At 39.6% G+C, this 72089-nt stretch overlaps 2 protein-coding genes and 1 non-coding gene across 3 annotated transcripts; 1 reads left to right on the forward strand and 2 right to left on the reverse strand.

Annotated features, from left to right (window-relative positions):
• The first annotated feature begins 3040 nt into the window (after nt 1–3040).
• On the forward strand, nt 3041–4788 carry LOC127814114 (transcription factor MYC2-like). Its single transcript, XM_052355379.1, has one exon. It carries the CDS (start codon nt 3206–3208, stop codon nt 4544–4546), a length of 1341 nt encoding a protein of 446 aa, XP_052211339.1. The 5' UTR covers nt 3041–3205; the 3' UTR covers nt 4547–4788.
• Nucleotides 4789–9342: 4554 nt separating this feature from the next.
• LOC127787581 (secreted RxLR effector protein 161-like) lies at nt 9343–10035 on the reverse strand. Its single transcript, XM_052315645.1, has one exon. The coding sequence runs from the start codon at nt 10033–10035 to the stop codon at nt 9343–9345; it is 693 nt and encodes a 230-aa protein (XP_052171605.1).
• A 25120-nt stretch (nt 10036–35155) lies between these two features.
• On the reverse strand, nt 35156–35260 carry LOC127787779 (small nucleolar RNA R71). Its single transcript, XR_008020240.1, has one exon. It is a non-coding gene; the product is annotated as a small nucleolar RNA R71 (small nucleolar RNA).
• Between the last annotated feature and the right edge of the window lie 36829 nt (nt 35261–72089).

A 72089-nucleotide genomic window follows, 5' to 3' on the forward strand; every position in this document is an offset into this window, starting at 1 on the left:
TTTTTTATAAAAAAATAAATAATATATTTTTTTATATAAATATTTCATCATTTTATTAAATAAATAAAATTAAAATTCAATCAATTACAAAATATAATAATCTCTTAACGATAATAAATTTTCAACTAAATAAGAAAAAAAAGCCAAACAACTTACAATAATAAAGAAAGAAAAATAAAACTTTTTTTTTTTTGAAAATCTAAGAAAATCAGTGCGAGCAAAAAACTATACATTCGTGATTTTCTTATAGAGAGAAACAAAACATAACATTAAACTAATAGTATTAAAGGATAAAATTCACCAATAACAACTTTTTATTCTACAAATATGTGTTAGACTATGTTCACATTTATATAAAATTAATTTTTCTTATCTTTTGAGATGCAAAATTATTGATTAAATCTCCATAATCAAGTTTATCTAATAAATTATGTGTTTTATGGGCAACAACACCATAGCAACAATTAAAAAATGAAAAATGGTGAAGGAAGTTAAAAAAATTTAAAATGTTTTATATTTAATTTTTAATAAAATATTAATTATTAATATATATATATAAATATTATAAATTTCTAAAATCTAGGGTCTTCTAATTTGAGTGATCTAATGTCATGACATAAATGACTTAAAGGTAGGGCCGGCCTTGCCTTTCATCACTGTTTCGAGAATTAGGGAGCGGTGCCAATGGAGCCCAGTTCTGAGTCAGAGAAGTTATTGGGATTCTTTGAATGGGGAAGGCAGAGTCACGTGGACCTTTGGCTTCATTTGCACCGGAGAGAAGGGGACCAGCGGTCTGGTCTGTGATCATTTTGGTGACAGGGATACATGGTAAAGATTTTTTTATTTTTATTTCTATTACTATTTTTAATTTAGTGTTTAAAGATAGTCACGTAACACACAAATATAACACTAACAAATACTATTTTTAAACAAATTTATATTAAGAAAAATGGCATGTATAAAAAAAAATGAAATTAATCAAATTATACACAATGGATCCACTTAAAGTAAACAAATCTATTATTATTTGAACACAATAATGAATTTATTTACTGGGTATAGAGCAGTTACGATATAAGCACTTCAATTCTTAAGTTATACACTAAACTTTGTCTGAAAACTTAATGTATGAGGGACCATCTATCTATAAAAAAGTATAGAATTTTGTGATCAATATCTCTGATATTGCGAAATCTATTAAAATTAAAATTTTTATAGATAATATTTATTTTTGTCACAAAACTCTTAGATAAATTTTCAGATGTTAAAATTATCTTATTTGAGTTTTATTCAAGACCTCACCCAAAAGAGGAGAAATTTACATGATAATCTCTAGAATGTTATGGTCTCCTATAACTTGGTTACAGTCTCTGAAAAAATGTCATATCTCTTGGCTTCTTTTGATTTCTAAAAAGACTTCGGGAAGACTTATCACATATCCAAGAGACATTCACTCTCCAAGATACCATTTTTAACCCAAAATGATATTTTAGATTTTTGGAGTTTTGTCTTTTAACGGGGTTTTGTTTATGGCACATCAAAACCTTTTTTTTGTTCCTCTTGTCATTTCGCTCATGATCTGAATGATTAGTGCAACTCAACAAAAAGAATATTTGTGTGTTTTAGTTCGTATTTGGACAAAGTCATTCGACTTTGTTATTTTTCATTTAGAATTTTAGTTTTAAATTTAGTATTTAATTACATATATAATTGTTATTTGAAATTGAATTCTAAAAGGAAGATAAAATTGGACCAAGAAATAGAAAGCCTTAAAATGAGGCCTACGTATAAATGTCATTTCAAATCACAAAATTTAAAAATTCAAGTATTTGAAATTAAAATAAAATTATTTTCAAATTTCTCTATTCAAACTGGACCTAAATTTATTTACCTAGCTAATGTCAAACTAGGTTAGGACATGGGAGTGCATATGGTGGCACGTAGTCGTAAAGGGTGTAATTTCACCGTCCAACTCAAAATGCTACCGAATGCAATGCACCTAAAGATTCAAAATATATATATATATATATATATCCACACACATATCACTATTACGCGACTTACCAATTATGGTTCCTAAAATAGTGGACTGCCATGATGAAAATCAAATTGAACGGGCATAAGATTGTCTGAGGCTGAGCCATTACTATGAATTATATATGAAAACAACTGGTTAAATTGGATTTTCTTGAGTGAGAGCAGCAGGAATTATAATTAAATCCAGAATCCAGGGAGGGGCTGGCACGAGCTTCAGCCTGAAGCCCGTGCCAGCCTCAACCAAAATATTTATATATATAGGTTTACAAATGGTATAGTGATAGCGGTGGTTTAATTTGCTGTCGATCGAGATATTCTTCTTCACTCACAAGTCTAATTAAGTAAGTGGGTACATGTCTTACGGGGATAATCAATGAGAGGTTCTGTGTTCGATCCGTGGTTGCTGATGAATTTCATGATTAACTTCTTCTTTACATATGTGGGATCGACGGGAAGAGACCCTTGAGGTGAGGGATTCAATGCCCAAAAGAGTTGTTTAATTAATTCACAAAATATATATGTAAAATACCCTGGAGTTAATTATAGGAATAATGCAGTGCAAAAATTAAAAAAAGAAACAATATAAATTAAAATAACAAGCCGTTGGATGCGAATGTTAACACTATATACTAGCTAGCTACAAATTAAATTAATTAAAGGTTGTATGTATGTATGTATGTATGCATGCCAGCAAATACAAACAAACGCTCTAGATTCACCCACCCGCCCACCCACCCTTCCTTTTCATCTCGATGCCTCTGTTTTTCTCTTTACATACATATGCCAGTCATTTTCATTTGTCATTTTATGGTGTGATGTACCGGCAGTGTACATCAACAACGGACGGACGTCACAGGAATATTGTTTGTGAATTGGTTTTCCACATTGGCCAAAGATATATTGTCAAGTAGAGACACACGTGAAAATGCTGCCGGACAGCGACCCTACCGTGGATCGCCCCCTTTTAAGCCTAGGACATCCTGCTAGCTCTCTTGTCACTTCCAACTCCGCCCTTCCATTCCATATCACTGTTTATGCCCTCTTAATTAATTTGCAGTATCGATCCCCGATTGCCTATACATATACCAAGTTAGTTAGTTACCAACCATATATCTTCCAAGTATTCATCCTTCAATTTTAATTAAATTCTAAACGATCGAGGACGTCCATGGATGAGATCATGCCTTCCTCCACCATTCAGCAGCGCCTCAAATTACTTGTTGATAGTGGAAGCCAGTGGTGGGACTATGCCATCTTCTGGCAAGCGAGGAAAGATAGAAACGGGCCTTTTGTTCTCTCGTGGGGTGATGGCTACTTCCGGGGACACGACCAATATTCCAAATCCGGCTTTGAGTTGGAGAGGAGGAAGGCATCCGGTGGAATTCAGGCACTTTTTGGTGACAATTCGGACACCGACGGCCTTATCGACGGCAGTGGCGGCGGCGGCGATGTCACTGATCCGGAGTGGTTCTACATGGCGTCCTTGAACAAGTCGGTGGCCTCCGGAGAGGACCTTCTTCACAGGACTTATATTTCCACCGGTTACGTGTGGCTGGCCGGCGAGCATCAGCTGAAATTCTATAACTACGAGAGGGCACAAGAAGCCTATGCGCATGGCATTCAAACTCTGGTTTGTATTTCGACTCCACTCGGCGTAGTTGAAATGGGTTCCTCGCATATAATCAAAGAGGACTGGGGATCGATGCAACTGGCCAAGTCCCTCTTCGCCTCCCAACATGCCGGCGGCGACCATCCCGGCCAGATTCCATTCTTCAGCGATTCGGGGATCAACCCGGAAGAGGCCTTCGAAGAGAAGCAGCTCGACGGGAGCATGATGAAGAGGTCATCGTCGTCCAATTCGGGGCCTTCTACTTTTGAAGAAACTTCATTCCCAAAATCAAGCATGAGCATCCGATCCAAGAAGAGGGGGAGGAAGCCGGCGACCGGCCGGGAAACGCCGATAAACCACGTGGAGGCGGAGAGGCAGCGGAGGGAGAAGCTGAACCACCGATTCTACACGCTTCGGAGCGTCGTCCCGAACGTGTCGAGGATGGACAAGGCATCTTTACTCGCGGACGCAGTGGCATACATCAAAGAGCTGAAAGGGAAGATAGAAGAGCTGGAGGCCAAACTGCGAGCCAAACCCCAGCAAGAGCATCCGGCGAGAATCTATAATATTATTCCGGACGCGTATGACAACCAGAGCACGTCGGTGACGATGGAGCAGTGCTCGGGGCTATCTTCGTCGAGCTACGGGATGGTTCCGCTGGAAGTGGACGTGAAGATAATGGGATCGGAAGGGATAGTCCGGGTGCAGTGCCGGGACGTGAACTGCCCGCCGGCGAGACTGATGAATGTGCTGAGAGAGCTGGAGTTTCAAGTTCACAACGCCAGCGTGTCCAAGGTGAAGGAGCTAATGCTTCAAGACGTTGTGGTTCGGATACCTGAAGGGTCGCTCCGGAGCGAGAAGGCCTTGAGAGCCGCCATTATTACAAGGTTGCAGAAATAAACAGGACAGGCCTGTAAAATATATTTCTTATAAATTCTAAATTCCAAAACTTCAACTTTCAATGGATCCCAGTTGCCATTTCAGTTTTAATTAGCCTTTCTTCAATCCAGTTGCAGCAGCAGGTTGCTAGAATCCGGATCGAATTTTTGGCTAGCTGTATCTTAACAGTTAATTTTGGTTACATTTTAAGGATCTGCATTTACATATACATTTATATATATGCTAATAATTATCTGTGCCAATTAAGTTATTATTACATGATGATGTTGTAGCGTAGCTAGCTAGTTTAGGACTGGAAGAAACTCCATACACGACGACCAGAGTTCGGATTTCTAGTCATACAAATTAAGTTTTCAATCGTGTGTTGCAGTTGGACGGAGAATTTTTGACAAAAATGAACAACGCGTACGTTCGACAAGTTAGTGCTTAATTACAAGAACACATCCTTGCTTAGCTAGAGCCACTTTGAGGATGTGCACGTGGTTTTGAGTCATAATTAGATACTACACTAGCAAGTGCATTTCTCACATGAAATAATACTAAATAGTTTAGCAGTTCCCACAATCTAAACACACCACCTAAGCTAGGTAGCTAGTTACTAACTAGTAAGTTTTGAGGACGTGGGTTCTGAGCCATAGTTGGTTCTGAATGTTGTATTGGATGAATGTGTCAAATTTGTCATTAGTAGTAGTGGTATTAATGGTAATGGAACAACGTTGGCAGCAATGAATGCTATCCTCGTCTCTCAATATAACCTTAATCGTCAAAATCCCCATTAACTCTTATGATTTTATGTGTTAGAACCTTTAAATGATTCAACACCTATATAAAATTTAAATTATATAGTAGAATTGAAGTGAATCCCAATTCATCTCGATAAAATTGATAGAATCCTGAGTTGGACAACGATTTTACCGATTTCAACTTTCATGTACAAAAATGTTAGAGATGCCCTAACCAACATAATATTAATTATAATTCGAGGGATGCCCTCTATCTCTACTGATGTACTAGGAAAAATTAAGCCAATACCTGATCAAAGGTGGGCCCCAATATGACTGAAGAAAGAGAGAGCAAAGCACCATGTGGAAGAATAAGAAGACCCACTCGGCATAACCGAGTGGGGGGGACCACTCAGTTATGCCGAGTGGGTGCCCCAGCTCGGCTATGTTGAGGGGTGCCCCGGTTGGGGCATAACCGAGTGAGGGGTCACTTAGTTATGCCGAGTGACTCCTTAGCCCGGCTATTTTCATGGCCCACTCAGAGAAGACCGAGTGGGCTTCCTCTCGTCACCGTACTCCTAGCCGAATGGGTTTTGAAACCCTTGAAATGGGTTGCGAAATCTTCGGAACGGGCTGAGAATCTCTCGCCGTGATTGTCGCGTGGCCCCTATGTAACACCCGGTGTTATGAGAATGAGAATGGAAGTGAGAAAATTCCAAAAATACCCTTGAGAATGTGAAAGATTTTGAGATTAAGGGTACCTTATGAGATGGGTATTTTGGTAATTTGGATAGTGAAGTCCAATAAAAAGGGTATTTTGGTAAATTAGAAATAATTCCTATGTGAATTAGGTGAGTAAGTGAATTAAATCCCAATTTTGTATTTATGTGGAGATATGGGATTAATAATTCACAAAGTATATTTTGGTAATTTTGGAATTAATTCCATAGAGGAATTTAATTATGGAATATTGGGAAAATGGTGGATATTCTATTATTTATGAAAATAATTATATTTTTTCCTAAATTGGTGGATAATTGTGGTGATGCCACATGGATGGTGGAGATGGAAGCTTGGAAGCTAAGGTTAATGTCTAAAGGTGACACTTGGCAAAGTCTTGTTCAAGTATAAATGTGGTGATTTAATTAAATGCAAAAGAAAATTATTTTAGTCTTTCAAACATTTAATGAGAGGCATGATTATATGGATTAAAGAAAATCCAAAAGAAAATGGTAAATGATCACCATTAAGGTTTGGAAAATATGGAGATTTTATTAAATGAGAAAGAAAGCAATTATGTCTTTCAAGGCTTGTCTTGAAATTAGTCCAAATTAAATAAATAGAAAAGAAATCCATTTATGGGACTTGATCCAATGGTGGTGGATGGCTCTTGAAAATCCAAAGGCTTAGATTTAAAAAGAAAGGAGCATATGGATTGTGCTTTCTTGTGTTTTCTCCAAGAGAGAAGACTTGTTTATTGAAATGGATGGTTGAGATTTAGTTTTCTCTTGAGCACATGGATTGTGCCTTTAATGAATGACTTAGATTCATTCTTGAAATATGGAAAACTAGTATAAAATGGCAAGTGTGGAAGACTTGTCTCCCTTTGGCCATTTGGAGAAAGAAATGAAGAAGGGAAGAAAGAAAGAAGGATAAGGAAGTCTCCCATGGAAGAAAAGTGAAGAAGAAGAAGTAAGGGATTCAAGGTAAGCTTTATTCCTTCTTCTCTTTATTTAAATATGCTTGAATGTAAAGTGAGTTTTAGTTTGAATGCCATCTTAGATGGGAGAAGAGGAAGATGGAAGCTCTCTTGAAATGAAGATTTGAAGATTCAAGAAGAGGTAAGGGATGGCCCCATGGGAGGGTGGCCTTGCAATATGTTGTAAGTATGTTTCATAAATGTATATGTTGAATTTGACATGTTCTTTTATGTTCATGAGACTTATAACCATAGGTTAATTTGGGAACATGGTTGAAATGGTGGGTTGATGCCTCTAACTTTGGAGGGTTGTGAGGACAAAGAAACCTAGCCACACTTGCATGCATTTGGCATCATATAATCTTGTTATGTTCATATTTATTTGGCATTGCACCCTTATTGAGCTTAATAGCTCATGAGATTTTTACCCTCACATATAGGTTGTGGAATCTTGGAAAAAAAATCAAGACAAGGTGGAATGGCTTATGGAAGCATGGAATTGAAGATTCAAGTGTATTGTATGGTTTAGGCTAGCCTATTTTGTTGCTCTTAATTTATGTAATGTAATGTATTGGGTTGGCAATGGCTGGTTAAAGCCTAAGATCATGTGTGTATTTTATATTTGGGAGTGTTTGATTTTATTTTAAAATGAGATATTGGCTTATTGTTTGAAGGGCCTAAGTAAGGATGTAAATTTCTCATTTGGCATGAGTTGTAGGAAGCATCAAAGGGGTTAAATGAGATGGTTTTTATTAAAAATGTGATGCTTGGGGGTGCTAAATTTTGGAAGGAAAAATCTGGAAATTTTTGGGTTAGAAGGGCCCAAGGAAAAAAAAAGAAAAAAAAAAGGGAAAAGCGAAGTGGCAGCAGCCGGGTGTAGCCGGGGCCCGTAGGGGGCCACAGTGGGGGCAGCAGGCGCTGGGCGCACTGTTAGGAACCGGGAAACCGTGAAGATATGATTCTGCCTTGATTGATCCGTAGAGCCGCAAACACGAACTCCTCCAAGTCGGTCCACACGATCGGCCGTTTCCACGAACGCCTTGAGTAATGCTAGTAACCCTAGGCGCCTCCAATGAGAGATCCGAATTTCTCCTTATTTTTCCAGCTTCTTAAGTGGCCTATTTATAGAGTTAAAACCCTAATTATGCCTTTGGAAAAACCCTAAACGATTTAGGTCTGGCCCATAATCATATTGGGCCGTATCTCTCTTTTAATTTGTGGAACGGACTCGACCCAAGTGTGTGACCCCTTAGGTCCACCATTGGGCTAGATGTAGGGCCAATTCTATTGGGCTATATGAAGGCCCAACTCCTTAGAATAATTAAACTCTTTTAATTAAACTTATGGGCTTCATAATTAACTCATCTCATGGGCTTCTTAATTAAACTCTTTAATTAATAGTTTTAGAATTAATCATATTAATTCTAAAACCCTACATATCATGGTTAACGTCTAGCAACATGCCATGAACGCCTAGCCAACGATGAAAAACACGGACCTTTTCGATTGCAATTACCGTACAGTAAAATCCTTTCATCAACTATGTCCCGATTGAATTTAGGGTATGGTTTTATAACGAAACCCTAGTCATTCAATAACTATGTATCCATTCCAGATTTATAACTTGTTCGATGAAATCAAAACACCTTTTGATTTCCATCTCACCTTGGCCAAGGATTTCCTTAGTTATGAAATCATCGGAATACATAGGACATCTTCTCATCTTGTCGATAAGTGATGAATCCTATTTCGACATTCACAAGCCTTCATATGTGATAAGGTTATGCCTAGTGATAATTTGTTAATGACTCCATTGGAATCCAAAAAAGAACCAAAGCGTAACCAGTCAAATATAAGACTACCATGATGTCTCAAGTCTAAGGACCAATCTGCACTACTGCAACATAGAAATTCCAATTCGACAATCAACAATTACCATTAGGAATTCTGTAGCGGGTCAGTTCAGTGTACTTATTCTTATAATAAGCACCCACATATATGCACTAGTGTCCACACACCAATGTCTATGAAACAAGACATTCTCCTAATTGAGCATGCATCATATATGCTAGTCTATCCGAGTTATTAGTGTCCAATCCTAATAACTCTATGACTAGGAACATTTAAGATCAAGGCTTATAAGGAATATGTTTCATGATCGTCATCTCTATGCACGACCATATTCCATGAGCCTATTTGATCTATGGACTTTGTCAAGAGTGGAAATAATAAAGTCAACCATCAATGACAAATAAAACATAATGCCTTACAATAATAATTGATTGAAGATAAAGAGTCACAATGGAAAAATATGATCAATTATATGTAAATATAATTGGCTTGTGGGGCATAACTCTAACAATCTCCCACTTGCCCTAAAGCCAATTTCCCATGTATCTTAAGCCCATCTTCTCAAGATGACGTTCAAAAACTTGTTGTGATAATGGTTTCGTAAGGGGATCTGCTACATTCTCCGCTGATGCAACCTTCTCCATTTTGATGTCACCACGGCCAATTATCTCACGGATTAAATGAAATCTCCGCAATATGTGTTTGGATCTTTGATGGGACCTTGGTTCCTTTGCTTGAGCAATTGCACCATTGTTATCACAGTAAACTAGAACTGGATCAACAATAGTAGGAACCACTCCCAATGCTGAGATAAAATTTCTCATCCAAACTGCTTCCTTTGCAGCATCAGATGCTGCAATATATTCAGCCTCAGTGGTAGAATCTGCAGTAGTTTCTTGTTTGGAACTCTTCCAACAAACTGCTCCACCATTAAGGGTGAATACATAACCAGACACTGATTTTGAGTCATCTACATCAGACTGAAAACTTGAATCCGTAAAGCATTCCAATTTCAGTTCACCTCCTCCATATACCATGAAAGTGTCTTTTGTCCTTCTCAAGTACTTAAGAACTCCTTTCACAGCTATCCAATGCTCCTCACCTGGATTAGACTGATATCTGCTTGTGACACTCAAAGCATGTGCAACATTAGGTCTAGTGCATAGCATAGCATACATTATGCTACCTATGGCAGAAGCATAGGGTATAGATGCCATTCTTTTCCTCTCCTCTGGAGTCTTTGGAGACATAGACTTGGAGAGAGAAATCTCATGGCGCATTGGAAGAAATCCTCTTTTAGATCCTTCCATGTTAAACCTTTTTAACATTTTATCTATATACATTGATTGGGACAATCCAAGCATCCTTTTTGATCTATCTCTATAGATCTTAATCCCCAAAATGTAAGATGCTTCGCCCAAATCTTTCATGGAGAAATTAGTAGATAACCAGGCTTTTTGTTGCTTGTAACATACCTACATCATTCCCAATGAGTAGTATGTCATCAACATAAAGCACCAGAAAAGTGACTGCACTCCCACTAACCTTCTTATACACACATGGTTCATCCAAGTTTCTGATGAAATCAAACAATTTGATTGTCTCATCAAAACGAATGTTCCAACTCCGGGAAGCTTGTTTTAGTCCATAAATGGACCTTTGAAGCTTGCAGACTTTCTGCTCATTTCCATTGGATATGAATCCCTCTGGCTGTACCATATAAATATCCTCCTTAATGTCACCATTAAGGAAGGCTGTTTTCACATCCATTTGCCATATCTCATAGTCATAATATGTGGCTATGGCAAGTAAAATCCGAATGGATTTAAGCATCGCAACTGGTGAAAAGGTTTCTTCAAAATCAATACCTTGAGTTTGAGTGTAACCCTTTGCCACCAAACGAGCTTTATAAGTCTCTACTTTTCCATCAACTCCAAGCTTTCGCTTGTAGATCCATTTACAGCCAATAGGTACAATACCTTCAGGAGGATCCACCAAAGTCCATACTTTGTTAGAGTACATGGAATCCATTTCGGATTTCATAGCTTCTTTCCAATTTCCCGAGTCGATATCAGATATCGCCTCCTTGTAGGTTCTTGGATCCTCATCCAATAGAAGGTTATCTTCATTACCTTCAACTAAGAAACCATACCTATCAGGAGGTCTCGTGATCCTTTGGGATCTACGAGGAGATTGTGTACTTTGAGGTTCAAAGTTGTTTTCTGCTTCCACCTGTGGGATAATAGTTTGTGATTCTTGAATTTCTTCAAGATCTATCATATTGCCATTATTCCCATCTAATAGGAATTCTTTTTCTAGAAAAGTGGCATTCCTTGAAACAAACACCTTTTGTTCAAGGGGATGATAGAAATAATATCCAATTGATTCTTTTGGATATCCCACAAACTTACACTTAGTGGATCTAGTATCCAACTTATCTCCCACTGTTTTCTTAACATAGGTAGGACATCCCCATATTCTTAAATATTTGTAACTGGGTGTCTTACCAAACCACATCTCATATGGTGTCTTAGGCACTGATTTAGAGGGAACTCTATTCAGTAAATGGGCAGCTGTCTCAAGAGCATAGCCCCAAAAGGATAAAGGAAGATCAGCGAAACTCATCATGGATCTCACCATATCTAATAGGGTTCGATTCCTACGTTCAGAAACTCCATTGAGTTGTGGTGTTCCTGGTGGAGTCCACTGGGAGAGAATCCCATTCTCTTTAAGATGATCAATGAATGCAGTACTCAAGTATTCCCCCCCTCGATCAGATCGAAGGACCTTAATACTTTTTCCTGTTTGTTTTTCTACTTCATTCTTGAATTCTTTGAACTTTTCAAAGGCTTCTGACTTGTGCTTCATAAGGTATACATAGCCATACCGTGAGAAATCATCGGTGAAAGTAATGAAGTATGAAAAACCACCTCTTGCACTAACATTTAGTGGCTCACAGACATCTGAATGGATCAAATCCAATAGGTTAGATGCACGCTCCACTTATCCAACAAATGGAGATTTCGTCATCTTTCCTTTAAGACATGATTCACAAGTTGGAAGTGACTGTAAGTCAAACAAGTTCAATAACCCATTTTTAACCAACTCATTTATCCTGTCTTTGGAAATATGACCTAATCTCAAATGCCACATGTAAGCATAATTTTGATCATCAGCCTTTCTTTTGTTACTTTGTTGTAGACAAATCATGGAATCTTTAGTTTGAACAGAATACAAATTATTTGATAATGCACCAGTACCATATAAAAAACCATTTTTGAAAATAGAACAAACTCCATTTGCTATTGAAAAATTAAAACCTTCCTTGTCCAAAACAGGAACAGAAATAATGTTCTTAATAATGTCTGGCACATAAAAACAGTCATTCAAAACTAACTTTATTCCAGATTCTAAAACTAAATAAACTGTCCCTATGGCTATAGCAGCAACTCTTGCTCCATTCCCAAGCCATAGAGAAGCCTCATCTTTATCTAGCCTCTTGCTTGTTGTCATCAACTGCAAATCATTGCAAATATGACTACCACATCCGGTATCTAATACCCAAGAAGCATCATTAACTGAAAGGTTAATTTCAACAAAGTACATACCTGAATCAGAACGTTTCTGTTTCAGTTCTGCAAGATAAGTCTTGCAATTCCTTTTCCAGTGCCCAAGCTTTCCACAATGGAAGCAATTTCCTTTCTCTGACTGACTTGGCTTTGCTTTCTTAACTCCACCCTTTGGCTTTGTCTTCCCCTTTTGAGAACTCTTCTCCTTTCCTTGCTTTGACCAATTCTTCTTTGGTTTAGAGGAATGTGAGGAACCAATGAGCATGACAGGTTTATCCTTCTTCATTGTCATTTCAGCAATCTTCAACATGTTAAGCAACTCAGGAAGAGTAGTTTCAAGCTTATGCATATTGAAGTTCATGACAAAATGATCAAATGAATCAGGAAGAGATTGTAAAATAAGATCTACATATAGATCATTATCCATGACAACACTGAAAGACTCAAGCTTTTCAATAAGGCTTATCATCTTCAATACATGAGTATTGACAGATTCAGTATCCGTCATACGGGCCCTGAAAAGCTCCTTTGAGATCTGATATCTCACATGTCTAGTTTGCTCACCATACAACTCTTGTAGGTGCAAATGAATCTCTGCTGCATGCTCCATTTTCTCATGCTGCTTTTGCAGCTCATTTGACATCGATGCCATCATATAGCAACGAGCCTGAAGATCATCATCTTTCCACTTCTGCCAAGTGGTAAGTTCCTCTGGCGTGGATGCCTCTGAAACTTTTTCAGGTGGGGCCTTATCCATAACATATGTTATTTTTTCGGAATCCAAAACAATTTTGAGATTCCTAAGCCAATCCAGATAATTGGGACCTGTCAACTTGTTAGTGTCTAGCAAACCTGCAAGTGGATTCTTGGCCATTTTTGATTTCACAAATCTGCAAATATAAACATGATCATACATTTAAACATTCAATCAATTACATTCACATATGATTAAGGACTTTTGTGTCATAAGTGATACTCCCACTATTTTAATCAAATCTTAGCACCCTCAAAATAAGATTTGGAAAGCTTAAATACATAGGCTTTCTAGTGGGCTTGAGACCCAATTAGAATTACCATAAACTCAAATAATATCGAAGCTCTTATAGTAATTTTAAAAGGTAGGCAACTCTTACCAATTACATCTCATGTAACCCTCAAAACTATTTTGCCTCATATTTGCATAAACTCAAATACTATTGAAGCTCTTATGCAAAACATGTTAAGTCAAACCATCATCAATCACAAGTGTGATAAATAGAGATACCCCCAAATAATATTGACGATAGTATTTCTACTTTATCACCTAATGTACATCAACATGTGTAACATATAATATAGATTGCCATACTTAGTATGCCCCAAATGATATTGGCGATGCATATTAAACATTTAAAACCTAATATTATATGCCAATGATGAAAGGCTATGGAGAAATTAAACTCTTTTGATTTCCCCATTCATGACTTAAAATTCATTCTTAAAACAATTTTAAGCGAGGGGTTTTAATCTATCATATATATCTTATTACATGCATTTAACACATTGCATAATCAATACATCATAAGCATGCATCTAATACACAATGATATCAAAATGTTATAAGCATGTATCTTAAAATTAATAAAACTATCTCAAGCAATGAAGATAGCAATTGAATACAAGTTAAAGGACATCTAAACAAAACAGTTTTTCAGCTTTTGCATATCTTATGCACATAACAGATTATGTTCCACCCTATACAGATTATGTTCCACCCTAAACCGAACAGCATTGTGATGATATACATATTGATGGTAAGGGTTTATGATATGATATAATCAATGCAACAATTATAAGTTTCCTAACACATTAAAAACTGATTACTAAGCCTTTTAATCTACCATCTTAGGATGCTTTTCGATACATAAATACATCATTTAGACATGGCAGAATCGATAATCAAAACTGATTCGTTACTGCTATTCCGATTTATCAAAAGTAATGACAGATTTCACCACGATTACATTGCCAGAAAATGATGATAAAATCAGAATATATCTAACGAAATCATCAAAGGTTCGAGATAACCTGTCGCTCTGATACCACTGTTAGGAACCGGGCAACCGTGAAGATATGATTCTGCCTTGATTGATCCGTAGAGCCGCAAACACGAACTCCTCCAAGTCGGTCCACACGATCGGCCGTTTCCACGAACGCCTTGCGTAATGCTAGTAACCCTAGGTGCCTCCAATGAGAGATCCGAATTTCTCCTTATTTTTCCAGCTTCTTAAGTGGCCTATTTATAGAGTTAAAACCCTAATTATGCCTTTGGAAAAACCCTAAACGATTTAGGTCTGGCCTATAATCATATTGGGCCGTATCTCTCTTTTAATTTGTGGAACGGACTCGACCCAAGTGTGTGACCCCTTAGGTCCACCATTGGGCTAGATGTAGGGCCAATTCTATTGGGCTATATGAAGGCCCAACTCCTTAGAATAATTAAACTCTTTTAATTAAACTTATGGGCTTCATAATTAACTCATCTCATGGGCTTCTTAATTAAACTCTTTAATTAATAGTTTTAGAATTAATCATATTAATTCTAAAACCCTACATATCATGGTTAACGTCTAGCAACATGCCATGAACGCCTAGCCAAAGATGAAAAACACGGACCTTTTCGATTGCAATTACCGTACAGTAAAATCCTTTCATCAACTATGTCCCGATTGAATTTAGGGTATGGTTTTATGACGAAACCCTAGTCATTCAATAATTATGTATCCATTCCAGATTTATGACTTGTTCGATGAAATCAAAACACCTTTTGATTTCTATCTCACCTTGGCCAAGGATTTCCTTAGTCATGAAATCATCGGAATACATAGGACATCTTCTCATCTTGTCGATAAGTGATGAATCCTATTTCGACATTCACAGGCCTTCATATGTGATAAGGTTACGCCCAGTGATAATTTGTTAATGACTCCATTAGAATCCAAAAAGAACCAAAGCGTAACCAGTCAAATATAAGACTACCATGATGTCTCAAGTCTAAGGACCAATCTGCACTACTGCAACACAGAAATTCCAATTCGACAATCAACAATTACCATTAGGAATTCTGTAGCGGGTTAGTTCAGTGTACTTCTTCTTATAATAAGCACCCACATATATGCACTAGTGTCCACACACCAATGTCTATGAAACAAGACATTCTCCTAATTGAGCATGCATCATATATGCTAGTCTATCCGAGTTATTAGTGTCCAATCCTAATAACTCTATGACTAGGAACATTTAAGATCAAGGCTTATAAGGAATATGTTTCATGATCGTCATCTCTATGCACGACCATATTCCATGAGCCTATTTGATCTATGGACTTTGTCAAGAGTGGAAATAATAAAGTCAACCATCAATGACAAATAAAACATAATGCCTTACAATAATAATTGATTGAAGATAAAGAGTCACAATAGAAAAATACGATCAATTATATGTAAATATAATTGGCTTGTGGGGCATAACTCTAACACGCACAGGGCTGCGCGGGGGTGCGCAAGCGCACACGTGCGAGCGGTCGCGCAAGTGAGGGAGCACGATCGGCCGCGCGCGGGTGGCCTCGCGGGCGCGCGGCAGGGACGCGCAGCCCGCGCAGCAGGCGCATCGCGGGGCCCGCCAACAAGTCCTTCCGGGCAATTTTTTAAAAAAATTCTACAATTTTTGGGATTTATGGGGCATTTCGTAATTGATTTTGGGCGCCAATGGAATTTTCAAAATAAAGGGATTTTTCGGGCATTTTTGGAGAAAATACTGAAATTTTGGAAAATTAAAAATTTGAGTTTTTCCTCCAAAATTGGTAATCAATCAATGGATTGATTTTAATGGTGATTTATGGAGCCTGGTAAATTCTTGGATGGAAAAAGAATTAAATGAAAATAGGAAAATGGTGGTTGGGCATCTTCATGAGTTTTCTTTTCAACCAAATGCGGTGGGGTTGAAGCCTAATTTTGTTAGTGAATCCTGAGATTGAGGGAATGGAAGGACGAGCCTAGTTCCCACCTAGGGCGTTTCGTCTTGAAACATGGTCCACCCTTCACCAAAGGCCGGGCAGGTGGACAATTCGGGTAATTGTTCACAAGTAACACCTGTTAGTGGGAGCGGGGCATTACAATTTGGTATCAGAGCATGGTTGGAGCATCTAGTGGAGGATGCTTGGAGAAATGTGGTTAAAGGTTGATTGGAAGGCCTTTGAAGTCGAACCACAAATGACTGAGGACCCTTGGAGTTGGGTCGGGCCATTGAGGCTTGTGGCAATGTGAATGGAATGCTCGGATATTCCTGCTATAGGAATAGGAAAATATCATGGTTCGAGATGTGATAGCATGCATATTTATGCTATATTTTGGCATGTCACCTTAGTCTTATTACGCCATTTGAAGTAATTTTTGCTGATCTTTCATGGTTTCTATTTTATTATACTTCAAATCGTCCTTACACTATTTTCTATCTTACTTCTATGGATCCAAGCTTGCTTAGCTTTAGGGAATATTGGATGGGCTAGAGAAGCAGCTGGAAAAGACTTGAAGTGGCTCATTTCGGACTTCATGAGGGTAGGCCAGCCTTGGGCAATTGTGGGACTCTTCTAAAGGAGCTTGGGCTCACTTTCAAGGAGCAGATTTGGGCTGCTCGATTTTGTTGTTTTGGACTCACTTATTTCTCTTCTGTTTCTTCTCTTTTCTATTGGACTAGGCCCAACCCTAGCCTTCCTAGCTCTTCCTTTCTTAGCCATGTTTTTAAGGCCTCTTAGCACTTATTTCCAAGGGGGAGGAGAAAAGAGAGGAGATTTTGGCCGTTTTTCTTGTTGTTAACATTTTTCTGTTTTCTTCATTTTGTCTCCATTTTGTCTTCCTTGCTGTAATGAAAGGCTAGAGCTATTGTGACTGGTTGTGTATCTTGAACCCGTGTGGAATCTGAGTCCCGGATGAGCTGTAAAAACCTGGTTTGTTTGTTTTAATCTTATTCATTTCCATTTGGTTTAGTTTGAGTAGATTTTTGAATGCATGGAGTTCATGGCAGGTTTGTGTGAATTTACATGGATTCATTTTCTGTTAAATGCTTAAGAGAACAGAGTGTTGTAGCCGGTTGGTATAACATCTCGGAAATGAATATAATGTGCTTGAATGGTTGTTCTTGCATAGCTCCGGATGGGTTGAATAGAGAGTGAATGGTTGCATTTTGTTTATAAGAGATTTCTGTATTCATTTTGTTGTTCCAATCATTCTAATCCTTGGACGGTTGTTGGGGATGCTTTAAGTTTGATATCCGGAGATTAAAACATCTAACAAGCCAAGATTTATAGGTTGGACGAGGAAGATTTCACAGAGGGGACAAATACACAGCTGGTTGCATTTCATTTACTGATTTTCATCTATCCTTGTCTTTCTGTTTTGTTACTTAGTTTTCTGTCAAAACCCCCCTTAAACAAACTGTTGTTTATATTGGTTCTCCTTGTTGGTAGAAGAAAGTGAGGCTCCTTGTGAGAGACGACCTAGGGTGCACTTTGCTGCAAACTAGAGAAGAGATACATAGATATCTAATCTGGGGTGGTTCGACAGCTACCAGCCAGAATTTTGGTGCCGTTGCCAGGGAGCCAAGTTTTTCTTCTAAAAACATAGAGGACCGACCCTATTTTCTGTTTGTTTTGTTTTCTTGTTTGAGTGTTTTGTCTGTTTTGTGTTCTTGGTGATAAGGTTATCAGCTGTTGCTCACAAACTTGAAGAGCTATTCTGTTATGTTCTTGAGATAAACTGATAGCAAGCAGCAACAGAAAAGCCTTATTTGCCTTTTCGATCTTCTTTTTGTGTGTGTGTATTTTCCTTTTCTATTTTCTTGTTTCTAAAATTATTTTTGAATAAAGAAGTGGCTGTTGGAGAGGGCTACACGACCTGCAACTGGAAAAGCAACCCTGCAGCAACTGAAAAAGCAAAAAAACACCTGCAGTCCTTCTCTAGTTTTCAGTATCACTACCTTGTGTTCTTGTGTGGTCTTCATGTGCTCTGATAGGTGCTGAAAAGCAAGCTCACAGCAAGTAGACAACCCAACAAAAAAAAAGGGGGGGGGGGGCTGCAGCAGATCAGGAGCATAACTGTTTTTTTTTCCTTTATTTAGAGAAAGCTGAAGTCCACTTTTCTGCCTCTGACAGCAGATCACTTGACCAAGAGGACATTCCGTTTTTCTTCTTCACCTTTTCCTTTTATTTTCTCTCTTTTAACATTCCTTTTAACATTGTCTTTCCCTTCCCCACTAATCTTCCTTTTCGTTTGGCAGATAGGCACCAGCAGCTGCAACCAAGAGAAGATCAGCCACAACAGCCTTCCATTTAATAGCGTTTTTGACCACCTCCATGACAGATAGCAAGATTTAAGGATTGAGCTCAAGATACCAGTTCTATCCTCTTGCTTTCTCATCCCTACTTGATATTCTTTCAAGTCCATATGCCCCCTTGATGTTTTCTTGCATATAGAGTGGTTTCTGAGGCAAAATAGGAGCCGGTTTGAGGGAAAAATCAGTTTTCACTATTACTGTTCACAGCCTTCCACTTGCTCCGATTGAGCTGATTTTTGGTGTCCAAAGAAATGGGGGTGTGAGGATCAAGAGTCACAAGTTTTTTGTGAGGAGAGCGTTTTTTGGCCAAATTCTAACGTTTAGACCACTTTTTGGGCCATTTTGTGTTTCTTAGTGGCTAATTTTGTGTGGTTTTTAGTGTTTTTAAGTCCCTCAATGTTTTTGTGTTGAAATTTTGTGAAAAATTGCATAAAAAAAATCATCTAAGGGCTTCTTGTTTGACACGTTTTGTGTTTTTGTGTTTCTGTGTTTTTATGTTTTTGAGTTCTTGGTATGCATAGGCCATTTTGTGTGCTGTTTTTGTGCTGATCTCTAGTGCATGACCAGGTCCTCTAAGGAAAAATTACTTGATTTGGATCTTAAATTAGAGAACACTCTTAGAAGGCAAGCTAGAGAGCTTAAGTATCGGGATAGGATTGACCCTAATAGTGTTTCTAATACTTCATCCGAACCTATTCCAGAATTCATCAATATGGCAGATAATGGTAATGAAAATAATGGTAATGGCAGTAATGGAAATCATGGAAATAATGTAAATCATGGTCATTTGGATGGTAGAACCATTAGAGAGCTGGCTGCACCTGATGTGCATTATCAGCCCCTATGTATTCAATACCCACAGTTGGATGCTAACTTTGAACTAAAATCTGGATTGATCCATTTGTTGCCCAAGTTTCATGGTCTTGCAGGAGAGGATCTGCACAAGCATCTGAAAGAGTTTCATGTTGTTTGCTCAACCATGCGGCCACAAGGAGTAGATGAAGAGCAAATCAAGCTGAGAGCCTTCCCATTCTCACTTGATGGATCAGCCAAGGACTGGTTGTATTACCTGCCACCAGCTGCTATTACCAGCTGGGATGGATTGAAACGGATCTTCCTGGAAAAATTCTTCCCAGCCTCTAGAACAACATCAATAAGGAAGGAAATTTGTGGAATAAGGAAAATGAGTGGTGAGACTCTACATGAGTACTGGGAGAGATTCAAGAAGTTGTGCTCCAGCTGTCCTCACCATCAGATAAGTGACCAACTCCTAGTTCAATATTTCTATGAAGGTCTAATCCCCATGGACAGGTACTTGGTAGATGCTGCAAGTGGAGGAGCCTTGGCAGAGAAGACCCCAGCAGCTGCACAAGAGCTGATATCAAAGATGGCACAAAATGCCCAGCAGTTTGGCACCAGAATTAACACTCCTACAAAAGCCATCAATGAAGTCAGTGTGGCTGCCACTATGGACCAGCAGAGGATAGAAAACAAGCTTGAGAAATTAGCTTCCATGGTCAGGCAGTTGGAATTAGAGAGAAAGCAACCCCAGCAGCAGCTTTGTGGCATTTGCTCCTTGCCATCCCATATAACAGACCAATGCCCACAGTTGCAAGAAAATAATGAGATCTGTGCAGGCATTTTTCCTGGTAGACCATTCCAGCACCAGCAGCACAGCCAACCACAACCTCCAAACAGATATGATCCATTTTCCCCCACCTACAATCCAGGTTGGAGAGACCATCCGAACTTCAGATATGGCGGCCCTTCCAATCAACATGTGCAGCAGCAGCCATACCAGAATCAACCATTTCAGCAGAGGTTCCATCCTTCAATTTCCAGCAACCATGCTCCACCACCAAGGTCGAATCAAGCCATGCAACAAGCACCTCCATTACCCAAGTTAGAACCTAGCTTAGATGATCTTGTTAAACAACTAGCAGCCAATACACTCCAATTCCAGCAAAAAACAGAAACCATAATTCAAAATTTGGAGACCCAAATAGGCCAGCTAGCCACAAACATCAATGAGTTAAGGAGTCAAGGTTCGGGGCAGCTTCCTTCACAACCAGTTGCCAATCCGAGGGGTAATGTTAGTGCCATCATGCTTCGAAGTGAGAAAGAAGTAATCATCCTAACCCCTCCACCATCATCAAACATGAAGCAGCATGTAGAGGGTAGCAAAGAGCAGCAACCCTCCTCAATCCAAGAAGCCAAGCAGCCAAACTCCAGCTATCAAGAATAAGGAGAGTCTTCCAACAACCAGTCCCTGCCATTCCCACATCGAGCAACACAAAACAAGAAAAGAGCAGAAGTCGAATTAGATAAAGAGATTTTGGAGACATTCCAGAAAGTGGAAGTCAATATACCCCTCCTTGAAGCCATCAGATAGATCCCCAAGTATGTAAAATTTCTCAAAGATTGGTGTACGCACAAGAGGAGATTAAGAGGGAACGAACAAGTCAACCTTGGAAGAAATGTCTCTGCCCTTATCCACCCTGCCATGCCAGCAAAGTGTAAAGATCCAGGGACGTTTTCCATTCCTTGTACTATAGGAGACATGCAGTTTAGCAATGCTTTACTAGATTTAGGTGCATCCATTAATGTTATGCCTAACTCTATCTATGCTTCATTGCAGTGTGGTCCTTTGAAGCCAACAGGAGTGGTTGTCCAGCTGGCCAATAGAAGTACTGCACACCCCACTGGAGTCCTAGAAGATGTGCTGGTTAAGGTTAAGGATTTAATCTTTCCAGCTGATTTTTATGTTTTGAATATGGAAGATGACAGCACACTTGAGCATGCACCCTTGATACTAGGGAGACCATTCTTAAAAACTGCTAGAACTATTATCAATGTGCATGAGGGTACACTTTCCATGGAATTTGCTGGTAACACAATTAACTTCAAGATACTTGATGCCATGAAATTCCTTGCTGAGGATCATTCCACTTTTCAAGTAAATAGAGTTGACCTGTTAGTGAATGAAGCATGTTCTGAGTCTTTTGATTTAATTGATAAACTCCCCACTGTGCATGAGTTCCCAGATACGATTATTTGCACTAATTGTAGTGATGGAGAGAGTCAATGTGCTGCATGCTTAGAGATTGCTGAATTTTTGCATAGGCATGAGTTTGATTTTGATGCTAACATTTCCCAAGTGGAAGATAGTGCTGCTGACCTTGTTGAGCAGGTTGATAGTGCTTTGGAGTTAGAGTTGCAGTCAAATAGGTCAGCCCCCTCTTTGCAGCAGCCACCCACCATTCAGTGCAAGCCTTTGCCTCAGCACCTCAAGTATGCATTCTTGGAGAAAGATGAGAAGCTGCCAGTCATCATTGCAAATAACTTGCAGCCTGACTAAGAGAGAAAGTTGCTGGACGTGCTGAAAAAGAATAAGAAAGCAATTGGGTGGACTTTAGCGGACATAACTGGTATCAGCCCATCTGTTTGCATGCACCGTATCTTATTGGAGGAAGGAGCAAAACCAGTAAGGCAGCCTCAAAGAAGACTTAACCCAACCATTCTTGATGTGGTAAAATAAGAGGTAAGTAAATTACTTGCAGCCGATATTATTTACCCTATTTCTGACAGCAAGTGGGTGAGTCCCGTGCAAGTTGTTCCAAAAAAGACGGGCATCACGGTGGTCCCAAATGAGCAGAATGAGCTTATCCCCATGAGAGTGTAGAACAGCTGGAGAGTCTACATTGATTATAGAAAGCTGAACCAAGCAACCAGAAAGGATCATTTTCCCCTCCCATTCATTGATCAGATGTTGGAGAGGTTGGCTGGTAAGTCACACTATTGTTTCCTTGACGATTTTTCTAGATACTTTCAGATTTGCATAGCCCCAGAGGATCAAGAGAAGACCACCTTCACTTGCCCCTTCGGTCTATGTAATGCTCCAGGTACCTTTTAGCAATGCGTGGTAAGTATATTTTCAGATTTTCTAGAGCATTGTATGGAAGTGTTCATGGATGATTTTTCAGTTTATGGCACTTCTTTTGATGATTGCTTGGTTAGCTTGGGTAGAGTCCTAGAGAGATGCATTGAAAAGAACCTTGTTTTAAATTTTGAAAAATGTCATTTCATGGTAGAACAAGGAATTGTTTTAGGGCATGTTCTGTCTAAGAAGGGTATAGAAGTGGATCGGTTTAAGGTTGATGTTATTGCTTCATTGCCTTACCCTACCTCTGTGAGGGAGGTGCGTTCTTTCCTTGGCCATGCAGGATTTTACAGGAGGTTCATCAAGGATTTCAGTAAGATTGCACTTCTACTTTCCCACCTTCTCCAGAAAGAAGCGACCTTCCACTTTGATGAGCAGTGTAAGCGGGCATTTGAGGAACTAAAGAGTTGATTGATTTCTCCACCCATCATACAGCCACCCGACTGGGAGTTGCCTTTCGAGTTGATGTGCGACGCCTCCAACTTTGCAGTGGGTGCCGTCCTTTCCCAGCGTGTGGAGAAGAAATCCCATGTCATAGCCTACGCTTCGCGTACATTGGACGCAGCACAGACTAATTATACCACTACAAAAAAAGAGCTCTTGTCTATTGTTTCTGCATTGGATAAATTTAGATCCTATTTACTTGGTTCTAAAGTTATTGTCTTTTTTGACCATGCAGCTCTTAGGTACCTCTTGAAGAAGCTTGATGCCAAACCTCGTTTGATAAGGTGGATGCTCTTGCTCCAAGAATTTGACATTGAGATCAAGGATAAAAGTGGAGTAGAGAACTTGGTAGCCGACCACCTCAGTCGCATTCCTTCCACCTCAGATCAATCTGTCATGGACTCCCAGCCTATCAGGGATGATTTTTCAGATGAGTTATTATACCACATTCATGGTGCTGAGCCTTGGTATGCTGATTTGGTAAATTATTTAGTTGCTTCTGAATTACCTGCATATTTTAAGAAGGAACAGCTAAATAAATTTAAGAGTCAGGCTCGGTATTATGTGTGGGATGATCCTTATTTGTTGCGCATGTGTAGTGACCAGGTCATCAGGAGATGCGTGCCTAACCATGAGTTTGCATCTGTCTTAAATTTTTGTCACACACTTGCATGTGGTGGTCACTTTGGTCCCCAACGTACAGCTAGGAAAGTCCTAGATTCTGGATTATATTGGCCTTCACTCTTTAAGGATTCATATGAGTTCTGTAAGAATTGCACACGTTGCCAACACACAAGCACTATATCACGTAGGAATGAAATGCCTCAACAACCCTTATTGTTTTGTGAAATCTTTGATGTTTGGGGCATTGACTTCATGGGTCCATTTCCTGTGTCATTTGGTTATGTGTACATTCTGTTAGCTATGGATTATGTTTCTAAGTGGGTGGAAGCTAAAGCCACCAGGACTGATGATGCTTCTGTGGTTGCAGATTTTGTTCGTTCTCACATCTTTTGCAGGTTTGGTATTCCCAGGGCCATCATCAGGGACCAAGGATCCCACTTTTGCAATAGAAAGATGGACACCCTACTTCGTAAGTATGGGGTAATACACAAAGTGGCGACTCCTTATCATCCACAGACTAATGGGTAAGCTGAAGTCTCAAATAGGGAGATCAAGCAGATTTTGGAGAAGATTGTCCAGCCCAATAGGAAAGACTGGAGCAAGAGATTAGAAGATGTGCTATGGGCCTACCGCACTGCCTACAAAACCCCCATCGGCATGTCCCTCTACAGGTTGGTTTTTGGAAAAGCGTGTCACTTGCCCGTGGAAGTGGAGCATAAGGCATATTGGGCGGTGAAGCAATGCAATATGGACATCAGTTAAGCGGGGTCCTAAAGAAAGCTCCAACTTCAAGAGCTTGAGGAGATTAGGATGGACGCATATGAGAACTCACGCATCTACAAGGAGAAGACCAAGGCTGTGCATGACAAGCTTATTGTGAGGAAGACATTCGAAGTTGGCCAGAAAGTTCTGCTGTACAATTCCCATCTCAAGTTGATGCCCGGTAAGTTACGTTCTCGTTGGACTGGTCCTTTCATAGTTATTCATGTTTTTCCCTTTGGTGCAGTTGCAATCAAGGACGAGTCCAATGCAAAGCAATTCACAGTGAACGGGCAGCGGCTTAAGCCATTCTACGAGAGCTTTTAGGAGCATATTGTGGAGGAGCTGCATCTCCTCAATGCCACCTCCATTTGATGCATCAGGCTGTTTCTCTCTCCCTAATATTTTACATTTACTTGCCCTATTCTTGATTGGAATTGCATGTTTACATTGAGGGCAATGTAAAGTCTAAGTGTGGGGGGGGCAGCATTCTTATTTTAGCAGCATTTTCTTTATCTTTTCATATTTCTTTTTCCTTGGGTCTAGTTGAGTCTGTTTTGCGTGGAAATGCAAGTTAAGCAATTAAGTCTAAAAGAACCCAGCATGATTAGAACTTCAATCTTATCTTCCTTGATTTCAAGTGACTTGGCAATGAGTTTGATTTGATAGATTGATTGGGTAGTCTATAGCCGTGAGGATTTTGAGCCTATTGTCTTTCTTGTGTGTGCATTCGCCTATCATGATCTCCACTCTAGAACTTGTTTTGATTCTTGGTTGAGGCTATATTTGTTCATGCATGACTCAAACATGATTAAGGCATTCTTTCTTGTCCCCATTTGGCCATTTTGTTATTAAAAAAAAAAAAAAAAAAAAAATCAATCAATCCCTTTCGCTTGCCACTTAAAGCCATCATTCTTACCCTTCATTTTCATACACCTTTTTGGACCTTCCAACCTTAGGAAAAGGAATAGTAAGTGCATTCTACAGAGAGAGATTGAATTCATTAAGCAAGTCATAAGGCCAAAGGCCATTTGCATCCATGAAAAAGAAAAAGAAAAGCAAGCAAAGGATAAAATGGTGAGAAGGAGCGTAAAACGCACTCACCTCTTTCAAAAAAAAAAAAAAAATGATGAGAAAAAGAAGAAATCAAAGTTGAGACAGAGCGTAAAACGCACTCAACCGAATAAAGATGCAATGTTTTTCATAATGCTTGGAAATTCTATCTCTTGATCATGGAGTTGCATGAAGTGTTTTCTCGACCTAAGGCATGTTTTCCTTCATTGTTGTCTTTCCATTTCTTTCTTCCCCACATTACAACCCTGAATAAGTCCTTTTGATTTGTGGCATGTGATCGGGGCTGTCGAACACCGATAGAATAGATGAATGATGATTCGGATTTGCAATAGGGGTGCAACCCAAAGTCGTCTCCAAACGAACCTCAAACGGATCTATCAAAACAAGGCTAAACGGGGGGGGGGGGGGGGGAAGTTTTGATGAAAAACAGAAAACAAACTAAGCAAGAACACAATAAATCAAGATGCAATCAGTTGCAAACCAGCCTTCTATCCCAGTTTTCATCGCCTTCTCAATAAACAAATTGTTTAGTTCTAATCCTCAAATCGAAAATCAGAAAAATCCTTTAACAACTGCCAAAGATTGGAAAGAAAACCAATAAAAAGATTTCAGAAACCTCTTAGTTCAATCTATCAGTTTTGATTCCCCTTATTGCACAGATTCGAGACTGATTGAAATACCATCCAAACAGGTTGTTCTTGCTTCTAGTTAAAGCCTCAACCGAGCACAAAAACCTTGGATTCTCAAACAAAGACAATGCATGCATTCATCCAACCGGTATCAACACATACACAGATTTAAGAGAGAACATAAACAAGAGAACAATAAAGTTAAAACTAAAAAATAGATTTCCATTAAAACCAAAGACTCAAACCGGGAACAAGGATGGTATTGCAACTGATTATAGAATCCTTAGCCCTCCATCTTGAAAAGAACAATGGAGAGAGGGAAAGCTGGCTACTGTTCACGCCCTTCAAAAGAATACTCCTCTTCTTAATGGCCTCTTAAGGTGCTTAAGTAGAGCTTAAGGAGGAAACCCTAGGTTACTGCCACTTCACAGCCGATTTCGGATAGGTTAAAGTGCGTTATGGGATTCGGCCTCTTCATAATAATTGTATATCAGGAAGATTAGATGAATTTGGGCTTTTGAATCACTTGATTTGGATATCGGACGCCCAAGATATGGCCTTTTAAAGAATCAGCATCTGTGCAGCTTTCCTAATTTGACCCAACTTCCTAGCCCCGACTTTGAAGTGCTGTTTGAAGGCCCAAACGAACTCTGATTTGAAAAAACCATACCATTCCAGAAATCCCAAGAAGTCCTCTACAGTATCTCTGAAGACATCATCTTCATTCTGGAATTTTATCTTGGCCAAAATACTGAAGGAAGTGCAGGAGGTTAAATCTGCTAAAATTGCCCTTACTTCTCTATCTCCAATTTCCAAGATATCTCATTGCCATCAAGACGTCTCATGCCCCATCTCATGCTCCCATAGCCCTAAACCTGGAAAAATAAAGTAAAATAGTGTGAAGCCCAATTCCTATAAAATAAAATGAAATAAAGTCAAGATGAATAAAATGACACAACTAATGTGCAAAAAGACTAAATATGAGGGCTAAATAATATGAAAATATATGCTCTATCAGCATGCATGTGACATGGATAGTGGAGATTGAGAAGATAAACAAGCTTATGGTAGTGAAATTGTGATTGGGTGAATTTGAGCGAAACAGTCACCACCACCTCTTGAGAGATTTTTGAGCATACACTTGTCCTGTGAGAGGCTTCTACTTTTGATTTGTCTTATTGAATGAATTTCCATGTCACTTGTTTTCTTGGAAGTAGAGGAAAGATGATCTTTGAATGATGAATTCTCGAAGACTTACCTTGCATCTGATTTGTGTTTTTACACATTTTTATTCTTGAGTCATAGAGTCTAGTGTTTTGCCCAGGAGTGCAAAAGTATAAGTATGGGGGAGTTGATAGCATGCATATTTATGCTATATTTTGGCATTTCACCTCAGTCTTATTACGCCATTTGAAGTAATTTTCGCTGATCTTTCATGGTTTCTATTTTATTATACTTCAAATTGTCCTTACACTATTTTCTATCTTACTTCTATGGATCCAAGCTTGCTTAGCTTTAGGGAATATTGGATGGGCTAGAGAAGCAGCTGGAAAAGACTTGAAGTGGCTCATTTCAGACTTCATGAGGGTAGGCCGGCCTTGGGCAATTGTGGAACTCATCTAAAGGAGCTTGGGCTCACTTTCAAGGAGCAGATTTGGGCTGCTCGATTTTGTTGTTTTGGGCTCACTTATCTCTCTTCTGTTTCTTCTCTTTTCTGTTGGACTAGGCCCAACCCTAGCCTTCCTAGCTCTTCCTTTCTTAGCCATGTATTTAAGGCCTCTTAGCACTTATTTCCAAGGGGGAGGAGAAAAGAGAGAAGATTCTAGCCGTTTTTCTTGTTGTTAGCATTTTTCTATTTTCTTCATTTTGTCTCCATTTTGTCTTCCTTGCTGTAATGAAAGGCTAGAGCTATTGTGATTGGTTGTGTATCTTGAACCCGTGTGGAATCTGAGTCCCGGATGAGCTGTAAAAACCTGGTTTGTTTGTTTTAATCTTATTCATTTCCATTTGGTTTAGTTTGAGTAGATTTTTGAATGCATGGAGTTCATGGCAGGTTTGTGTGAATTTGCATGGATTCATTTTCTGTTAAATGCTTAAGAGAACAGAGTGTTGTAGCCGGTTGGTATAACATCTCGGAAATGAATATAATGTGCTTGAATGGTTGTTCTTGCATAGCTCCGGATGGGTTGAATAGAGAGTGAATGGTTGCATTTTGTTTATAAGAGATTTTTGTATTCATTTTGTTGTTCCAATCATTCTAATCCTTGGGCGGTTGTTGGGGATGCTTTAAGTTTGATATCCGGAGATTAAAACATCTAACAAGCCAAGATTTATAGGTTGGACGAGGAAGATTTCACAGAGGGGACAAATACACAGCTGGTTGCATTTTATTTACTGATTTTCATCTATCCTTGTCTTTCTGTTTTGTTACTTAGTTTTCTGTCAAACCCCCCCTAAACAAACTGTTGTTTATATTGGTTCTCCTTGTTGGTAGAAGAAAGTGAGGCTCCTTGTGAGAGACGACCTAGGGTGCACTTTGCTGCAAACTAGAGAAGAGATACATAGATATCTAATCTGGGGTGGTTCAACAGCCGCCAGCCAAGATGATATACCGTAAGAGATATACGGGTCGAGCAAAGAAGAGTCAAAGGCCCAAGTGTGGGTGTCGATATCAGGAACTCGAATGTGGAAATTTGAGGGTTTAAGAGGCATTCTAAAGATAAGAGTTCCTAGTGATTGAAGTGTTGAGGCTCGTGTGGGGACACGAAGCCGAATCATGACAAGAGTCATGAAAGGGCCTGGAGTGCTTGAGGTATAGCTAATCCGGGAAGGGGTTAGTGGCTTATCCCTGTGTTGGGGAGATGTTCAAGCATGTGTGAGGAAATGAAGTTGTTCCCTTAGAGATGGTGTGCTAAGGGTTGTGTACTTGTGATAGAGTGAGCTAAAGTGGAAATTAGCTCGAAGCTCAAGGAAATGAGTCGTCAACGGGTTGTATGACGAGCTCTGGGAAGGGAGTAAGCTAAAGTGGCTTGTAGAGAGGCTCCAAGTGGAGCGAGCATGTGAAGCATATTCTTGTCATGGCTAGGGTAGGCGTGACGTAGGTAACTTACAGAAAGACTCCGAGGAGAGTCGGGTGTGAATAATGCGTAAGGGATGCATATGGTGCTATGTGATTGTATTACTATGGCAACCCTGGAGGGGATGTGTCTAAGGTGGGTGATTGATGTTAAAAAAATGCAATATTTGTTATGTTTTTATTACCTCCTAACCCATTTGATCGACTTAAAATCTCCAGAATTGCTTGTTGCAGCTCAAAAGAAGGAAAAGAGATGAAAGAATGACTCATACTCTCCAAAAGCATGATTGAAAGAGGAATAAAAAGTCAAGAAATAAAGGTGTCCTAATGAAAGTCAAAGCAATTCGAATAAGTCTCCAAAGGTATTCAAATATGGAGCAAAACAGAAGAAAGCTGCTCAAACATTCGAATAAATCATTCAGACATTCGAATATGCAAGATATTGGGTATGTATTCAGATGAGCTTGTCCTAATTCGAATAAGAAGTAACAAAAATCAAGATCTCCAGATTGTGCATATTCGAATGAGATCCAAGTCATTCGAATGAGCCGAGCATAAGAAGAAATTCGGATGAGCATAATCGTTTGGAAGCAGTGAAGACATATTCGAATGAGATCCAAGTCATTCGAATGAGCCGAGCATAAGAAGAAATTCGGATGAGCATAATCGTTTGGAAGCAGTGAAGACATATTCGAATGAGATCCAATTCATTCGAATGAAGTTGAAGAAGAAAGGAAATCTATTCGAATGAAGGCTGAGTAATTCGAATGAGAAGCAACCCAAGGAACTCCATATTCGAATGCTCTCCAGGTCATCCGAATGCAATGAAGAAGTCAAGAGAAAAATTAGAAATTCATTCGAATGAAAGTACTGTTGCATTCGAATGACCGAGAAAATCGACGTGTAAGGAACAGTAAATCATGAAATTCATTCGAATAGGACTAAAATTCATTCGAATGAGCCGGTCAGCCAAAAGAAACTCAGCAAGCATTCGAATGTCTCTGCTAGTCATTCGAATGAGCAGCCGAACAAAAATTCTGACATGCGCAAATACACGCGGTGGCTCTACGGTAAATTCAACCAACTTTTTAAACAACTTTTCAACAAATGGTCCCCACTTCCATGCGCCAAAAGCTTAAAAAGGGACCAACATTCTTTGGAATCAAGAGTTGACGAGTGCAGAAGATACTAAGAAAACAATACAAGAAAGAAGAAGATCTTTTTGAAAGCAGGGATTTTTCTTTTCCTTTTGTCTGTTTCTCCTATTTTTTGTTCTTGTCTGTATTTCTTTCTTTGATATAGCACTTCAGTTACACTAGTTGTTCTTGCAAAATCTTAGCTCTGTATTACAAGTTCATTTTAATTTCTGCTTCATGTTGTAGTTCGTTTCAGCAATCAATACAGCAGTAGTTTACCAAGTTCTTATTTGTTGTCTCAGTTATTTCCTTTACGAATTATGTATTCATCTATAGAGATTAGTTTTAGTCGTGCACTTCCTATGAAGATGTGTGGCTAATTCGATTCTTGGGTTAAGGCAAAGATGGTGCCCAAAGCCACTGATGAATCAATATAACAGAACTTCATATGTCAAAGTAACAAAAGCAAAAGCAGTTTGGGAAATATTATTAACGAAAACCTCAGGCTTGGATTGGTTCGTACGCCTAACCTAGAGTCTCCATGCCATGTATGGAGGCTGCTTGACCTGGAAACGTTCTCATACCCAAGCCCCGAGCACTTATTTTGTCAAAACATTATTTATACACTGATTTATGATAGCTTCTTACCATAGAGTCTCCATGTCATGTATGGAGGTTGCTTGAACAAAGAGTTATCATCATCTTAGTAGTACATTTAATGGTTGAAAACCCAAGCTATTTGAGCTGCTAGTTACATCACAGAAAGCTATATGGTGAATCAGTTGGGTTTGGCATCAGATTTGTCTTGACCCAAGATCTATCCATTTCCAGATTACAGTTATATCACATTTAGTTTGATCTCATTTCATTATTCTGTTAATCAAAAGAACTGGTGTGGTTATCTCCTTCCATGAGTAATCTCCCTGTGAGTCGACCCGGTCTTGCCCGGAAAAATTACATATAAATTTTCTGCTACAATCACACTTGTGCACTGGCGAGTCTAAACGCCTCATCCTATCTGTGAACATAATTAGTTGCTAAATCAGCTGAATTGGTGAAAGAAAAATACAAAAAGTGACAAATGCAGGGTGAGTGATGCAGCAGTGGGTGGACCTTAGTTGGGTCATGTTGAATCAAAACCCATCCTAAGGAAGGATAAATGGGGTAAATGGACCCTAGCGGGTGTTTGCATGAGATGGAAATCCCAAGTGAGTCGAGCTAGAATCCAGGGGAATCCAGATTTGGGATAAAGGAGTTGAGCATGTGTAGATATGCATGTGAGAGACATTGGGTTAGAAGTCCTAGTTGTGAAAGGCTAAGTGACTGTTCATGTGATTGATGGATGAGGGGCCAATCTAAACTCTCATTGACGCTTGGGGTCAGGCGGGACGCCTAAGGTCGGGAGATGAGAGGTGAATAGACCCTCATTATGATGCTTGGGGTCGGGATGACGCCTAAGGTCACGAGATCCTTGATGGGAGACGCAGAGGTCACCCAATGAAGGGTACGAATGGTGTGTGGGCCGAGGGTAGTGAATTGTGGCAACAGGACATCCGTGGGCTATGCGCGCACAAGAAATGCCAACTTTGGATGTCAAGTGGGTAGGGGCATGGTGAGCAAGGTGGAAGTGATAGCATGCATATTTATACCATATTTTGGCATTTCACCACATTCTTATTAGGCCATTTGAAGCAATTTTTGCTGATATTTCATTGTTTCTATTTTATTATGCTTCAAATTGTCCTTACACACTATTTTCTATCTTACCTCTACTCTATGGATCCAGGCTTTAGGGAATATTGGATGGGCTAGAGAAGTGGCTCAACTAAAGGAGCTTTGGCTCAACTAAAGGAGCTTGGGCCTACTAAAGGAGCTTGGGCCTACTAAAGGAGCTTGGGCCTACTTTCAAGGAGCAGACTTGGGCTCACTTGTTTTCTGTTGGGCTAGGCCCAACCCTAGCCTCCCTAGCCTTTCCTTTCTTGGCCATGTATTTAAGGCCTCTTAGCATTAATTTTCAGAATATCATCATATAGATAGAGAGGAGAAAATAGAGAGGATTCTGCCCGTTTTTGTTGTTGTAGCACTTTCCTGTTTTTTACATCTTTTGTTCCATTTTGTTTTCCTTTCTGTAATGATAGGCTAGAGCATTTGTAACCGGTTGTGTGTCTTGAATCCATGTGGAATTTGAGTCCCGGATGAGCTGCAAGAATCTGGTTTGTTGTTTGTTTCTTATTCATTTCTATTTGGTTTAGTTTGAGCAGATTTGTGAATGCATGGAGTTCATGGCAGGTTTGTGTGAATTTGCATGGTTTCATATTCTGTTAAGTGCTTAAGAGAACAGAATGTTATAGCCGGTTGGTATAACATCTCGGAAATGAATATTATGTGCTTGAACGGTTGTTCTTGCATAGGTCCGGATAGGTTGAATAGAGAGTGAATGGTTGCATTTTGTTTACAAGAGATTTCTGTATCCATTTTGTTGTTCCAATCATTCTAATCCTTGGACGGTTGTTGGGGATACTTTGAGTTTGTTTTCCGGAGATCAAAGCATCTAGCAAACCAAGATATATAGAGTGGACAAGGAAGATTTCACATAGGAGACAAATACACAGCCGGTTGCACTCCTCTTATTGATTTTTCATCCATCTTCATCTTTCTGTTTTGCCAATTAGTTTTCTGTCAAAACAACCCCCCCCTAAAAAAACTGTTATTGGTATTGGTTTTCTTTGTTGGTAGAAGAAGGTGAGGCTCCTTGTGAGAGATGACCTATTGGTTCTCTAATTCTGGAGCGGTTCGATAGCCGGTCAGAATTTTGGCGCCGTTGCCGGGGAGCCAAGTTTTTTCTTCTAAAAACATAGAGGACCGACCCTATTCTCTGTTTGTTTTGTTTTCTTGTTCGAGTGTTTTCTCTATTTTGTGTTCTTGGTGAAGAGAAATTCTGTTCTGTTCTTGAGATGAACTGATAGCAAGCAGCAACAGAGAAGCCTCATTTGCCTTTTCGATCTTCTTTTTGTTTGTGTGTATTTTCCTTTTATGTTTTCTCCTTTTTGGAATCATTTTTGAACCAAGAAGTGGCTGTTGGAGAGGGCTGCACAACCTGAACAACTGAAAAAGCAACCCTGCAGCAACTGAAAAAGCAAAACACCTGCAGTCCTTCTCTGATTTTTCAGTATCACACCTTGTTTGTGTCCTTCTCTGGTCTTCATGTGCTCTGATAGGCACTGAAAAGCAAGCTTACACAGCAAGGGGAGACAACCCTGCAACAGATCAGGAGCATAACTATTTTTAGAATGCTCTGAATCCTACTTTTCTGCCTCTGACAGCAGATCACCTGACCAAGAGGATATTCCATTTTTCTTTCTCACATTTTTCTTTTATTTTCTCTTTTAACACTCCATTCAACGTTGTCTTTACCTTCCACACTAATCTCCCTTTTCGTTTGGCAGATAGGAATCAGCAGCTGCAACCAAAAGAAAGCAACCAGCAGCAGCCTTCCATTCAGCAGCGGTTTTGACAACCTTCATGACAGATAGCATTATTTAAGGATTGAGCTCGAGATACCGGTGCTATCCTCTTCCTTTCTCATCCCTACTTGATATTCTTTCAAGTCCATATGCATCCCTTGATGTTTTCTTGCATTTAGAGTGGTCTTTGAGGCAAAATAGGAGCTGATTTGATAAGAAAACGATTTTGACAGTTACTGTTCACTGCTTCCTACTTTCTCCGATTGAGCTGATTTTTGGTGTCCAAAGAAAAGGGGGTGTGGGGATAAAGAGTCACTGTTTTTCAGTGAGGAGACCCTTTTTTGGCCAAATTCCAACGTTTAGACCACTTTTTGGGCCATTTTGTGTTTCTCAGTGGCTAATTTGGTGTGGTTTTTAGTGTTTTTAGGTCCCTCAGTGTTTTTGTGTTGAAATTTTGTGAAAAATTGCATAAAAAAATCATCTAAGGGCTTATTGTTTGACCTGTTTTTGTGTTTTTGTGTTTGTGTGTTTTTGTTTTTGTGTTTTTGTTTTTGCTTGTGTGTTTTTGTTTGTGTTTCTGTGTTCTTGGTATGCATAGGCCATTTTGTGTGTTGTTTTTGTGCTGATCTCTAGTGCATGACCAGGTCATCTAAGAAAACATTACTTGACTTGGATCTTGAATTAGAGAACACTCTTAGAAGGCAAGCTAGAGAGCTTAAGTCTCGGGATAGGATTGACTCTAACAGTGCTTCTAATACTTCATCCGAACCTATTCCAGAATTCATCAATATGGCAGATAATGGCAATGAAAATAATGGTAATGGAAATAATGGAAATAATGGAAATCATGGAAATCATGGTAATGGAAATAATGGAAATAATGGTCATTTGGATGGTAGAACCATTAGAGAGCTGGCTGCACCTGATGTGCATTACCAGCCCCTATGTATTCAATACCCACAGTTGGATGCTAACTTTGAACTAAAATCTGGACTAATCCACTTGTTGCCCAAGTTTCATGGTCTTGCAGGAGAGGATCCACACAAGCATCTGAAAGAATTTCATGTTGTTTGCTCAACCATGCGGCCACAAGGAGTAGATGAAGAGCAGATCAAGCTGAGAGCCTTCCCATTCTCACTTGATGGATCAGCCAAAGATTGGCTCTACTACCTGCCACCAGCTGCTATCACCAGCTGGGATGGATTGAAAAGGATCTTCCTGGAAAAATTCTTTCCAGCCTCCAGAACAGCATCAATAAGGAAGGAAATTTGTGGTATAAGGCAGATGAGTGGTGAGACTCTACATGAGTATTGGGAGAGGTTCAAGAAGTTGTGTTCCAGCTGCCCTCACCATCAGATAAGTGACCAACTCCTAATTCAATATCTCTATGAAGGTCTAATCCCCATGGACAGGTACTTGGTAGATGCTGCAAGTGGAGGAGCCTTGGCAGAGAAGACCCCAGCAGCTGCACAAGAGCTGATATCAAAGATGGCACAAAATGCCCAGCAGTTTGGCACCAGAATTAACACTCCTACAAAAGCCATAAATGAAGTCAATGTGGCTGCCACTATGGACCAGCAAAGGATGGAAAACAAGCTTGAGGAATTGGCTTCCATGGTCAGGCAGTTAGCATTAGAGAGAAAGCAACCCCAGCTTTGTGGCATTTGCTCCTTGCCATCCCATACAACAGACCAATGCCCACAGTTGCAAGAAAATAATGAGACATGTGCAGGCATTTTTCCTGGAAGACCATTCCAGCACCAGCAGCACAGCCAACCACAACCTTCCAATAGGTATGACCCATACTCAGCCACCTACAATCCAGGTTGGAGAGACCATCCGAACCTCAGATATGGCAGCCCTTCCAATCAACATGTGCACCAGCAGCCATACCACCAGAATCAACCATTTCAGCAGAGGTTCCATCCTTCAATTTCAAGCAACCATACTCCACCACCAAGGCAGAATCAAGCCATGCAACAAGCACCACCATTACCCAAGTCAGAACCTACCTTAGATGATCTTGTCAAACAACTAGCAGCCAATACACTCCAATTCCAACAGAAAACAGAAACCACCATTCAAAATTTGGAGACCCAAATAGGCCAGCTAGCCACAAACATCAATGAGTTAAGGAGTCAAGGTTCCGGGCAGCTTCCTTCACAACCAGTTGCCAATCCAAGGGGCAATGTTAGTGCCATCATGCTTCGAAGTGGGAAAGAAGTGATCATCCCAACCCCTCCACCATCATCAAACAAAGAGCAACATGTAGAGGAGCAGAATGTAGAGGGTAGCAAAGAGCAGCAACCCTCCTCAGTCCAAGAAGCCAAGCAACCAAACTCCAGCTATCAAGAACAAGGAGAGTCTTCCAACATCCAGCCCCTACCATTCCCACATCGAGCAACACAAAACAAGAAAAGAGCAGAGGCCGAAGTGGATAAAGAGATTCTGGAAACATTCCAGAAAGTTGAAGTCAACATTCCCCTCCTTGAAGCCATTAGACAGATCCCCAAGTATGCAAAATTTCTCAAGGATTTGTGTACTCACAAGAGGAAGCTTATGGGGAATGAGAAGATCAACCTTGGGAGAAATGTCTCTGCCCTTATCCAACCTACCATGCCAGCAAAGTGTAAAGATCCAGGGATGTTCTCCATTCCTTGTACTATAGGAGACATGCAATTTAGCAATGCTTTACTAGATTTAGGTGCATCCATTAATGTCATGCCTAACTCTATTTATGCTTCATTGCAGTGTGGTCCTTTGAAGCCAACAGGAGTGGTTGTCCAACTAGCCAATAGAAGTACTGCACACCCCACTGGAGTCCTAGAAGATGTGCTAGTTAAGGTTAAGGATTTAATCTTTCCAGCAAATTTTTATGTTTTGAATATGGAAGATAACAGCACACTTGAGCATGCACCCTTGATCCTAGGGAGACCATTCTTAAAAACTGCTAGAACTATTATCAATGTGCATGAGGGTACACTTTCCATGGAATTTGCTGGTAACACAATTAACTTCAAGATACTTGATGCCATGAAATTCCCTGCTGAGGATCATTCCACTTTTCAAGTAAATAGAGTTGACCTGTTAGTGAATGAAGCATGTTCTGAGTCTTCTGATTTAATTGATAAATTCCCCACTGTGCATGAGTTCCCAGATACGATTAATTGCACTAATTGTAGTGATGGAGAGAGTCAATGTGCTGCATGCTTAGAGATTGCTGAATTTTTGCATAGACATGAGTTTGATTTTGATGCTAACATTTCCCAAGTGGAAGATAATGCTGCTAACCTTGTTGAGCAGGTTGATAGTGCCTTGGAGTTAGAGTTCCAGTCAAATAGATCAGCCCCCTCTTTGCAGCAGCCACCCACCATTCAGTGCAAGCCTTTGCCTCAGCACCTCAAGTATGCATTCTTGGAGAAAGATGAGAAGCTGCCAGTCATCATTGCAAACAACTTGCAGCCTGACCAAGAGAGAAAGTTGCTGGATGTGCTGAAAAATAATAAGAAAGCAATTGGGTGGACTTTAGCGGACATAACTGGAATCAGCCCATCTGTTTGCATGCATCGTATTTTGTTGGAAGAAGGAGCAAAACCAGCAAGGCAGCCTCAAAGAAGACTTAACCCAACCATCCTTGATGTGGTAAAACAGGAGGTAAGTAAATTACTTGCAGCCGGCATTATTTACCCTATTTCTGACAGCAAGTGGGTGAGTCCCGTGCAGGTTGTTCCAAAAAAGACGGGCATCACGGTGGTCCCAAATGAGCACAATGAGCTCATCCCCATGAGAGTGCAGAACAGTTGGAGAGTCTGCATTGATTATAAAAAGCTGAACCAAGCAACCAGAAAAGATCATTTCCCCCTCCCATTCATTGATCAGATGTTGGAGAGGTTGGCTGGTAAGTCACACTATTGTTTCCTTGACGGTTTTTCTGGATACTTTCAGATTTGCATAGCCCCAGAGGATCAAGAGAAGACCACCTTCACCTGCCCCTTTGGCACATTCGCTTATAGAAGAATGCCTTTCGGTCTATGTAATGCTCCAGGTACCTTTCAGCGATGCATGGTAAGTATATTTTCAGATTTTATAGAGCATTGCATGGAAGTGTTCATGGATGATTTTTCAGTTTATGGCACTTCTTTTGATGATTGCTTGGTTAGCTTGGGTAGAGTCCTAGAGAGATGCATTGAAAAGAACCTTGTTTTAAATTTCGAAAAATGTCATTTCATGGTAGAACAAGGAATTGTTTTAGGGCATGTTCTGTCTAAGAAGGGTATAGAAGTGGATCGGTCTAAAGTTGATGTCATTGCTTCATTGCCTTACCCCACCTCTGTGAGAGAGGTGCGTTCTTTCCTTGGCCATGCAGGATTTTACAGGAGATTCATCAAGGATTTAAGCAAGATTGCACTTCCACTTTCCCACCTTCTCCAGAAAGAAGTGACCTTCCACTTTGATGAGCAGTGCAAGCGAGCATTCGAGGAACTGAAGAGTCGATTGATTTCTCCACCCATCATACAGCCACCCGACTGGGAGTTGCCCTTCGAGCTGATGTGCGACGCCTCCAACTTTGCAGTGGGCGCCGTCCTTTCACAACGTGTGGAGAAGAAGTCACATGTCATTGCCTATGCCTCGCACACCTTGGATGCTGCTCAAGCAAACTACACCACGACTGAGAAGGAGCTTTTAGCTATTGTGTTTGCTTTAGATAAATTTCGCTCCTATCTTCTGGGTTCTAATGTTGTCGTGTTTTCTGACCATGCAGCCCTAAAATACTTATTGAAGAAGCCCGATGCTAAGCCCCGGTTGATACGGTGGATGCTCCTACTTCAGGAGTTCAATGTGGAGATAAAAGATAAGAGTGGGGCCGAGAACCTAGTAGCTGATCATTTGAGTCGGGTCCCTCCTTCTTCAGATTCCACAGTCATGGACTCCCAGCCTATCAGGGATGATTTCCCAGATGAGTTATTATACCACATTCATGGTGTTGAGCCCTGGTATGCTGATTTGGTAAATTATTTAGTTGCTTCTGAATTACCTGCATATTTTAAGAAGGAACAGCTAAATAAATTTAAGAGTCAGGCTCGGTATTATGTGTGGGATGATCCCTATCTGTGGCGCATGTGTAGTGACCAGGTCATTAGGAGATGTGTGCCTAACCATGAGTTTGCATCTGTCTTAAATTTTTGTCACACACTTGCATGTGGTGGTCACTTTGGTCCCCAATGTACAGCTAGGAAAGTCCTAGATTCTGGATTATATTGGCCTTCACTCTTTAAGGATTCATATGAGTTCTGTAAGAATTGCACACGTTGTCAACACACAGGCACTATATCACGTAGGAATGAAATGCCTCAACAACCCTTATTGTTTTGTGAAATCTTTGATGTTTGGGGCATTGACTTCATGGGTCCATTTCCTGTGTCATTTGGTTATTTGTACATTCTGTTAGCTGTGGATTATGTTTCTAAGTGGGTGGAAGCTAAAGCCACCAGGACTGATGATGCTTCTGTGGTTGCAGATTTTGTTCGTTCTCACATCTTTTGCAGGTTTGGCATGCCTAAGGCCATCATCAGCGACCAAGGATCCCACTTTTGCAACAGAAAGATGGACACCCTACTTCGTAAGTATGGGGTAATACACAAAGTGGCGACTCCTTATCATCCACAGACTAATGGGCAAGCTGAAGTCTCAAATAGGGAAATCAAGCAGATTTTGGAGAAGACTGTCCAGCCCAATAGGAAAGACTGGAGCACGAGATTAGAAGATGCACTTTGGGCCTACCGCACGGCCTATAAAACCCCCATCGGCATGTCCCCTTATAGGTTGGTTTTTGGAAAAGCGTGTCACTTCCCGGTGGAGGTGGAGCATAAGGCATATTGGGCGGTGAAGCAATGCAATATGGACATCAGTCAATCGGGGTCCCAAAGAAAGCTCCAACTTCAAGAGCTTGAGGAGATTAGGATGGACGCATATGAGAACTCACGCATCTACAAGGAGAAGACCAAGGCTGTGCATGACAAGCTTATTGTGAAGAAGACATTCGAAGTTGGCCAGAAAGTTCTGCTATACAATTCCCGTCTCAAGTTGATGCCCGATAAGTTACGTTCTCGTTGGACTGGTCCTTTCATAGTTATTCATGTTTTTCCCTTTGGTGCAGTTGCAATCAAGGACGAGTCCAATGCAAAGCAATTCACAGTGAACGGGCAGCGGCTTAAGCCATTCTACGAGAGCTTTCAGGAGCATATTGTGGAGGAGCTGCATCTCCTCAACGCCACCTACATTTGATACATCAGGCTGTTTCTCTCTCCCTAGTATTTTACATTTACTTGTCTTATTCTTGATTGGAATTGCATGTTTACATTGAGGGCAATGTAAAGTCTAAGTGTGGGGGGAGGCAGCATTCTTATTTTGGCAACATTTTCTTTATCTTTTCATATTTCTTTTTCCTTGGGTTTAGTTGAGTTTGTTTTGCGTGGAAATGCAAGTTAAGCAATTAAGTCTAAAAGAACCCATCATGATTAGAACTTCGATCTTATCTTCCTTAATTTCGAGTGACTTGGCAATGAGTTTAATTTGATAGATTGATTGGGTAGTCTACAGCCATGTGGAATTTGAGTCCAAAAAAAAAAAAAAAAAAAAAAAAAAAAAAACAAACAAAAAAATTCAATCAATCCCTTTCGCTTGCCACTTAGAGCCATCAGTTTTACCCTTCATTCTCATACCCCTTTTTGGACCTTCCAACCTTAGGAAGAGGAATAGTAAGTGCATTCTAGTGAGAGAGATTGAATTCATCGAGCAAGTCATAAGGCCAAAGGCCATTTGCATCCATGAAAAAGAAAAAGAAAAGCAAGAAAAGGATAGAAGGGTGAGAAGGAGCGTAAAACGCACTCACCTCTTTCGAAAAAAAAAAAAAAAAAAAAAAAAAAACTTGAAAATTGATGAGAAAAAGAAGAAAGCAAAGTTGAGACAGAGCGTAAAACGCACTCAACCAAATAAAGATGCAATGTTCTTCATAACGCTTGGAAATTCTATCTCTTGATCTTAGAGTTGCATGAAATGTTTTCTCGACCTAAGGCATGTTTTCCTTCATTGTTGTCTTTCCATTTCTTTCTTCCCCACATTACAACCCTGAATAAGTCCTTTTGATTTGTGGCATGCATTTGACATGGATAGTGGAGATTGAGAAGATAAACAAGCTTATGGTAGTGGAATTGTGATTGGGTGAATTTGAGCGAAACAGTCACCACCACCTCTTGAGAGATTTTTGAGCATACACTTGCCCTGTGAGAGGCTTCCACTTTTGATTTGTCTTATTGGATGAATTGCCATGTCACTTGTTTTCTTGGAAGTAGAGGAAAGATGATCTTTGAATGATGAATTCTTGAAGACTTACCTACCTTGCATCTAATTTGTGTTTTTCCACATTTCTATTCTTGAGTCATAGAGTCTAGTGTTTTGCCCAGGAGTGCAAAAGTCTAAGTATGGGGGAATTGATAGCATGCATATTTATACCATATTTTGGCATTTCACCACATTCTTATTAGGCCATTTGAAGCAATTTTTGCTGATATTTCATTGTTTCTATTTTATTATGCTTCAAATTGTCCTTACACACTATTTTCTATCTTACCTCTACTCTATGGATCCAGGCTTTAGGGAATATTGGATGGGCTAGAGAAGTGGCTCAACTAAAGGAGCTTTGGCTCAACTAAAGGAGCTTGGGCCTACTAAAGGAGCTTGGGCCTACTTTCAAGGAGCTTGGGCCTACAATCAAGGAGCAGACTTGGGCTCACTTGTTTTCTGTTGGGCTAGGCCCAACCCTAGCCTCCCTAGCCTTTCCTTTCTTGGCCATGTATTTAAGGCCTCTTAGCATTAATTTTCAGAATATCATCATATAGATAGAGAGGAGAAAATAGAGAGGATTCTGCCCGTTTTTGTTGTTGTAGCACTTTCCTGTTTTTTACATCTTTTGTTCCATTTTGTTTTCCTTTCTGTAATGATAGGCTAGAGCATTTGTAACCGGTTGTGTGTCTTGAATCCATGTGGAATTTGAGTCCCGGATGAGCTGCAAGAATCTGGTTTGTTGTTTGTTTCTTATTCATTTCTATTTGGTTTAGTTTGAGCAGATTTGTGAATGCATGGAGTTCATGGCAGGTTTGTGTGAATTTGCATGGTTTCATATTCTGTTAAGTGCTTAAGAGAACAGAATGTTATAGCCGGTTGATATAACATCTCGGAAATGAATATTATGTGCTTGAACGGTTGTTCTTGCATAGGTCCGGATAGGTTGAATAGAGAGTGAATGGTTGCATTTTGTTTACAAGAGATTTCTGTATCCATTTTGTTGTTCCAATCATTCTAATCCTTGGACGGTTGTTGGGGATACTTTGAGTTTGTTTTCCGGAGATCAAAGCATCTAGCAAACCAAGATATATAGAGTGGACAAGGAAGATTTCACATAGGAGACAAATACACAGCCGGTTGCACTCCTCTTATTGATTTTTCATCCATCTTCATCTTTCTGTTTTGCCAATTAGTTTTCTGTCAAAACAACCCCCCCTAAACAAACTGTTATTGGTATTGGTTCTCTTTGTTGGTAGAAGAAGGTGAGGCTCCTTGTGAGAGATGACCTAGGGTGCACTTTGCTGCAAACTAGAGAAGAGATTCATAGATCTCTAATTCTGGAGTGGTTCGACAATCGCTGGCCAGGAAGCCCGGGAATTTTAGTTCCAAGTCAAGGAAGCCCGAGTGAGGCATGCGGGAAGGCCAGGCCGGGCATAGTGACTGAATGCATGCATGAGTGTGCAAGGCGAGACAAGAGGTCTCAATTTACCTGGATGGTAATGGTGGGTACTCTATGGTTATGGGTACTGAAGCTTGAGGTAGGCTCAGTATGTCAGTTGCGGATTGAGAGATCATTGATAATCAAACTTTGGGATGAGCTAGGTGATGAAATGAATCATGATGGATTTGGATCCATTGTCATGGAAAGTTGGAGTTTTCAAAGGTTGAATGAGAGCCTTGAAGTATGATCTTGTGGGGTAAGATCATGAGGTCTCAAGATGTGAAGTGGTTTGAGAGTCTCTTAAGTGGTAAGAGATGTAGAGTCCTGAGGAGTGGGGCTTATGGTATGAGCTTGAGGTTATCAAGGCTAGGATAATCGAGTAAAATGGCTTTAGTAAGATGGTAGTGGAACCATCGTAGCTCAGGAGGCTTTAAATAGCTTTGTTGTTATGGGTGCAAGGCTCGATGTGACGGATCTGATGCTATGGACCGTGTGGCAGAGGACTAATGAGTTGGCTCGCATTGAGGGCAAGTGGCCCATGGGCCTGAGTAATTTAGTGAATTGCAGGTGACGGTTAGATGCCAAAGATTTGGAGCAGCACCTCAGGAAATTTGGTCAGGAGAGACCGAGAATCTCCTGTAAGGGATATGACATTTAGAGTAGTCCTAAGGAGGAATCGTGGAACGCGGTAATGATCCAATAGATTTTTATCGAGTAGGAAGCTTGGGAAGAATAATGGCTGCGAGCGTGGTGAGGTAGTCATGCCGGGTTCGATATCAGAGGTGTGATTGGAAGGCTGAAAGTCACACTACGGGGTGCAAAGCAGATCAGAGTGGGACCTGAGCCATGCTGTTGGAAACTGTTGTTGGGCCAGTGTAAGGGAGCAACACGATAATAATGATTAGGTGTTGACTCTCCGAAGCACAGGGTAATACGATGGGGAACCAGTGTTGGGCCAGTGTATGGGAGTGACACATGATTGGGTGTTGACTTTCTGAAGCACAGGGTAACACGATGGGGAATCAGTGTTGGGCTAGTGTATGGGAGTGACACATAATTGGGTGTTGACTCTCTGAAGCACAGGGCAACATGATGGGAAACCAGTGTTGGGCCAGTGTATGGGAGTGACACGATGATGATGACCAGGTGTTGGCTCGCCTAAAGCACAGGGCAGCACAGTGACTATGCCGATGGTTAGGGACTGAAGATCTATGAGATGCATAATAGGGGTGTGAAAGTTGTGGTCAGTTCCGCAACTTAGCTGTGAGTAATAAGCGGTGTTGAGGCGGTTTAATGTCTCGAGATGTTTGAGAAAGAAACCCAGGGAAAAGAAACGGGTCTAGCATGGGAATAACGCTACGGTTGATGCCTATTGTTGACTGGTCTAATGCTAAGGACCACTGGATACAGACAGTTAGTCCACAGGAGGGACTGCAGCCCTCTACATGGAGTAACTCGTCTGTAGTGGTGACGATTAGATGCCGGAGACTTAGGGTATGCTGTAGGTGTTAGTGTAGGTGCTCTAGACCCAATCAGATTGGGCAGGTTGTACACTAACAATTGTAATCATATTTATTATTTGAATAAGGAGTTGTTCAAATTCACAAGCAGTCATTATATTAGTTTCTTGTTATTATTGTAATAACCGAATGAAACTAGATAGAAGTCCATATGATGTATACTGTGATTAATCTATAAAGATGTGAGATGATGCATCACAGTTTCTAGACATCATTAAATGTCCCAAGTCGTAGCAATGTCAAGAATGGACATTGACAATTGCGGTAAGACTTGTATGTGCTATGTTTTTGCTATGTGATAGCAATGGGGGTCTCACACCCATAGGCATGGGGATGCCTAGACAAGTACATAGGTGACCAATGTTAGAGAACGTGTCACTAGACATGATTCGCCATGAGAATCCATTTTGGTTATATGTTGATGGAATTCTCATACGAGATGGGTGTAACTAATCCTTGGACCTGAGGTTATCATGGTCATCTCATAAGAAGACCGATATGCTTTGACATCATTTCGATGGGCTTAGACAAAGGCTGCACGTGGGCGATCGTTGGGTATATCGTGAGGCTTATGGAGATGGGTGTATAACTAAGATGAGACTCGTCTATCCCTTGATAGAGGATGATGTATCTAAGGCGCCTTCGGTGGATATTCACTTTAAATCCATGGCCATGGTAAAAGAGATCAATAAGGAGTTATTGATTTACTTTCTAATTAAGTGAAGATATCCGGAAGACCGAAGAAAAATCATGTGATCGTTATCAAGCAACACATCGTCATACTTGAGATCACATAAGATACATTGACGAGAGGATCCAATTACACGGTAACCATGCTCGTGAAAGGTTATTTGCGGATTATGAATCCTTCTGAATAATTGGGTAGGCATGATGCCTTGCTAGAGGCCAATCTTGTCTTATGTGTTTGTACCGACACATTGCCAATATATTCAGAAGCCTAATGAGTCATATGCAATAGGCACAGTCCCTGGCTTAAACCAGGAGAGTGGACGTATGGTTAACTGGGACACTTCGTCAAGAAGTTGTGCTGTCGTAGGTTCTCACGGAAAAAGAACAAATAGACGTAACGATGTCGATATGGCGAGGGGTCGTCATAATGGAAAGAGTTTCCTAAAATGACAATTGATTAAATTAGGAAGGAGTTTCTAATTTAATAATTTTCTATTTGTTGGAGTGGCAAATAGGAAATAAAATATATTTGGGTTTAAGTTAATATTTGGACTAAATTAGAATTAATGGGCTAGCCCAATCCATTAGGGTTTTAGAAACCCTAGGATATTTCCTTATAAATATCCCTTTATGGGTTGCCCAAAATTAAGGTGTTTTTGGTGTCATTTTTTAAGAGTTGAAAAACGTATTGCCGCTTACTTTTCTTCGTTTCTTTGGGCATCAATACGAAATGAGGGCGTTCTTTTTCCATCCATACACAAGCCGCGCAAAGGAGAAGGAGCTAGCACTCCTATTTCGCTCTCCTTGCCAATGAACGCGTGCCGCGTATCACGAGTTAGAGGCCGGACGCTTGGACGGCTAAAATCCGCGAACGACTCGATAATCTAAAGGTTAGATTTATTTATTTGTATGTGAATGATTTGATTTCAACGTTGATCCAATTGCCGGGATCGGGTAAGTTCAAAAATTTTGAACTACGTTGTTTGCCCCGTAGCGATCATGCTTTACTTTTAGTAGGTTATGCCTAGGCTAGACCTAAAATTCCGTAAGGGTTGAAGTATGGTGGTAGTGCTTTTGTTGTCAGGGTAGCAAGAAAGTTTGTGAATCGAGTGGGTGATATCTTGTGGTGTGATAACAAGAGGTGTGGCGATGCTCCTTGCTAAATGATGCTAACGTAGTTGTGGTTAATTTGATCGAAGTTGATCGGGTAAATTGGGATGAAGGACCCAGTGTGATCTTGCAGTAATGCATGAAGGCGGGATTGATTGGTGGAGTCGGTAAATGGCTCCAAGATGTAAAGTAGGTGCCGTGGAGGGCGAGACTTACTAGTTGGAAGCCAACCATGAGAAGAGAATATTGAAGCGTGTGAAGGTTTCAAGTAAAGGGTTCTCGAAACCCATGATGTAAGTTGGGGTAGGCTGAACGTGTGGCTAAGGCATGGTTTAGAATTTGTGAAGGCTTGAAATTGCATAGTCGAGTGTTAATCTTGAAGGTGTCGATGTGAAAATGAGAAAGTATCCTTATGTAGCACTGGATGGGTTTCCAGTTGGGGACACAGGATAAGTTGCCAGGTGGTAGCACTTGATGGCAACGATGAGAGCATGAGGCTCGAGGACTGTGATGTAAAGCCTTGTTGATTATCGTGTATATAAAGGTTTAGCGGGTCTTAGTGGTTAGACTAGGCGAATTTGGCAAAAGAGATCCAAGGTGATAAAAGATGGTTAGTCAGGGCAGAATTGTGCCACTTAAAGCAGTGTTACTCCGTAGCAAGGGTTATAAATGGTAGAGTTGAAATGTGTCCTGGGTTAGAACTTGAGATGTTCTCCCAAGAGAAGTTGAGCATGGGGCAACCATGTGGGATGAACCTCCTAAAGGCGTTACAACTTTATCAGGAGAGATCACCTCGAGGAAAGCTAGTAAAATGGCGAGTGCCTGAGTAGGAAGGTGAGTCCTACGACATCAAGTGGAAGTGTGAATTCCACATGAGTGGCAGGGGTGATTTCCAGTGGGTGGAGTTTAAATCGAAGTCATAGTCGTTGATTGCAAGAGTAATGCCTGGAGACAGGTTGTGTTGGTTGTAAGCCGGGCGATTCGGCTAGAGCTAATCAAGTCAGTTAGATGGAAGATAAGGACGAATTTAAAATGTCGTCAATGGGTGATGAGAGCTCGAAGGAAGAGCTTACAGGACGAGATTGGTTCCCAAGAATGATTATGAGGTGATGAAATCACTTAATAGCTGTGAGTGGTACAGTTAGGGGGATACCTTGGAATGTGGGCAATTGATGAGAATTAACCTCGTGTCTAAGGTTAATGGTTGTGAAAGGAAATTGGTTAGTGAAGCTGTTGTGGTGTTAGAGCCCATGTGGTCGCTCACTGAGTGGTGTGAGCTAGTTATAGCAAAGTGTATAAGAAATCCGAGAGAAACCGGAGTTCTCAAGGAATTAGCCAGCTGCTATAAGTATAGAAAGTGATATGAGGAAGGCGGCCTAAGAGTGGGGTCGTGCTGGTCGCGATGACCAGTGAGATTCATGGAGCAGTGAGTCTTTTGAGAGGACATGGTGGTGTCATCATCGCTGTCAGGGAAAGGATGTTGTCAGGAAGGTCAAAGGTAACCATGGTGCATGGTAGGACCTCGAAGCCGAGTGTGAATAGCCATGAAGGCTGGTGCCGGTGAAATTTGAGATGCAACGACCGTGGAGGGAAATTCATTGCTGTCATGGTGTTGTCCTTGCCGAGGAGGACAAGGGGAACCATTACTCATGGTTTATATCAGGTGTCTAATGCAGATTGAGAATGAACCTGATTTAGGATGGTTGAAAGTGTCGTGCCTTTAGAGTAAGAGGTTTTGTTGAGAAATGATGAGATTTGAAAAGTCCCAATGGAGTTGAACCTGGGCAAGTAAATTTAGCTAGAAGACCGCTATAAGAGTGGGGGTGTAACCATGTTAGCTTGTTGTGGTGCAGACCAAAGGCACGAGTCATCCTACAGGTGCGATGCAATAAGCGATTGTGTAGATGGTAATGAGACAATCACTTGTTCCACGCACCGTGGGTGATGACGAGGGCCGATTAATGGTCCCGCAACCTTAAGCGCAATGGTAGGATCCTTGACTCGCGATAGGGTTTAATAGCCAAGGTAAGGCCTAGCATGGGCATGATTGTGAAAGCTAAAATGGGGTGAAGAATTGAAGGGGGGTTGCTCAGTGAAGAGTTCCCTGTTATGGGTATGAGATCCCTACTAGCGTGTGATATTGGCTAGTAAGTATCCTTGTGTGCTTGTGCGAAGAGCTCCTAGTTGGGAGAAGGTTGTGGCCCAAGCATGGTTAAGCTCGAGGTGAGATTGTAATGGTGCGTGCGTCGCCAAGCTCGAGGTGGACTCGAGTAATGCACGTATAGTTGAAATGTGTGATAGCCTGGCATGGTGTTAGGTATGTCGATTATGCGTAATCGTATCGATAAAGGATGGTTGGCGGGTCAAGTAGGAGACCATGTATGAAATGGTCAAAGTTGGCAGGGTGGGCCAAATGGATGCTTCCCGTGTAGTGCTAGCACTATAAGTTGATCGGTAATGAGAGGTTGCCATAAGGATCAACTCAAGCTATGCATGCGTGTGATTAATGGCGGTATGCCATGGTGAATGGGTGTCAGAGTGTCTTGTGGGCACTAAAAGAAACATTACGGTGGATGATCAGTGCTAAGACGTTGCTGGTTGGACCAGCGTAAAATTGTGGCCATGTGTGTTTGGCAGTGTGAAACGTTGCCGTGTGTGATCAGCGTAAAATCGTGGTAGACTGATCAGTGATGCAATGCTAGCGAGAGTTCATTTCGATTGATGGGAAAATGGGAAATGGACTGCAAAGCGATGCTTCGAGATAGTGAAAATCCATCTGGTGGTGGATATCATTGCAGTAAGCATGACCAGCGACCAGTGGTGCAGTTTGGCTGAGGCCAAAGCGGTATTGGGTTGGTGAATGTCCTCGAGAGTCGGAGGATCAAAAGCCTAAAACGAAGCCTTGAGGAAGGTATAACCAGAGGTAAATGTGAGAAAAGGATATGCTATGGGATTCTTGAGCAGGAGAATTTGGCAAGTAGCCCGAGAATGTGATTGTCTTGGGTAGGAGATTATGTAAAGCGAATTTCGAGGGTGAAATTCCTTTAAGGAGGGTGGAATGTAACACCCGGTGTTACCGGTGTTATGAGAATGAGAATGGAAGTGAGAAAATTCCAAAAATACCCTTGAGAATGTGAAAGATTTTGAGATTAAGGGTACCCTATGAGAGGGGTATTTTGGTAATTTGGATAGTGAAGTCCAATAAAAAGGGTATTTTGGTAAATTGGAAATAATTCCTATGTGAATTAGGTGAGTAAGTGAATTAAATCCCATTTTTGTATTTATGTGGAGATATGGGATTAATAATTCACAAAGGATATTTTGGTAATTTTGGAATTAATTCCATAGAGGAATTTAATTATGGAATATTGGGAAAATGGTGGATATTCTATTATTTATGAAAATAATTATATTTTTTCCTAAATTGGTGGATAATTGTGGTGATGCCACATGGATGGTAAAGATGGAAGCTTGGAAGCTAAGGTTAATGTTTAAAGGTGACACTTGGCAAAGTCTTGTTCAAGTATAAATGGGGTGATTTAATTAAATGCAAAAGAAAATTATTTTAGTCTTTCAAGCATTTAATGAGAGACATGATTATATGGATTAAAGAAAATTCAAAAGAAAATGGTAAATGATCACCATTAAGGTTTGGAAAATATGGAGATTTTATTAAATGAGAAAGAAAGCAATTATGTCTTTCAAGGCTTGTCTTGAAATTAGTCCAAATCAAATAAATAGAAAAGAAATCTATTTATGGGACTTGATCCAATGGTGGTGGATGGCTCTTGAAAATCCAAAGGCTTGGATTTAAAAAGAAAGGAGCACATGGATTGTGCTTTCTTGTGTTTTCTCCAAGAGAGAAGACTTGTTTATTGAAATGGATGGTTGAGATTTAGTTTTCCCTTGAGCACATGGATTGTGCCTTTAGTGAATGGCTTAGATTCATTCTTGAAATATGGAAAACTAGTATAAAATGGCAAGTGTGGAAGACTTGTCTCCCTTTGGCCATTTGGAGAAAGAAATGAAGAAGGGAAGAAAGAAAGAGGGATAAGGAAGTCTCCCATGGAAGAAAAGTGAAGAAGAAGAAGTAAGGGATTCAAGGTAAACTTTATTCCTTCTTCTCTTTATTTAAATATGCTTGAATGTAAATTGAGTTCTAGTTTGAATGCCATCTTAGATGGGAGAAGAGGAAGATGGAAGCTCTCTTGAAATGAAGATTTGAAGATTCAAGAAGAGGTAAGGGATGGCCCCATGGGAAGGTGGCCTTGCAATGTGTTGTAAGTATGTTTCATAAATGTATATGTTGAATTTGGCATGTTCTTTTATGTTCATGAGACTTATGGCCATAGGTTAATTTGGGAACATGGTTGAAATGGTGGGTTGATGCCTTTAACTTTGGAGGGTTGTGAGGACAAAGAAACCTAGCCACACTTGCATGCATTTGGCATCATATAATCTTGTTATGTTCATATTTATTTGGCATTGCACCCTTATTGAGCTTAATAGCTCATGAGGTTTTTACCCTCACATATAGGTTGTGGAAGCTTGGAAAAAAATCAAGATAAGGTGGAATGGCTTATGGAAGCATGGAATTGAAGATTCAAATGTATTGTATGGCTTAGGCTAACCTATTTTGTTGCTCTTGATTTATGTAATGTAATGTATTGGGTTGGCAATGGCTTGTTAAAGCCTAAGATCATGTGTGTATTTTATATTTGGGAGTGTTTGATTTTATTTTAAAATAAGATATTGGCTTATGGCTTGAAGGGGCCTAAGTAAGGATGTAAATTTCTCATTTGGCATGAGTTGTAGGAAGCATCAAAGGGGTTAAATGAGATGGTTTTTATTAAAAATGTGATGCTTGGGGGTGCTAAATTTTGGAAGGAAAAATCTGGAAATTTTTGGGTTGGAAAGGCCCAAGGAAAAAAAAAAAAAAAAAGGGAAAAGTGAAGTGGCAATAGTCGGGGCCCGTAGGGGGCCACAGCTGGGGCAACAGGTGCTGGACCGCGTGGGGGTGCATGTTGGGGCGCGCAGGCGCACGCGCGAGGGCAGCCGCCCGCGGCCAGTGCAGTAGGCGCACCGCGGGGCCCCACGCGGGCCCCGGCGCACCAACAAGCCCCGTCGGCCAATTTTTTTAAAAAATTCTGAAATTTTTGGGATTTATGGAGCATTTCTTAATTGAGTTTGGGCCCCGAGGGAATTTTCAAAATATAGGGATTTTTTGGGCATTTTTGGAGAAAATGCCAAAATTTTGGAAAATTAAAAATTTGAGTTTTTCCTCCAAAATTGGTAATCAATCAATGGATTGATTTTAATGGTGATTTATGGAGCCCGATAAAATTCTTGGATGGAAAAAGAATTAAATGCAAATAAGAAAATGGTGGTTGGGCATCTTCATGAGTTTTCTTTTCAACCAAATGCGGTGGGGTTGAAGCTCAATTCTGCTAGTGAATCCTTGGGTTGAGGGAAGGGAAGGACGAGCCTAGTTCCCACCTAGGGCGTTTCGTCTTGAAACATGGTCCACCCTTCACCAAAGGCCGAGCAAGTGGACAATTCGGCTAATTGTTCACGACTAACACCCGTAAGTGGGAGCGGGGCATTACAGCCCCCATCACCCTTCGCTATAAGTAAGAGACCCTACCTTCCTCACAAGGTACGCACTCCTGAGCTACTCAAGTACAATTTTGCACTTTTTCTCGAGATCTAACTTAAGCATTGGAGGGTTTGCGTGGGGACCCCCACCCGCGTCCTAACGGTGCTTTCGTTTTATAGGCCACTCGGTTATCTAAGTCCACTCGGTTATCTAAGACCACTCGGTTATCAAGGGTCACTCGGTTATCCAAGGTCACTCGGTTATCTTAGGTTATGATGAGAAGTTAATTTTTCTAAATCTTAATGAATTATATCCCTATTTTTTTTATCTTATATTAATGTTTAATTTGAATAATTATGCATATTATGTACTATTGTTAGGATGATATGAAGAAATTGACATTTTCCGAGTAATTGAAGATGTTAAAGAGTCAATCGGATGGCCAACATTACTACTCAAAATCTAATGCAATTGGGTCAACTATTAAATGGAGTCCAATCAAAGAAGGCCCAAGCATTTTAATTCCAAAGAATCCCCAAGCATTTTAATTTCAAGGAAGACCCAAATCCAACATAAAGAAGACTCAAAACTCAACTTGTAAAAATCTATTTTTTTTATTTTTATTTTTAAATATTTATTTTATGAGTGCTTCTTTAGGTGTGTCTTTTAGCTAAAATCTATTTAACTTTAGGTGTGTGAGTGCCCATTAGATATAATTATGTCTAGTTGTATAATTGAAATTGTGTGGTTTGTATTTCATCCCATGGGCTATAAATAGCTCACTTGGTTGCACTTGTAAGGTTGATTATTTCTTGAATAAAAGCTTAGTTATTTTCTTAGAGTTTCTCTTTGAGAATTGCTTTTGTTCTCTCTCTCTCTTTTTTTTTTTTCTCTTGTCTTCTCTTGTGATCTTACTTATTTTCTTTCTTCTCTTGAATTCTCATATCATTTATTACTTTATTATCCACCGCTTAAATAGCCGGTTGATTTCTGCCTTTAAATTCCTACAATTTTAATTCACGTCTTTTTATTATCTATCGCTTAAATGGCCAGTTAATTTCTATTGTTTTAATTCCTGTCATTTAAATTCTGTCATTTAAATTACGCCATTTAAATTCCTGTCAATTAACTTTCAAATGAAGATGAGTAGCTAAATCCAATATTGGGTTAAGGCAAAGATAGTGTCCAACGCCAATGATTCCCAAAGAAAGCTACGCTTTAAATGAGTGATATTAATTTAAATTTTAGTATCAGTGTGTATTAATTATTGAGAAATCACTAGGTTTGGATTGAAGCATAAGCCTAACTTAGAGCTTTCATGCCACGTATGGGAGTTACTAGAATTGGAAACGCTATCATACCCAAATCCGGATGATTAATTTAGTTGTTTTGTGTATTAATTGCAATCGGATTTATAGTAGTTGCTTAAACTAGAATCCCGCATATCATGTATGAGATTTCTTAAACTAAAACTATCATCATCTCTAATTGTATTTAATAGCATACCCTCATATCTAAAATTAAATTAATGTTACTAATCTTTTCTGCTAAAAATTGGGGAGCAGCGGGTTGGTGCTGAAATTGTCTTAACTCAAGTGTTATCCAATTCTATATTCTCACATTTAGTGTTTATTTTAATTTTTGCTTTATTTTATTTCCTAGCATTCGCTATCTGAAAATGCACAAAAAAAAAATCGTGTTGCTAATTCATCCAGATGTGTGTGTGCGTGACATTCTTTTTCTTTTGCCATAAATAAATATCTCAATGGACGACCTGGACTTATCCAGAAAACAAATTAAATTTGGACTACAACTGCATTCGAACACTGGTGAGTATAAACCTCTCACCAAAATAAAAACAAATCTAATATAGATTTTGTTGTGTTTTAATTACAAGGTGAGAGTGCAACCAAATTTTGGCTCCGTTGCCGGGGAGATTAAGGCAAAAACAAGAAGAAAAAAAAAAAAGCATCTCCTGATAAATCTGATAACTCTATTTTTTTTTTGTTAACTTTATTTTTGTTTGTGCATGGTGTATGATACTTAGGTCAGGTAGAATTGTAGAATATCAAAATCCGTTATATAGCCCTATTGAGTCTTTATCTACCACTGAACTATTACTGACACAATTACTCATGTCTCAACACAATGAGAACATGCCACCTGTACTTGAGAGTGATGATGGTGATCAAGATTCTTTTGAACTTGATACATGTAGGCCTCTCAGGGAATATCTCCACCCTTCTAGGCAAACTACACCATCTTGTATAGTGCTTCCGGTTAATCATCATAGATTCAATCTTAAACCTAACACTATCCAACTGTTGCCCACTTTTCATGGGATTGACTCTGAAAATCCTTACACTCACATGAAGAAGTTTGAGGAAGTTTGTGGAACTTGTATGGAACAAACTGTCAATGAGGATGTGGTTAGATTAAAGTTCTTTCCATTCTCATTAAAAGATAAGGCGAAGATGTGGTTAAACACGCTTGCGCTTTGATCTATTAGAACATGGAGAGAAATGCAAACCACGTTCTTAAAAAAATACTTTCTAACAAATAGAACCGCAAATCTCCAAAGGTAAATGATGAATTTTTCCTGCAAACCCAATGAAAATTTTGCTCAAGCATGGGAATGATTCAAGGACCTTCTCAATGCCTGTTCACATCATGCTTTCGAGTAGTGGAGAGTGGTTAGCTTCTTTCATGATGCTTTGTCTCCCAATCTTAAGAAGACAGTGTCAACCATGTGCAATGGGGAATTCTTCGACAAATCGCCTGATGAGGCATTTCATTTCTTTGACACTTTAGCAGAAAATACTAGAAATTGAGAATTTTAGCCACTATCAGCCAATGATTCAAGAGACTATCCACAGCCTAGGGGTAAACATTAGCTGAATGAGAATGATGATTTGAATGCCGGGTTAGCTGCATTAACCGGGAAGATTGAAACTTTAGAGATAAAGAAAGCCCAGACTATTAATGAAATTGAGGTTAGGTGTGCTGTGTGTGAGACTTCAAACCACAAGACAGAGGATTGTCCTACATTACTTGCTTTTAGGAAGGTATTGTATGGTCAAACTGGAAACACACACTCACATAACAATAAAGGAAGGCAATATTCAAACCAGAATCAAGGGGGGAATTTTCATTCCAGGGGTCACCATACGAACTTCAATTCTTATCACCCCAATCTTCGCCATCATCCTAACTTCTCATAGAGAAATGATTCTGCAGCCCAGCTGCCATTCCCTTCACAACCTCCACAATTTCAGGCTAATTAGGGGTCTACAACCAACACATACCAACCTCCTCATAGCAGATCCTTAAAAGACACCCTCAATCAATTCATGCAAGGCCAAATGGGAACAAATGCACAAGTGGCCAAATTCCAAGAACAAACCAATAGAGCTATGGAAGACATTAAAAGCCAATTGACCGAGCTAACCCAAACATTGAGTGTAAGAGAACCTGGACGATTTCCTTCCCAACCCAATTTGAATCTCGTAGGTCAAATCCATCAAGTAGAAGCCTCATCCAATGAAAATAAAAGTCATGAGCAAGTGCAAGTAGTAATTGTCCTAAGGAGTGGAAAAACAGTTGAGAAACCTGAAGACCCTAGGATGTCATACCCTATTGTGAAAGAAGAAGAGATAGCCGATCACAGTGATTCGGTTATCAAAACAACCTTGGAGGAAGAACAAGTACCAAGCAAAAAGGAGGACAAAGGCAAAAATGTTGTAGAGGGAACTCAATTCAAGCCCAAACCTCTTTTTCCTCAAAGATTGATCAGTGCAAAGAAGGAACAACAAAATAAAGACATATATGAAGTGTTCAAGCAAGTGAGAATCAACATTCTGCTATTGGATGCAATTAAACAAACACCTTCATATGCAAAATTTTTGAAAGATCTGTTCATTGTCAAAAGAAAAATAAATGTACATGAAAAGGCATTCCTGACCGAACAATTTAGCGTCATTCTCCAATTAAAAACTCCTCCCAAATACAAAGACCCAGGCTGTCCAACCATTACATGCATCATAAGAAGTCAAAAGGTTGATCAGGCACTCTTTGGGAGCTAGTGTCAATTTGTTACTATACAATGTGTATCAACAGTTGGGATTAGGCCGCATCAGGGGCCTTAGCCTCCTATCCCGTCATCTTAGGTCGACCATTCCTTGCTGGCTGCGCTTAACCTTGTGCATTTATTTCAAACAAACACGTACAAAATAAACAAAGAAAGAAACAAGCATGCAGGCACAAGGCGTTTATACTCGCCAGTGTACGAGTGTGCGCTGTAGCACAATTTAATTTTCTGTGAAAGTCCAGGTCGATTCACTGGGAGATCGTTAATAAAATGAAAATAGAGCCATGATATAAATTGGGTTGTCAGGCCAATTCATTTGATTTTAAGTGAACAAAAATGAAGTACTGTAACTGTAAGAAGTCTTAAGTCAAGGCAATGTTCAGTGCCAATTCCATAACTTCCCAACAGATAGATAGGTACCAAAAACATATGTATGAATTAATTTGAGGTTTATGATGGTAGTTCTTGGTCTAACAATCTCCATACATGGCATGAGAGATTCTATGTTAAGCAACTACCATAAATTAAAATACAGTTAATATGCAGTAATCAAATAACCCATTTGGATTTGGATATGATAGCATCTCCAGTTTAAGTAACCTCCATACATGGCATGGAGACTCTAAGTTGGGCTTATGCTCCACTCCAAATTCAAAGATTCAATGAACGCGTAATGCTCAAATTAAATCAGGTTTCTGGTAATGCATTTGAAGTTCGGCTATCTTGGGAAATCTATGGCATTGGACACTGTCCTCGCCTTGGCCCAAGTTTAAGCTTAGCCACATATCTCAAAAGAAGAAATTAAAGAGACAGGAATTAAAGTTCTGGAATGTAAATACTGAAATTGAAATTAGAGAAATGTAGATAAACAATGAATAAAAGTTACAGAATGAAAAGAACAGAAAGGAAAACTGCAGAATGTAAGTAACTGCAATGAAGAACACTGGAACAACACGAAGAAACAAAAAAACTACTGGAATTTAAGAACAAAAAGAAAGGAATAGAACAGTGTGCTTTTCCCCTTATTCTAGTTAAAATGGCGGATGAGGATCTCTTTTTTTTGAAGCCGACTATATATATATATATATGTATATACTCTACAAATGGCCCTGGTCAAAAAAGAAATTACGTCGCATGCCACCACGGTCATTTGTGCGTGCTTTGACAAAATCTTCAAAAAGGGATTCTGATGATGGTGCTTGAAACAACGTTGAACGGTTTGGAGAGGGCCTATCCGGATGAGGGACGAGTCATTCGAATGAGTTTGATTTTCAACAGTACTTGGACTTCATCCATCCGAATGGGTATTATGAAGCATCCAAATGAATGTTGGCTTTATAGGATTGAGCTTCAGGCATGGCTGCCAAGACATTATAATATGTTATAATGTTATATATATTATATGCTTATATATTATATTATATATATGCTTCACGCATGCAATTGTATCATAGTATATATATATTTATATAGTATTGCACATATATGTATTGAATATATATATGTATTATATTTATATATTATATATTATATATATTATATATTATATTTACTTACTATTTTATTATTATTATATATATATTTGGGAAATCTACATATAACCATGAAAGGCATATAAATATTCAATTAAAACTAATTTTAAGATTAAACTAGGGGTATAAATATAAAAAAATTTTGATATTTTTAAGCATCAATCACACCCCCCAACTTAAACATTGCTAGTCCCATAGCAATAAGATTTTATACTGGCCAATTTTTATTCACAATATCAACATTAATGTTTAAATTTCAAATCTGAAACCAAAATGTATAAAACAAGAATAAGCTACTCTAACACGCAATTGACCATTCTTTGTCAGATTTTTATCATAGGACACTTAATCATAGAAAAAACAATCAAATAAATTAGCACACCCGCATTACAACCTCTAAGCTTTGACTTCAAACCCTCTCAGGTGTACACTCTAAGAAAAATGATCCCTCATGGCTACTCTTTGGGATGTATCGTAATAAGAGTAAATGCAAAACAAATTCAAATCGGTGTCATCCTAAAATGAAAAATGGACTTTAATGAAAGAAAAAGGATTTTGACATAGTTTCATGATAGAAATAATGCACAAATTCAGATATTAAACAAAATTTCAATTCTAAAATTCAAATCTCAAGCTTCCATGTGTCATAGGATGTAGAGGGATTGCATAAAGATTGTAACGGGGCTTAGGGGTGGATGGGTAAACAGAGAAAGGATAAAGGATTTGAAGAAATGTATCCCGGGAAATAATTCTATTTAAGCATATTCTCATTTTCATTTTTTTTTCTTTCTATTTTTTTTTTTGAATTTGATGTTGACAAAAAAAATGAATCAACACTATGAAAGCATACATCTTCTCATCAGCTTTTTATTGGGTAGCTGCAAGTTTTTTTTTTTCTCTTTTTTCTTTTTTTTTTCCATCATTCTTTTCTCTTTACAATTTTCAGTACTAAGATAGACTATTTCTCGTACACATTAGGTGGGGAAAATATTTATGCGGTTTAGGATAAAATGAGGGTAATAAGAAAAGAAATAATTTAATCGGCTCAATGGGACTAATAAGGAAAATAATAGAAAAAAAATAAATAGGTTAATAGGCTTAAATTTTTCAACAAGAGAATACCACTGTCACATCCTATGACACACTTTCACTCAATCATCAAATTTAGAATTTGAAACCAGTTTAATTCTTTCATTGATATTTTTGGCATTCAAAACAAAGTAGTGTAATGAAGCTATTGAAAAACATGAGAGGCAAGGAAAACTGCAACGAGAGTAAGCGTTTATTCACTCAGAAAGAACATTTAATAGGCTCAATTTCTCATACTAGGTAACAGTCTCCACTTAAGTTGAGGAATCATGCAGTGCATTAACCAATTAATTACTATTTCAATAGATTTCATGCCCGACAAACAAATTTCCAATCAAAGAACAATCTATGCATACATATCACTCATTCTAAATCAGATACATTTATGGGTTCAAATAAGAAATCATCAAACTCATGCCTCAAATTGCAAACTCAAATTGGCTAACAATATAAAAATCTAATACGATAGAACAAGTATCAATGAAAGTATATTAATCCTCAAACAGAAAAAATATATATGTATGCAGGATAATTGTAAGAGTAAAAAGGAGCAAAAGAATCCCAATTTTTTTTCTTTCTTTTTATTATTTTTTTAATTTTTAAAATTTTTTAATTAATTTTTTTAATTGATGCATTCAGATGCTATAGGAAGCTCATCTGATTTTTTTTTATAATTTTTTAAAGGATTCATTCGAATGTTACATGAATAACATTTGAATGAATTTGTTAATTTTTTAATTACTTTTTTCTTTTTTTATAAATATTATTTATTTATTTTTTAATTTTTTTAAGTATTTCATTCGAATGCTATAGGAATAACATTCAAATTGATTTTTGCAGATTTTTTTTTTAATTTTCTTAATTTAATTTTTTATTTATTTTATTATTTTAATATTATCTTTTTAATATTTTTACTTTTAAGTGATGCATTCGAATGGTGTAGAGACAACATTCGAATGCATTTGTTCAAATGTTTTTTTTATTATTATTTATTATTTATTATTTATTTTATTATTATTATTTTTTTAATTTTTAAATTCATTCAAATGAGTGCAAAATTCATTCGAATGAATTTCAAATAGTAATTCAATTTGTAAAGAGTTTGCACAAGCCATTCAAATGAAACAGTGATATCATTCGTATGTGTTGTTTTGTTTTTTTTTTTTTTTAATTATATTTAATTAATTTTTTTAATTATTTTTTTTTTAATTTTAAGAGATGCATTTGAATGCTAGGGACAACATTCGAATGTATTTTCTCAACAATTAATTTTTTTTTAATTTAATTTTCAAATATATATTTTTTAGTTTTTTTATTTAATATATATATTTTAGGATTATCATTCGAATGCGAACAAAATTCATTCGAATGAATTTTAAACAGTAACTCAATTTGTGAAGGATTTGTATAGGTCATCTGAATGCAACAGTGTTGACATTCGAATGAATTTCATGCATATTCGAATGAAAATGAGGACATTCGAATGGTTTTTATTTTTCTGTACATTTCCTTCTTGTTTTCCTTGAGTCACTTGTTTCTGCACCTATCATTCAATCCACTGATTGGTCCCTCCCGTTTAAACTTATGTGTGATGCTAGTGATTACGTGGTAGGAGCTGTGTTAGAGCAGAAAAAGGATAAGAAACCTCATGTGATATACTATGCTAGCAAAACTTTTAACGAGACGCAAAAGAATTACACCACTATAGAGAAAGAGTTACTCGCAATTGTCTTTGCCCTAGACAAGTTCCGATCTTACCTCGTAGGGTCACTAGTGATCATTTATATCGATCACGCTGCTCTGAAGTATTTGTTCACAAAGCAAGATGCAAAATCCCGTCTCCTCCGATGGATCTTACTTTTGCAAGAATTTCACGTTGAAATAAGAGATAAAAAAGGGGTAGAAAATGTTGTGGCTAACCACTTGTCCTATCTACCATGTCAAGAGCTAAATCAGTTTGAAAGCCCAATCCATGATTCCTTTCCAGATGAACAATTATTTCAAATAAGTAGTCAATTTACATCACCTATCCTTCCATAGTATGCTGACACAGCAAATTATCTAGTCACTAGACAGATTCCAGATCACTGTCCTAGGCTAGACAAGCAAATTTTTTTTTAGAAGGTGGTGACATTCTTTTGGGATGACCCATACTTGTTCAAATATTGTCCTAACCAAATCATCCGTAGATGTGTACCCGATCATGAGCAACAGAGTGTCATTAATTTCTGTCACACTCTTGCATGTGGAGGCCATTTTTCTGTCAAGAAAACAGTTACAAAAATTTTCCAGAGTGGATTTTATTGGCCGACACTGTTCAAGGATGTGTACAAGTTCTATTCAAGTTGCGATCGATGTCAAAGGCTAGGAAGTCTGTCGAGGAGAAACATGATGCCATTACATCCGATCCAAGTGTTAGAAGTCTTTGACTATTAGGGTATGAATTTTATGAGCCCATTTGTCAATTCATTTGGTCATGAATACATCTTACTTGCTGTTGACTATATGTCCAAATGGGTGGAAGCGATCCTGGCCAGGACAAATGACCATAGGACTGTCGTGAAATTTTTGAAAGAAAACATATTCAGTCAATTTGGGATGCCACGAGCGATCATTAATGATCGAGGTTCCCATTTTTGTAATAAAGTTATGGCAGGACTAATGAAGAAATATGATGTACTGCATAAGGTTGCAACACCATACCATCCCCAAACCAATGGTCAATCGAGTTAGCCAATAGAGAGATTAAGCGCATATTGGAAAAGACTATTGCTGCTAATCATAAGGATTGGTCCTTAAGACTAGTAGACGCTCTTTGGGCGTACATGACAACTTATAAAAAGATTTTAGGAATGTCTCCCTATAGGCTAGTATACGGTAAATCTTGTTATTTGCCGGTGAAAACTGAGCATAGAGCATATTGGGTAATTCAAAAGATCAACAAGAGTCTAACTGAAGCATGCCTCTCTAGGAAGCTCCAATTGAATGAGCTCGATGAAATTCGGAATGAGGCATTTAAAAATGCACGATTAACCAAACTTTGCATGAAAGAGTTGCATGATTGGCACATCATTCGAAAAAGCTTTCAGGTAGGGTAACAGGTACTCTTGTAGGATTCTCGATTGCATCTATTCCCAGGAAAATTAAAGTCTCGATGGGTCGGCCCCTTTGTAATCAAGTCCATCTCAGAATATGGGGCCTTTGAGATAGAAAATCTGGAATCAGGACAACGTCTTACAGTCAATGGTCATAGGTTGAAACCATACCAGGGTAGTGTTGAGGAGAATGAAGGAGTTGTGGATTTGGATGATCCACCATCATCTGATGAGTAAGGAAAGTTTCGTGTCGTTTGAGAATCTGACTTTAAAAGACCACATTTCCATTTAGGTTAAATGGATATCTCTAGATCTGGGACATTAAAAAAAAAGAAGAAGTATATAAAATATATATATATATATATACATATAAATTGTTCATTTTCTGCATTACTTAAATAACTTTAACTCAAATAGTGTTTCTCTGTCTGCAGTCTAAACAAAATTTTTGCATACGAGTTCATGCATTGAAGACTGCCAGATATGCCTACCACCTTCTACCCTTTTGTTGCCGATTGAGGACAATGCGTAATTCAAGTTGGGGGGTAAGGTGTGCTTAGGAATTGATTTATTGGTGTTTGAAATTAATCCATTGTGCAAATAATTTTGTTTGACTCGATAATATTGTCTTGTGTGGTACATATGATTTTATTGGGCCCCTAAAAAAAATTTAACAAAAAAAATAATAATAATAATAATAATAATAAAAATTTAAAAAAAAATTGAGAAAAAAAGAAGGAGAGAGAATTGACGCTGGTGGTAGCCACTTTTCTTGAGCAGTGCAATCACACTGCCTTATGAAGAAAGAGGTACACTACTAAATGTTGAAAAATGAGACGCTAGACGACGCCAAGCCTGACGGTGCAATTATGGCATGCCTCGAGCCGAGTGTAGAATAGTGATGCCCATTGCTTTATAAGAGACTCCATATCTGTATGAGGTAAGCCACACTTCTGCAAGAAAGTTCAGTCCCCTCTCCTTCATGTTGTTCTCCGATTAGGTACTCTCATCCATTTTGTAAGATTCATAGTTTTTAGTTTTCTTTTATTATAATTGTGTTTTAATTTAAAAAAAAAAATGAATCTTCAACTCTCGAAAATTCACAAGTACTATCCATCTATCCAAATGAATGATTTGAAAAAAATTTATGCCGCTAGGTGTGAAAGACTTAGGATGTTGATGTATAATAACATCCCTGAAGATATTTGCTAGTTGATCGAAGCAAAAGTTCAATTACTAGGTGAAACTTCACCTAGTTTTAAGCACTTTCCCGGCTTAGGAAAGAGTAGTTTTGCGAAGAAACGAAGAGCGAAAAGAGTGAATGGTTGTCACAAATGTGCTCGTTGGACCTGTAACACACGATGCAAATCTGTGGGGTTTACGTCCGTAAATCGAGAAGATAAAATTAGTTTCATAAATGATGGATTGAGTAAGGAGTCTTTGGATGATATCCGATTGACTCTTGAGACGCATCCATGTGGAATAGTGCAAAGAGAACTTCTTACTCTATGGACCCAGTTCATAAGTGACCACCAACACTATAGTCTTGAGAATCTGACTAAAAACAACCCTGTTTGCCAATTTATAAGAAAATTGGATGGGAAGCCTATCCCCACTTCATAGAAAGTGTTTAAGCTTTTTTTGGACGTAAAACTAGAGGAAGATGTGAGCCATAATCACAACTACTTGTACATACGCATGATTTTTGTTTGTGTTTATTTCTTGTTGAATTCCTATATAGCTACTTTTTATCACAGAACCTCTTTTCAGGGCATACATAAAGAACAAATATAAATGGAAGGCCAGTTAGTTCGTTGAATCAATACCATATGTGTACTATGTGGCTCTCAACTTGGGAGCAATAGTTGTTACGCACTTGTAGCAAGCGAACTTGGCCTAAAATTAGGAGAGAAAATAAATAATTTGGTATGCGGAGGGGGAAGTCGTGGATTGAATGGTTGTGTTTCACAAGCTGCACATCTTGAAAAATCATATGTGATAGGTGTAATGCCAATCCCTTTGGCTGAACCACATATTTTTGGGATTATACTTGGTCAATTTATAGAATCAACTTCTATGTCTGAGCGCATGACTTATAAGATTTATCAGTCAGAAGCCTTCATTGCTTTACTATGAGGTTTTGGAATACTTGAAGAAATCTTTTTTATAATCTCCTGGGCCAAGAGTAATCTCTATACCAAACCCATTGGACTTTTAAATGTTAACCATTTTTTCGATGGGTTGCTTTATTTCCTTGATCAGGCTATGGACCAAAAGTTCATTTATCTTTCAGCAAGAAAAATTCTCATTTTTGCATCCACCATTGAGGAGCTACTAGAGAAATTACACGCTTATAATCCATAGCACGATCCTTATGAGCCTCGGATAGACTGGTCTAAGGCAATCAAAAACAAGCACCAAAGGGGTCCGATTAATTTAGATTTATCACTGTAAGGAGTGTTCTTTATTAAGATGGCTGAGTAAGGAATACTTTTTGTACTCTTGAGACGTATTTGTTTATTTTACAAACTTGTAGGATTTTTCTTGATTGTGTTCTTAAAAAAAAAAAAAAAACTGTGGAATGTTATTAGACAAGTTTATGATAAGATGGTTGAGTAAGGAATATTTTTTGTACTATTGAGATGCATTTTGTTTATCTTATGACTTGCATAATTTTTTTTTATTTTTGTGTGAAAAAATAAATAAATATATATATGTATGGTATGCTTATTTGTTTGTTTGAGTTTTAACAGTTCATAGTAAATCTATGGACTGGTGGAGTTACAGGTATTTCAAACAACCCTATTTTATTATTGCAATTCAGGTTGGGGGGTGTAAGGTCTAGTTATGAATTATCTTGTTCATGTTTAACTGTGAGTTTGCTATTGCTTGCTTGTAGTCTTGTGTGAATTGGTTATCTTTATCTGCTCTTATTAAAAAAAAAATTGTGTGTTTTAAATAACGCTATTGCTAAAGCTTTGGAGTTATGCACTGATAGCCAGTTAAGTTTGCAATACGAAACATGAATGCATTTATTTCTTATTTGAAAACGTATATGTATTAGAACAAGTAATTTGCATTCATCGAGTATTCAAAATTTAAAAATTGGTTATCTGTCATAAAGTCAAAGGTAACAATAATTAACTGATTAGTACACTGTATATTCCTTCAACAGAAGTGGAGACTATTACCCAAGTGAGTGTTTGAGCCTAATAACCGTTAATTATGAGTGAAATAACACTTACTCTAAATATGCTTTATTGTTTATCTCATCTTTTCAATAGCTTCAAAACATCAATTCGCTTTGAATGTTTAGTATGATAGCGGGAATTTGACTGGTTTCAAACTTCGAATTAGATGACTGAGTAACATTATTTTGTAGAAGCATGATAGGGGGATCAATTTCTTTCATTTTGGGCCTATTAACCTTTTTCTTTCTTTACATTAACCTCCCTTGCTAGCCCATTTGAGCCATTTGTAGTACAATTTCTTTCGTTACCCTCATTTAACCCATAACCATATGAATTTTGTTCAACCTGGTGTGTTTTTGGGAATTAGTCTATGTAGCTATTTTCATATTTTTTTTAAAAAAAAGAGAAAAAAAAAGAAAAAAAAAAAGTGAAAAAAAAGAAGGGAAATTCTCTTAACTATTCAGCACAATTGTTTCAAAATAAATGCTGAAGGAAAAAAAAAATTTCGGACACACCCTTTGCACACTACCTTTTCTTTGACAAGCCGTATTAACCTCATAACCCCATTACAACCCGGTCTGGTCCCTCTTGATGCTATAAATCATGTGATCTCAGAATTTGAGTTTGGAGTAGGGAATTATGTTTAAATTTAGAAGTTACTCATCTAGAGCATTATTCCAGTCATGAAGCTATGTCATTTTCCCTATTTTTTCATGAAAATACGTTCCTTGTATTTGGGATGACACCGAGTTTTGAACTTGTTCTGTATTTACTCTTATAATAGTGTACCCCCTTGTGTGTACACTTGAGGAATCCTTTTTATTGGAGGAAAAATCCACAGTAAGGTTTAAAGTCACAACTTCGAGGGAGTAAGTTTGTGTGTTGGTTATCTTAACTGTCATTCCTGAGATTGTATGACCTTTAACTAAAAATCTGATTTAGAATGCTAAATTACTTATTCGATTTTATGCATTTTGGTTTCAAATTTGAAATTTTTACATTCATACATTTATTGCGAATAAATCTTGGCAGGTGTATAGTCTGATTGCTAAGGGACTAGCAATGTTTAAGTTGGGGGGTATGATGAGGAGTTAATTTTTCTAAATCTTTAATGAATTATATCCCTATTTTTTATCTTATATTAATGTTTAATTTGAATAATTATGCACATTATGTACTATTGTCAGGATGATATGAAGAAATTGACATTTGCCGAGTAATTGAAGATGTTAAAGAGTCAACCGGATTGCCAACGTTACTACTCAAAATCTAGTGCAATTGGGTTAACTATTAAATGGAGTCCAACCAAAGAAGGCCCAAGCATTTTAATTCCAAAGAAGGCCCAAATCCAACATAAAGAAGACCTAAAACCCAACTTGTAAATTTTTTTTTTTTAAAATTTATTTTATGAGTGCTTCTTTAGGTGTGTCTTTTAGCTAAAATCCATTTAACTTTAGGTGTGTGAGTGCCCATTAGATATAATTATGTCTAGTTGTATAATTGAAATTGTGTGGTTTGTATTGCATCTTGTGGGCTATAAATAGCTCACTTGGTTGCTGTTGTTGCCAAAATACAACAATTAAAATTTTTAATGAATGGGATGCTCGCGAATGCTGTTAGCCTCGGGATTTCAGTCAATGGTTAAATTTTGTGATGCTTCCGAAGGGGTACTACCGTAGACAGGGCTTCCGAAAGGTGAGGACAGGGCTCCCGAAGGGTGAGAACAAGGCTTCCGAAGGCTGCTGGGGCTTCCGAAGATGCTAAGGCTTGTGAGATCAAATGAGGCTTCAGAAGATGACTGAAGCTTCCGATCGGTGTTGAACACTTTCGAAGATGGATGAATACTCCGAAGATGGTTTATGCTTTCGAAGATGGATGAGGCTTCGGAAGATGGTTGGTGCTTCAGAACGTACTGTCTCGAATAATCAAAGGTTAGAAGGCTCGTGGGATTTCCTCCCACCAAGACCCTCCGATGCTCAAGTTAGTACGGAAGGTAAATAATCGCGAGGAATAGAAAAGAAACTTAACTTCTGAAGGAGAGTTTTAAGAGTAAATACCAATATCTAGCCGTCCTTTTCTCAGGGTTGAACGTGGCCTTTTATAGAGGTCGAGGAGGGGGCATATAGGTCTTTTCTGAATAGTACCTTCGGAAGCTTCCCCTTACGAAGAGCTACTGCGGGTGGCTTCCAAAGCATCCATCCGGAAGGGTCCTACCGAAGCTTCCGAAGCCAGCTTCCGAAGGACACTTCGGAAGCTTCCGAGGGAAGCTTTCTAAAGGCTTGCCTAGGAAGCACCTCGAACAGCCTGTATTATCCTCCTTATTGCTTCGTGCTTTCTTCCGATTATTGGGGCATAACAATTGTCCCCCAGTCTTTATTTTGTTTCTGCAAAATGAAGAGTGTTTTGTAAATACATTGCACCAAGAATCAAAATAGGAATTTCCAAACTAATCTTTTAAAGCCACTCACGGGCCGCTTGGGCTTCCATTAATCGGCTATAAATAGGCTCCACCACTTCCACAAACTCTTTATGTATGCGCCCGATTTTCCTCAAGAATTCTCTCTCCCCCCCTTTTTTGTTTCTTCCAAAGGAACACTACTTCTGAAGAAACCTTCCTTCCGAAGGACCCTGCCGAATGACTGATTACACTAGGCAATCCCAATATCTTATTTCATTTTTCTTTCGAAGCTTCCCATCCTTCCGAAGCTGCCGATAGCGTAATTTCCTTAGGCTTTTAGCCTTCTGAAGCCTCCCTACTCTTCCGAAGCAACCGAAACGTAACTTCCCTAGGTCGCCATATCCTTCTGTAGCGTTTATCCTTCCAAATCTTCACAAAGCTATCGAAAATTCTTCTTTCCGAAGCGCTCATTCCGTGGTCCAATTGCTTTCAGAAGGAAAAACAGTTTTTGCCAAACTAACTCTTCCAAAGGAAACCTTTTCCAATGCGATTCTCTCTCTTTTCGCCAAACACTCTCTTTCGGCCCTTTCTTCCCACTTCCTAGTATGGCCAGCGGAAAATTTTTTCATTATGAAGTCGATTCCCACGGGGTCGAGCATTTCTTTTTGAAGGGTAAATGCTCCCGCATGAACGAGAACGACATTGCGCTTATTTGCCAAATTCACAATATCCCTAGAGAGTACCTAACTAGGCTTCCTCGCCCTGAGGAGAATTGTGCCGTTGACATAGAAGAGGGGTGGATGAGCATCCACGAGGCTAGTTTTTGCTTAGGTTTTCATCTCCCTCTCCATAATTTTGGCCTTAAGTTTCTTCGACTTAGTGGACTAGCTTCGGGCCAGCTACACCCCAACGATTGGGCCTAATTAGCTGGCTTTTTTATTGTTTGTCGTGAGAACGACATAGATCCTACAGTCATTTTCCTCTATTGTCTCTTTCTCTTACATCTGGTTAAGGAACGTTATTATATGTACACCCTGCAGCGAGTCCGGGGTGACTCTCTTTTTTCCAAGTCTCCTCCCCTAGAAGCGTCGTTCGACACTCAGTGGTTTTGGTCTAACCTCCGAACGGGGTGTGGAACGCTCCCCGCCAATGGCGCACTAATCCAGAGAGGGTAGGAAAACCTGTATTGAGCGCCCCCCTTTCTGTTCTTAGGGAGAGATATGAGGATAGCCGTCACGTTACTATTAGGGGTGGTCCTAAGCATCTCCTTGACCTCTTTGACCGTGAACAGATTGATAAGGGTAGGCTGGATTCCGGAGCTTGGCGAGTCATCTCGTCGTTAGGTGCCCATGACCCTACATCCTGATCCTCCAGTCAACCCAACACCTAATGTCATGGCGAGAGGGGGAGGTGCCCTTCTCTAAGAGCAACCTTCTCCTGAGGGTGTGGACCCCTTCTCTTTACAATTCTTCCTTGTTTTAATCTTTAATTTCAAGCTTTTTCATGGTAAGTAACTGTGTTATGTCTTCTTCTTGCAGCCACGCAACATCTAATGAGAGCTTCCAACCAACAGGCCACCCCTAGAACCGCACAGGTTGAAGTGCCTCCTACACTTAATCCCTAGGATAGGATCCCTGTCCCTGATGCTCACAATACTGAACAAAATGAGGGGGTAGGGCAGACCTGGGCTCCCCCGCGTTATCGACATCGGAGGATAAAGAGGAGTCGTCATCAAGAAGTAGAGGTAGATCCCACAACGTTTCAGCCTACCGATGATCTCCAGACTCACGACCCGCCAGCAGGGCCTATGGACCTTCCTACATTTTCCCCGCTCGAGATGGATGTATCCGTGGCCGTGAGCGGGGCTCCTCACCATACTTCGCATGAGCCGGCCAGACATGGAGTAGGTCTAGAGGGCGAGGTTACCTCTCGATTTAACTAGGCCGCCGTTGATGCAATTCATGCGAGGGGTCGAGGTTTGTATCATTGCGCAATGATCAATCCTCAACGTGGCGACCATTGGACATTGCACATGGAGAAGGGGTCGACCTCTAGAGGGCCCCTATCTTGCCTACATTGCCTGATCCCCATCAGGGGGCTATATAGCTGAACGCTAATTATTAGGTCCGCGGGGAGCAATTCAACATGCAACCTAGAGTTCTTGACACAGATACCATCCATATGCCTGGGGTTGGGGCTCACCTTCTCTATTCCTCCATCCTTCCTCGCGATGAAAGTCGATACTTTCGTAATTCTCCACAGGATATGGACGAGTTCGAACGTTATCTTGCGATCGTAAGCTCCCTTACCTCTTCGTATTTTCTTTTCTTTTTCATTTACCCAGTTACACGTCTCCCTTTACCCTCACATGCTCTTTTTTTACAGGGTGCTTAGGGTGCTATAGTGACTAACGCCATGAATCACGCTCGATTGGCTTGCCAAGAGGCACAAATTTATGACTTAACACATAAATCCTTTCAATGGAAAGAGGACGAGCAAGTTCTGAACATGGCAATCCGTCATCTGGAGTCGGATAAGATTGGTCTTGAGGCCCAACTCCATGATCTCTCCATAAGTTGTCAGGCAGCCGAGGACAATGCCTGCAAGTGAGAGGAGGCGCTGGAGGCTTGCAATCGGGCTTATGAAGAGAAAGTATCCTTTCTAGCGGAGGCCTAAGGGGAGGTTTCCCGTTTGAAAGGGGACTTGGCTTGTGCCGAAGAACGGGTGGCCTAGGCTCAGGTAGAGATGGAAAGAATGCATGGGGACAGGCAGCGGGAAATTGACGAAGCGACAAGAGACATTGTGAAGCAATATCGTCTCTCAAGGGATTGCTTTCGTCACAAGGATAGTTACGCCAGCTACTTTTCGAAGTTTGACTTTTATCTCTGCCGCAACTTCATGGAGACTAGGCACTCGGGGGGCTCTTTCTCGGATGTAACCTTTGATAATGCGATGTCTACTGGTACCCCTCTTGAGTGGAGAAAGTATGAGCCGGATGATGTAGGGCCCGAAGAATGTATAAGACAAGCGTTGGAGGATGACCTTAGTAATTTACAAGGTCCATGGAGCCCTTATGTCCTAGAATTTGAAGAGGGTGAAGTAGGTGCCAGCTTGTTTAACACCGCTCAAATGATTGAGAGAGAGCTGGAGATGGATACGGCCGCTAATACTTCCCAAGGTCTGCCTTATGGAGAGTGTGCAAGCTAGTTGGATCATCCTCCAGTTGAAGATTAGTGTAGGCTTTGTAATCTAATTTATGTTTTTAACTGACTGTAAGGAACGATCTTTTTGCTAGTTTTATCTCAAAACAGTCCCCTTAGAATTTCTGACATACTTCTTTGGCCGTTATGTCTTACCTTATCGGATTTAGGTGAATGTAATTTTTTGGTAGTCATTTTAACGTGCCTCATGTAATTGTCTCGTTTACCTTACTGCGTAATTCGATCATATTACTTTTATTTGCTTGTTTGCTATGCGACTTGCACTCTCACTTCTTCAATCTTCAATTTATTTATTTCGATAATTTGATTTTCATCTTCTCTTCAAGGCCCTTCAGCCCTAGGGAATTCGAGATAGGCCTTGCACCCCTGACGTGATTGTGAGACTCATGCAACAGTCATCGAGCTCTTAGCTTTCACCCAGATAGGGGATTGTAGTGCCTTCGCGAACATTCCCAGGTGGGGTCCTCGTTTTCCATAGGAAAGCTAGGCTGATCTAAAGGTCTAACGCTGGATTTCTCTCGAGCATCCAAGTTTTCCAGGAGACCTAGGCGCCAGATCGAATGAGAAGTCGGGTCTAGCTTATGAGCGTAGCACCGAACTCAATCAGGTGATCTAGGTGAGTCTGCGGGCATAGATGTCGGAGCACCCAATGATCCCGAGTTGATCCATCGTCATGGGTAGGTCTGTTCAGGCGACTGTGGGTGTGGGGGTGTGCTTTTTTTTTTTTTTTACCATAAAAAAGTTAGGTTGTCAAGGATCCAACGCGGGATTCACTTCGAGCGTCTGAGTTTTTTCGGGAGACCTAGGCGCCAGATCGAACGAGGAGTCAGGTCTAGCTTAAGAGCGTAACGCCGGACTCAGTCGAGTGATCTAGGTGAGTCTGCAGGCATAGGTGTTGGAACACCCGATGATCCGAGTGGTAGGGTCTTCGAGAGTTGCATTTTGTCTCTTACTTTACTCGTCCATCGCTTTGAGGCCTGGCCTATCCTAGGGGATCTGGTTTTGACCATCGATCCAATCTGTGATTCCTCCTGGGTGTCTGAGCTTGCCGAGGGACCTAGGCGCCAGATCAAACGATGAGTCCGGTCTTGCTCAGGAGCTTAGCACTGGACTCCATCGAGGGATCTAGGTGAGTCCGTGGGCACAAGTGTTGGAGCATCCAATGATCCTGGATTGGCCTTAGGTTATAAGCACCAGATTGCAATTGGATGACTTAAACCTCACGCGATGTGGACGTTTTTTGACTTACCATGCGGCTACTTTGCCTCCTCCTGTCCCTCCTGGAGAGTTAGTCTATCCCCGGTGAATCTGGGTTCAATTTCCAGTTCGACCTGGGATCCCTTCTGGGCGTCTTAACTTGCTGGGAGACCTAGGCGCCAAATCAATCGAGGAGTTGGGTCCAGCTTAAGAGCACAACACCAGACTCAATTAAGGGATCTGGGTGAGTCTGTTGGCACAAGAATCGAAGCATCCGGTGATCTCGAGTCGGCTTGTGGTTATGTGAGCCTAGTTTCTACCGGGTCACTCCAATCTCGTCAGGGACCATCGCCGAGCTATTGTACCTACATTACATTTCATCGCACATGCAAACGCTTAAGGCACAAGAGGTTTTACGTTGTTCGGCTTATAGTTTTTGCCTACTCCACGGGAATACATGGGGTGTTCTTTTATTTATAGGGGGATTATTACATAGGGAAATCAAAAAGAACTCTGGTTCACGGTGGAGTCAGGTAGCGCTTCTTGTAACGAACTCATCTCCATGTTTTCTGCTTCGGCCTTTTCAAGGCTAGTTTCGATTGCCAGAGCGGTGAAGTAATTTTTTAGGTGTATAGTATTCCAGGTCTTGCTCATCATCTCCCCTTGCAACGTTTGC

Source organism: Diospyros lotus, chromosome 12 (assembly GCF_014633365.1).
Source record: "Diospyros lotus cultivar Yz01 chromosome 12, ASM1463336v1, whole genome shotgun sequence".
NCBI lineage: Eukaryota > Viridiplantae > Streptophyta > Magnoliopsida > Ericales > Ebenaceae > Diospyros > Diospyros lotus.

Coding starts and splice junctions, on each gene's coding strand:
- LOC127814114 (XM_052355379.1), top strand. CDS start 3,206: ATGGATGAGATCATGCCTTCCTCCACCATTCAGCAGCGCCTCAAATTA.
- LOC127787581 (XM_052315645.1), bottom strand. CDS start 10,035: ATGGCATCTATACCCTATGCTTCTGCCATAGGTAGCATAATGTATGCT.